The following is a 69,530-nucleotide window of genomic DNA, read 5'->3' on the forward strand; positions in this document are numbered from 1 at the left end:
ACTTATCAACAACAGTTTACTGGGCCACCTTGTTTAATGCTTCAGTGATGCTGAAACAGGAGCTGTTACCAACCTCTCTACCTTCTTTATAGAGCTCTGTTAAGAGCGGGAGATCAATTTGCACGGTGAGTACCTTTCTTGTGCATGTATTTGTGCCATATAGCTTGTATGTATCACCTGTCCATGATCCATGATCATTGGAAAAACATCCAAACTGCTTTTTTTCTGTGTCTCAACTGAAGCGGTCACAGGAATTCATCGCTTGCCTTCTCTACTGAACTAAAACCAGGGCAAATTGAGGTGCTGCAGCACTGTGTATGTGTCTGCAGCAGGGGTTTGTGTGTGTGTGTGTGTGTGTGTGTGTGTGTGACAGTTTGGGTCCTTTTTCAAGCAAACCATTGTAAAATGTATGCTCAGGTGGCGAATAAGCCCAGCTGTTATTTGTGCTATCAATGGGTGTTGAAGATGAGTATTGATACTCTTTCAAATATTCCAAATTGAAAAATCGATACTTTTGACAGCACCATCATGCACAGCAGATGCTGCAACACTGGTGACTGGGCAGCGTGCGGCCGCTCCTTGTTTATGCCGTTTGTTTGCAATCATGCATAAATTCAAAGAGTTTTAAGTGTATGCCCACAAGCAATTAAAACTGGGTTCATTCTGTATGACTCACAGCCTGATAAAAACATTAATTGACATTTAAATATATACAGTGGAGCACATTGTACATAACACCTATCCGTCGTTCATGAATTGATTTTAGGATGCACGGATGTGCTTCCTTTTGCATTCACAAGACTGAGAAACATTTGAATCGTGCTGCAGCTGCTGTAGACTGAAAGGTGTTTTTAAGAGAGCCACTGTTTCTTATTTGGGTGAAGAGAAGGACGTTTATATTAGTCAACATTTGGATTCATTATTTCAGTTTTTGCAGGGTGACTGCAGCCTTGTGCTTCTAGCTTTGCCGTGCAATTACAAGTTTTTAAACTACTATATAACTGATTATTTTAAAGTTAGTTAATTATATTTACCAAGGAGGACACACACACACACACACGCAAGCACACACACACACACACACACACACACACACACACGCACGCACACACACACACACATCTAACTCTCTCAGATGGTAAATATTTAGGAAAGAGTCTCTCCACTTTTGAAACTGAAAGATCCTGTACACCCCTGCTGCTGCGGTTAAAGCTCTAAACAAAAAACAGCCTTTATTATTTCCGGGATGCCATATGTATGAATCCTTCAAATTATACCAAAAAGTTCATCTTCCTGATGCGACATCATGGTTTTACAGGAGGTATCACACAGTAATTAGTGGAATCAGTTCTAAGTTAGTTGGTTTTAGCCTTCATTGTTGACAATAAGAAAAATGTAGAAGATAATCAAATACATCTTTTATCCGCGAGTCTTTCCTGTAAAGCTTTTTTGATTTCACGCATACTGTCATACACACACACACACATACACACATCATTATTTACGATCTGTTTCTCTGATGATACAACATCAACAACAACAACACCGTGTGCGAGGGCATTTTATTTCCTTGGTAAACATTGTGGTGCCCTTAATGATTGGGCAGTTGCGTGGTGGTGGGAGTTTTGTTGCTTTAATAATGACGGTATGTTGCAGTTTTGCTGTAAGATTTCAAACACCATCATTATGGGGTCTGCCCATGAGTAAGACAACCCACCGTGCTATCATTGTCATAGAAACTGTTTCATAAACCGCACTCCTGCTTTATTTGTGCAACCTCCTACCATCAGTAACATCACCACTTCCAGTCCCCTGCAGAGTTTGACACTAAAAGCTGCAAATATGCACCTTGTTATCATAATGAACCACATAAATATAGCATTGGAAGCACTGGATCTGTTTTTTCATTTTTGATCCTTCCATCCATCCATTGTCTTCCACTTATTCCTGTTTAGGGTCACGTGGGGGGGCCTGGAGCCTATCCCAGCTGCTACGGGTGAGAGGTGGGGTTCACCCTGGACAGGTCACCAGTCCATCACAGGGCCAACACATAGAGACAGACAACCATTCACACTCACAGTCACACCTACGGTCAATTTAGAGTATCAATCAGCCTCGTCCCCTCTTGATGTCTTTGGACTGTGGGAGGAAGCTGGAGTACCAGAGAGAACCCACACAGGAACAGGGAGAACATGGAGACTCGCACAGAAAGATCCTGAGCTGGAGCTGGGACTTGAACCCAGAACCTTCTTGCTGTGAGGTGACAGCGCTGACCACTGCACCACCGTGCAGCCCGTTTTTCATTTTGTTTTTGAAAATCAATGTGTTCAATTTTCAAGATGTGCCATGTAGTTTTACTTTCATTTTAAATCATTCTACTATTTCACTGTACCTTACTTTTATGGCTGAAGGGGGAAAAAAATCAATCTTGTATTACACCTGTAATACTGGAAGAATTCAAACAAGTTAAAAATAAAAAGTGTGTGAAAAAAGTGAAGCATCGGCAATGAAAAGAGCAACAAAAGAAATTCATCAAACTTGTCAGCTGCAGTTCATTGTCTTGTATGTTCCCGTGTGGCGAAGATACTGAAAAGTGCACACAAAGAAGAATATACTGTAGGAATTAGCACCCTAACACCATGCTTGATGCATGAGGTCTTCGGTTTAATTTTGGCAATTGATGGTCAACAACTCTCAAGAAAACACACTGCAAATTGTAGTTTTTTTTTTTTAATGAAAATGCCATAAGGAATAGCAAAAGAACGACTGGTGACAGACTGGAGGCGGACAACGCTTGCCTTGATCCAGCACCATGGAGCACCCACCCATATTCACCCGCATTAGTCACATTGGTAAAGGAAACATTTGAGTGATAAATGTAGATTCATGAGGAGATGGCACGTGCGTAGATAGCTGTAATTAAAAAATATTCATATATATACAGTGTGTGTGTGTGTGTGTGTGTGTGTGTGTGTGTGTTCTGATTATATTTATGGAGTGTTTTCAACTTTGTAAAAGAAATGCTTCAATATAAAACACATGTGAAATTCTTTTTTGATGTCCATAAATTTTGTGGTAAGCAGATGTTTGGAAGACTTTGTGAACCATATTTTACTGTGGGAAATATTATCAACAATGCAGTAACAGAATAGAAAATGGGATGCACATGAGACACACTCACACAAACACTCACACACTCAAACATCAGTAGATATGTGTTTGATGGGCTTACTGTTGAAGATTATCATGATGCGCGCGCGCACACACGCACGCACGCACACACACACACACACACACACACACACACACACACACACACACACAAGATATGGGCTCACATTACAGTCCCGCTCCTCAGGAGTTGGCCCATCTGTGGCATTTAGAAAGGGCAAGAGGAGCATCACACACACACACACACACACACACACACACACACACACACATACTCACACATCTTTGACCTGCACAAAATCAAGAGTCAGCCTCCCCATACAAAAGCTCAGTCCTCGGGTTAACATCAGGAGCCTGGATTAGTGGACACCAGCAGGGTTTGGACAGTGTACAGTCACTTCTCCTCATTGTTCAATAGTGAATGAGGGCAGGGTGGGAAACACAGGGGGTCCTGGCTTGATTGACACCAGAGAGCCCCTTCATGACTGCCAACCTGTAAGCGTCACTTTACGCTGGTACTCTAAAGAAATGATTCCTTCCTGGAGAGGGTGAACAGACTTACATCAGGATGTTAAACTAAATACCTTCCTCTCACAATCTCCAACAAATAAAACAACAGGTTTTTTTGTTTCTCCCACATTCACTCTGTAAAGATCCTCTGATTGATCCTGATCCATCTCAGCCCTGAAGGCACCAAGAACTAGCCAATCAGAGACAGAGCAGAGCAGAGGTGGGTCCTCTGGGGGTGTGTACCCATTAGGCCTATGATCAACTCCTCATGGGCTGAAAAAAAAAAACCCTCTGTGAGAGCCAAATATGTTGTCTGACTTGCTCAATATGGATAAATTATAAATAATAAATTGAAACAGCCTCAACCACACCCATGGGTACAGCAGAAACTGCCAATACATTCGCTGCAAAGAGTCAAGACTGTTGAAACCTTCAGTACTTCCAATATATCTGACAGTTTTTTGGGTCTCTTTGAAAGAATACCTTTTGAAATTAATTTGTTTTAATTTAGTTGAATAAGTTTGCAGTTAAGTTGTCACCAAAATGTTTCCCAAAAGTTTGCCACTGATATGTGCAGCATTCATTTTATATTGAAAATATACCAGATAGTTCAGACTGACATGTCAATGAAAAAGTTTGCTAACTGTGAACGGAAGCAGGAAGACAAATGGAAAAAATGACAATCTGAAAAACTGTTTATTAAAAAAAAAAAACAGCAAAAACCGTACAAATTATTTGATTTTTTTTTTTTACTGCATCTGTGTGTGTTTTTTTTGTTTTGTTTTTACAAAAGTATTGACAGTGTTTTTGTGGCTGTGTGGACCACAATTTAATTTTCAACGCACACACACACAAAAAAAGGAAAAAAGCGAAGGAGTTCCATAGACAGACAGATGGAACCACAGCATGGTAAACAGCTGTTGTTTGTTTATGTTTTTTCTGTGCATTGAGCCTGTGTAAGACTCAGTTTCCTCCATGTATGTTGCACAATGATTTGGGAGGCGCACGCACACACACACACACACACACACACACACACACACACACACACACACACACACACACACACACCATCACAAAGAAACTGTAAAAACACATGGCAAACACATATACTCACCTAATACACACACAAATATTTCCATATATACTTTATATGGAATAAAGAATCAGTGAAAATCACTATGTGCAGTGTTATAGAGAAATGTGTGTGTGTGCGTGTGTGTGCGTGTGTGTGCGTGTGTGTGTGTGTGTGTGTGCGTGTGCGTGTGTGTGTTTCAGAAGAATACGATAAAAAAGGGAAAGGAGAGCCTTTAACCTTGGCTGTATATTCATGAAAGTCTCCCCTTTCCAAGTTACATAAACAGCAGAATAATGCATTAATGTTTTTTGTCATCTCACATCCTCAAGCCTATGAGACTCATTCTGGGACACTCTTTCTGCTACAAAGTACAGAAATGCTTGAAAAAAAAAAAAACTGCCTCGGCAACAAAACTATCCTAAGCCCTATCCTTGAGTGCCTGTGCTGTCTTACATAACAATGCTTCACCAGCCACCTCACAGCAAGTAGGCTTGCACAAAATCCTTAAGTGGCATCACTTCCTTCTTTTTAAATTGTCAGATTTAGCTCAGGCTAGGCACTGGCTTGACCAGAGCACTCACCAGACTGTCAAAATCAGATCATCGATTTCTTTAATGCACCGCTTGAAGAAAGGCCACTCTAAAAATTGTCTGAACAAAGCCACGACTGCTGTCCTGATTTGGATCATGATAGCATGTCAGGCCCCCACATCTCCTGTAGGAGAAATGATTATTTTTCTTCTTTTTGACCACTGTTTTCTCTATTTCTATTTAACAAAGAAATCTGGATGCTCCTGCAGCCAAGGGTGTGCCTTTCATTCTGAGAGGTTAGTAGATGAGCTAAATCCCTGAGACTGGGGTCAATACAGCAGGTTTGGCTGTTTTTATCTCCTCTGTCTGTCTGAGTGGCTGCAGCTCCTCTGTGACCTCTGAGTCACTCAGCAGCCAGTAGCGACAGACAGATAATGCTGCACTACTGCCACCTAGTGGATGCTGTCATTCTGAGTTCAGATTTAAAATCTCTCCTCTTGGTTTTGTGATCTCTCTGCAGTATTTGCAGCTTGCACTCATTTCAAAGATAAAATGTCTAAAATTATATATTATTTCTGACAAGGAGGAAATGTTTTTACCCGCATTTGTTTGGTTGAGTGTAGGATTATGCAATAATTACCTGGCTGATTTTCCCTGAACACGGTGGAGGAATGTAGCATAGGAAACAAAGACGCCATTACATTTTCTGGCAAAAACTTTAAGTACCATATCGGATGCTATTCTCATTACTTATTTAAACTGGAGGGATCCTACGAACGCATACCTCTGCCAAGGTAAGCGGACATCATAAGATCAAATCCATCATCCAATCAATTAATTCTGAACCAAATTCAATCCTCCTACTAAATTTGATCAAAATCCATCCATATTATTTTGAGTTATTCTGCAAACAAACACACCAACGATGGCGATCACATTACCTCCTCAGCGGAGATAATTAAGCATAATTTGAACCATTCAATTCTATAAATTCTTTTTCTTCAAAATGAACATTAACAACTTAACATGAATGTCCCTGTTGAATAGAATAGATCATATCTTTTTGTTTTATTACTCTTACATCATGTAAAGCTGATTTGACAACCGTATAAGAAGACACCAATAATGAACAAACGGTTTAAAGGGTGGAAAAAAATGTTGGTTACGCACATAGCGACCATACTGGAGCTCACCTGTGACCTTTTGGTCTGAGGTCAGTTTACACAGTCTGGGCTGGGTCTCTTAATTCTAATTACACTGATATTCTCAGTATTCTGGTGTGTGTCCATTGTTGTGGCATCTCAGAGGGGCCCTCTCTTGTGTCAACATTTCAATGCCCTCCGAGCGCTAAGTGAGGTCTATCAAGAGCAGTTTTCTAAGTTTGGCTTGGATAAAGTTTACTGGCCTATGCGCCACATACTGAAGATCTTTGGTTTGAACAAAAACATTGACTGTGAGCCATGGCTCATCTGTCCCTGCAGTCAAGTTCAGGAGGAGCAGAGACTATTTTCATCAAATATTGGTATAAGGCTTGTGTTTCCATAATCCCGCAGACACCAGTCAAGTTTATTTGTATTGGCTTCACTTGTGGCCTTTGGTTCCTTGAAGTAACACAATCTATATCCATGACATGCTCCATTACAACACTCACCCTCAGGTTTCCTGATAGGTTCAATCTGACCGCATTTCAGAGCTGTTTGTGTGTGTGTGTGTGTGTGTGTGTGTGTGTGTGTGTGTGTGTGTGTGTGTGTGTGTGTGTGTGTGTGTGTGTTACTCATGTTGTTGGGACATAAATATGTTCACACACTCACATTGTGGGGACTCGCCTTCCTTATGGGGACAAAATCCAACTCCATATAATATAAATCATTCAGTTTTGGTGTGAAGACTAAAGATAGGGTTAGGTTGAAGTTAGGGTTAAGTTTAGTCAAATGGTTGTTGTGGGTGAGGGCAGGGTAAATCTCCAAGAAATGAATGTAAGTCAAAGTAATGCCCCCATAAAGTGTGTGTGTGTGTGTGTGTGTGTGTGTGTGTGTGTGTATTTGCTTTCTTCTGTATACATGAGTTACTTTCAATTCTTTCAAAGCTGACATCGAACCGTCTGCAAAGCCAGAAGTGCTGACAGGTAATGCGAATACACACACACACACACACACACGCACTCACACACACACACATGCAAACACACAACAACAACACACACACACACATGCAAACACGCACACACACACTTTCTTATACTGTTGTAATTGAAAGTTGTCACTTTGAGATTCTTCCCTCTGTGGGGATTTGCGCTGGTTGGTTGCAGCTGCAGGACTTCACTCATCTCCTCTCTGATATCACACCTCTCCTCCAAATTACACCAAGACTTCTCTCTCTCTCTCTCTCTCTCTCTCTCTCTCTCTCTCTCTCTCTCTCTCTATTTCTTTTATTCCTTTAACACTGGGACTAACATCTGAATTTTGCCTCTAATCTGAGATTCCACAATCAGCATTCATTTTTGCATCAAATCCCTCTGCAGACAGATATTTGTTGGCTCCATCTTGGATCAGCTGTGAAATGTGAAACCTGCTAATTCTGCCCACAAACACAGTGAACTGTCACCCGCTCAGCATGGTGCTGTTAAACCAGACACACAGTGACTTCTCCGTATTTTTTCTGTCTAAACAGCCCGGGTGTTACAAACAGGGAAAAGAGAGGGGGATCTGCTGTCTCATTCCTTCATCCTATCAGCCTGCTTGTCAGTAGACTGGAACAGAGCCAGGAGGCTACACTTGGCCTTCATTTTTTTAAAAGTTTCTTTTTTAAATGTTCATAAAGTATTTCCCGTAACAATGCTGAATATCAATTTATCTATTTCTACAGCAACTGTCTCCTGTTTTTTTAGTAGGATTACCTTAGTTTGGAAAAAAAAAACTTGCAAAAAATTATATTTGGAACAATTTAAATATAGAAGGTCTTTATACCTGCTACCTGCGCCTGTGTTGTGTGCAGCAGATTTGAAGCGACATACTCAGTGTACTCCTGCTGTTAAGACTGGAAGTATTTGTTTCAGCTTTGGGCACTTTGCCTGGAGAGTCAACCAGATTCATCTCATATTTAGTCATCGACACTTAAAGTCTAGATGAGTTAGACGAGTGTGAGTGTTTTCATCAAATGTTGTCACCATGGCAGAAACCACAATTGTGACATTTTGCAACAGAACAAAAAAATATGAGTCAAAGTAAAAGCTTAAGAAAAACATCACTCAAACGTCCGCGTGCATGAAAAGTGCATGGTCTCTAGCGCCACCTAGTGGAAACAAAAACTGATATTTGCATCACAGTGGCACGCTTTAGACTGCTTCTTTATGAAAAATCCGAATATTATCAGGTTTCTCTTCTCTCTTGATCAGCAGAACAGCCACGCAATGATATAATTAGATGTATTTTCTGCCATTTTATAAGCCAGCAGAGCCATGGTCAAAATCTTTTCAGCACCAGTATATAATAATATCTTCACTCACTAGCGTTGTACCCTGAAAAGGAATGCAGCTGGAGTGATCAGGTTGAGCCATCGTTTATGTTTGTCACGTCATAAGTCTGAGTATTCTCTGATGTCTCAATCTCCTTCCCCTCTCTTCCATTCAATCTCTGCTGTGACTCAACAGCGTAATTCATTCATTATAGATTGGGCCCTAAATTAGGTTAGCACATATTTAATCATTCATGTGGGCTCACTTCTTTGACCGGCCTCCTGAATCTTTAATTAGACATTTTGGAGATGCTAATTTGTTCCATGATCTGAATGAACATGTGAAGAGACTTGGTTGAAATGATGGATTTTTCAGAATTCTCACAGGGTTTCTTACTGACAAATACAATGCGGGTCAAAAATAGAATTCAAGTAAATCAGCAGGAACGGCTGCAACATGCACAACATCTCTTTAAAAACGAGAACCATGTGGTTTATTAAAAAAAAAAACATCTTTTTTGAGAGGAAGTGTCATAAACGGGTTGTATCTGTGTGCACTGCGAACCTTTTTCACCTTTGTCTAACTGACAAGCTCTGTTTCATAACAGATGACATCATGACTGAATATGCTCCCAAGATTTAGTAGGTTTGTGGTCACTGTCAAATTTTAGCACACCACTAAAGCTTTTATTTAAAATGAAAATTTTCATAATAAGAATAAGGTGTTTCTCTTTTTTTGTGATGTACTTGGTCATGAATAAAGTACTTGACATCTTGGCAGCTGTGGCTCAGATTTTGCAGCTTTGAATCTGTTTTACTGTCCTCTTCAATACATTTCACTTTATTTGGCTTTCATTCTTACTGTTCTGAATCCATGTTTTAAACCTGAATTTCCTCTTTCTTCTCTTCAGTGGCGAGGATGGGTGATGTAGAAGAGCAGCAAACACCCACCAAAGCACTGTATTATCAAGTCTCACTTCTATATTTAATTTATCCATGTTTTTCTTAAAGAAATCTGCCGAAACCCGGGATCGAACCAGGGACCTTTAGATCTTCAGTCTAACGCTCTCCCAACTGAGCTATTTCGGCTTACATCCCCCTATATCACTCTCTACATAAAATTTCCTAAACCCACAAGGTGGCCATCAAAACAGATGATGAACCCTGCCCCCATTGCACCAAGCATCCACTTCTCTTTTGACTGCCGCCATGGTTTAATTTAATAGGTTCATTCAGGGTCAGGGACAATCCAAATGCGCTGTCACATGAGACAGCACATTATCCTCCTCTCTGTTGGTCTAATGAGACTCAGCAATTGTCAAGCCTGTAACTTGGGTATAGTTTTTGAAATGGGCCAACAGGGTAATAATCTTTTGCTCCTGGTCTGAATGATGTTGCTTATTGCGCAGATAAGTTGATCTTCAACGTATACCTCCAGTAAATTTCCCACAATTATTTAACTGCTGTATGATGTGCTTCTATGTAAACTGTGGTAATCTTCAAGAACTTTCTTTCAGTCATTTAGAGAATCTCCCACATGTCTACCACCCTTCAAACGAAATACCTTATTACTCAAATTAGTAAATTAAAGCCTTCTGCCGAAACCCGGGATCGAACCAGGGACCTTTAGATCTTCAGTCTAACGCTCTCCCAACTGAGCTATTTCGGCTCACAAGGGAGAGGGTTTTTGATAAAAACAAAGGATTAAACGACTCTAATTTTGTTGCAACCTTTTCGCTCTACTTGCTCAAGCCGGGATCATCCCATAAACACGACATACAACCGTACTGGCACATGACGCATGAGGCACGTTCGTGAGGCGCGATGACGTCTTCCAAGGCTCTGAAGTCGACAGCCGACAAATCGAACAACAAACGAAGCGCATCATGAGGAAACAATTGAGATATGTGCTTGAGTATGAAGTTAGTTGGTTAAAATTTCAAGACATTGAAAAAGAGGAAGACTAAACGGCAGTTTGTTTGAGTTGTTCCTTTGTTTGTTAAATAATTTGAATTTAATTTAAGTCTTCTTTGCCAACCCCTTATTTTTGCTGAGAGCACAAGCGGTGTCAGGTAAGTTTGCTAAGTGAGGTTGAGCAAATTACGAAGCTGGCTAGCTACTTATGTTGTGTCAAGTTTGCTTGCCTGTATTTTGATAAAAAAAAAAAAACGTTATGGTCACCGCAGTTATCTGAAAAAGACAGCGGTAACACAAGGCATTATGTGTAGTAAGATCTACTCGATAACGCGATAAGCATAGGCTAAACACAACTGGCTTGTTAGCTATAGGTCAGCCCCAGCTAGCAAACGAAGGGGCTAATGCTGTCCATTTATGTTGCTTTTTGTCTCACGCATTGTTGTGTCAGTCGTCAGATGCATTTAGTGTGCCTTTGTTGGTCGTTATATTCAAGTTTGCGTAGTTCTAATGTGTAGCTATTGTATGCTAGCAGCATTAATACGTGTTAAAACATGAATCGAAGATAAATAAAGAGAAATATAATGAGATTATATGAAACTCGTTACTAACATAGTGGCCCTCATCAAGGCTGATTTACCAACTGCACAACCTCACATCTGCCCAAAGGCTGTAAAATGATTTCTCTTTATTGTCCATGGGTTTGAATTCGATCAAAAACCGGCAGATTTGTGTTCTCATTTGCCACATAGGAATAGACAACCAGCAGTAGTGGTTATACTCAAGTAATACGTTGATCCTGGCCTGATTAACATCATGCATGCAGTTTTCATGCTTCCAAATAATGTTTGATCAAATTACCATAAGCTAATCGTCGAAGATCTGATGGATCTGATGCTCAGAGGGTGGGAGTCCCGTATGGTCTTCAACAGAATATCTATATACTGTTGTCCTACAAGCATGAGTCCCACCATGAATGTTGTTGCATAGATATGCTATTAGAGATTATTAATCATCATCATCTGGTTTATATGAAATGCCACTTTATGGTTATAATTTTTCATGGGCTTTGATGAAATTATGATAGTTGTCTGATGAAATATTTGAAATGTTTTCATTTTAGAGGTAACATATATGATGAATGTTATTTGATCCAAAAATATTTGCTGTTTTTAACATGCTGTGTGTTTGTTTTCATTCAGGATGGATCCAGCTCTTTTAAGAGAGAGGGAGCTGTTTAAGAAAAGAGCTCTATCGACTCCGACTGTGGAGAAGAGACCAGCTGCATCTGACTCTGGATCACACAAGAAGAAGAAGCCTAAAGTTGAAAAGGACGGATCCTCTGTGTCAAAACACAGTAGTGGTAAGTGTAGTACTTTGTCTTACTGTGAAATCTAATAGCTGTACAAAATTAAAGTCTATCTATCAATGAATCAGTTTGGATGTATGACTGACTCAAAAATCACAAATCCGGCTGGTGTCAGACCCGATGTGAGAATGACTTGGGACCCAACAAAGAGCTGTGTTAAATTTATTGCAGTATTATTAATACTAATATACAATATACTAATAAACTGTATTGCCATAGTACCCAATGAGTGTGTTGCCACGAACGTAATTTATAACGTGGAGAAAGTCTATGTGAAGCTCAACGAAACACAACATGATGAGTGGGGAAGAGGAAAAAACACGCTGTAGCTGCAGTGTGTGTTAAAGTGAGCGTGTGTAGTGGCTGAATGCGTTTTTGATGGCGAATGAATGCGACGGCTCCTCTGATGAAACGCAGGGTCCCACCTGCTGTGTGAAGGGACTGGCTCAAAGTCAGCCTCAGCCTCAAGTAGTTTCTCCTCTGTGTCTGACCAGGGTCTGGAGGCTGGAGCAGGAGTGGTTACCAGCATCCAGTCCAATTAATGCAAGTCTCCAAACTCTTTTTTAAAATCTGTTGGCTTGCAGCTTCAATTGACTTCTAAGTAAAAAAAACACCAACAACAAAACCTCAGAACATAAATCTCTGACAATTTATTAGGCATTTTGTTGTAAGGCATATGAAATAATACACTGTAAATTACATCACCGTGCAGTAAACAAGTGTCACTTCTCAGTAGATACTGTTGCAAAGCAAAACATGTTGACAACACTGACTTACAAAGACGTGAGCGTGAATCAAAGCAAAGATGTGCAACTATGAGTGTAGTCATTGGTTAGCAGTCCTTCTGTGTTGCCAGCCTTCCACAACTGTACACCCTATTTCTACCATGTCTCATCGAAGATCATTTGCAGCCAGCGTGTCAGAACTGTGATCAGGACATACAGGGTGGCTGTCGATTTGTTTTGAAGTTGTTTTTTGGGGGGGATTGTTTTTATGCTTGCAGGTTTTGGCCATGCACCTTCATACCATAAAAGTGAACAAAGCAACAACAAGAAAATAAAACAACCACTTCAACTACAATATTCTGTCACAGCTTTGGAATGTTGTGCTCTTCTGGCCACAATCTTACTTGTATTATCGCCAGTACCGTTATTACTACACTACTGGAGTGCTTTCTTTGTAAAATATGGCTCTTGGGCTCCTCCTTGTGCATTAGGTGGTGGTGGATGTGGGAAGATTCCCTCCTAACAGAAGATGAAAAGCTAATTAGAGTCGGTCCACATAAGTGAAACCCTGCACTGTGTTTCTTCTTTAGGATTCTTTTACCTCTAACTGTGAGTGGTGAACCACTATCAGGAAGTTCTTACAGTTCTCCTCCTAGGACATCAAGATCAGTGCTTGTGGGATTGCTCAGCTCAGCAATTAAACCCCACTTCATACATTTTTGTCTTCCTGGTCCTTGTTGCCGTCTATACCACCTCAGTGTGGGATTCTGGCTCCTTGCAAATGCTGGTCATCAGCTTGCTGCAGCTTCCTGGCCCCTCCTCCTGTAGCTGGTGATGCGTCTTTCCTTTGGCACAGCAACCACAGTCCAGTAGCTGATAGAGCACGGCTAAGGCAGCCAGAGACAGGACAGTTAGGACGAAGAGCAGCAGGATGATGAAGCAGGCCACATTCCAGCCATCGTGGAAGGGGTAGACCTCCTCGACCTGCAAGGAGACTTGGGAGAGGATTGCTCCTGGGTGGTGGGCTGAGAGGTTGCTAGGATGTATTGTGGTTGTGATGTTGGCCATGGTTCCTGGGGAGGGACATTAAAGAAAAAGAAAGATTGTTTTTTCTTGGAAATGCAAACGCTTCACACAAAAATATAATTTTACCTTTCAAGTACTCACTAATAGGTGTCATAAGCTCATAAAGATATGTTTTTTTCCAAGCCGCATCACTTCCTCGTGGCTCCAGAGTGCAGAAAAAGCTAACAACATTTATATAGCTTGAAGCTAATCGTGCCCCATGGACACCAGCTGAAAAATCCCCTTTTTGGGTGAAGTATTGCTTTTAAGGATGATGAATATTAGAAACTGACAAATGTTTTTGTTGATTTTTGTGTCCAAGTGTATTTTCATTTCATGTGGCTGATATCCTGTGAGTGATATTTTATTGAACTGAATCGAAACCGACTCCAAATATGTGGAGTGGTACAGCCCAATGGATAGAGCCATGTTCTGCTATCCTTTTATAACATTTGTAGCCAGTGTCTAAATCCCCAGGGAACATCTGCCAGTATCTCTGCCCGCACGCACACACACACACACACACACACACACACACACACACACACACACACACACGTACATACTCTGTGTGTGCACGCACGCACACACACACACACACACACACACACACACACACACACACACACACACACACACACACAGTCATTTATATAACAGACCAAGATACCTGACCCAAATCACTTGAGTATATCTTGAAAGACAAGTTGAGCGAGAGGTGAATAAATGTTTATCATGTACATAGACATTGTGTGTATTTGTTTTACATCGTGTAATTGCAAATAGTAATGACATGTTTTTACTGTGTGTGTGTGTGTGTGTGTGCGCAAGCACGTGCTTTTCATGTATGTAGGCTCGAGATTTGCAGCTTGGCTTTTGTCCTGTGGAGTCCACTCTGGCTCACTTGTAGGGATTGTTGAAGGATCCTTGGGTTCTTGGGTTTTCGATTTCCCTTGATACTGTATCAGCATTCATTATTACCTCAGCTGAGCTCCAAAGTGCCAAATATATCATCCCGGGTTGACATCCATAACCTGTCTAATGGTTTTAATCATGCAGGGACATGGGTTGTTTACTGGTTTGATTTCATCAGAAAAGTAATATATGCATAATTGATGTAATTCAAAAAATAATTTGAATTTGGCTCAACTCAACTGTGTAGTTGTATAGCTAACGATTTAAATTCGGTAGGGGTTCTCTCTAATTCCAGAAACACTGATTCATACTTTTAATGAGCCAGGACACATTCAAAAAGAGGATCCCAAATTATTTTGCTTAATCTCTTTTAATTCAAATCTAGTAATCTATTTAAAATCTGTTAATGAAATCCACACAGGCTCACTTTCATTAACGTTTTATGGGTGTACCATAATATTAGCGGTTATCTTGCCTAACTGAGCTTCTCAAATTGATGTCATTTGATGATGGATATTTGTTACACTGATAATTATTTCAATAAACTTCACATAGCGCGAAAATAAACTTTCCATCATGTTTTGGAAAAGTGTTCTACTTCTCTAAAAAAAAAAATTCCCAGCAAAAAGTGAGCTTCTCCGTCTGTTCGAGAGCACTCACGGCCCACACAGCATTTTGAGCAATGCTGAGTGAGAGGCACTTTGGTGCTCCCCCCAGGACTCAATCACCCCGCCATGTTGGGGTCTCTGCTGGGCCACATTCATGCAGTCAAGAGGTCACAGTCAGTTTGCGGTGAACTAGTAATTAGTTTATGGAGGTGGACTGGAGAATATTTGTTGGTACGGGATACAGTCCATGTTGACTGCTTTGATATTTTCCTCTCACTTCTCCCTCTTCAGCTCCTACCAATTTCATATTATCATATTTCAACTTATTGCCATGACAACAGCCTCTTAAGTAATTTGTCTCTCAGCTGGTTTTGAACACACAAGAACAAATTGGTACCCTCATCTGTTATTGTACCCAAAGTTAGCGCCCCCCCCCCGCCCTCTAAAAGGTGTTCTTGGACCACACACACACACACACACACACACACACACACACACACACATATTTAATGCCCATGCCTTGCTGCTCATTGATTTGTCCTGAGAGCTTCTGTTTGGTCTGAGTCACCCTGCATCTCTCCAAGCAGACAGTATGCACATGAGCGCACACTCCGGCTCTTGGTATTCCAGCAGGAAGGATGCAGACGGAGGGATTCATGTTTATTTCATTGCGTGTCTTGGCCTTAATATCATAATCGGGGGCTGATGGGCTCCGCTGCCTTGTTTGGAAGAGCATAAATGACATTTCACGTACGTTGTTGGTGCTTATGCTCATTTGCCATGTAGAATGGCTCTAATGCAGAAGAGAACAGCTTTATGAAAAGAGATCCACTAAATTAATTGTTCAAGTGATGCTGGATGACTCACAACAACCCCCCCCCCCCCCCACACACACACACACACACCGCCCCCCAGCCTACAGTCAGCCAGCAGTTTAAATTCCTACTTTATATTCGTATGATCTGTTGATCTCTAACATGCACACATGCGTAAGCTCTGAAAAATGTTAAAGCTCACCTTTCGTATGTGACACAGTCTTTATAGGATGCAAGTGAACAGATGCACTCTCCTCTTGTTGGTGCCCCACCTATCACTCTGTCCTCCCCTCACTCCCTCCGCTGTGTTCACTCTTCAGCCTGTTTTCCTCCGTAGCACTCTCATGCTCGTTTCAGCTGTCGTGCGTGCCCTCGCTCACTCCCTCCGCCACTCCTTGCAGCTCTTCATGTCTCAACCGAAACGGCAGGGGTTCCTCTCCATCATTGGTTCTTCCTCTGCAGCCCTGCCTCTGCACCATTTGTTTACAGGCCTGTCAGAATGTCAGTGGTCCCGCCCATAAACCAGCTCCCGGCAACAGTAGCTCCCACCTACCTAATGAATCATTCAGGAATCGGGGTCTGTTTTCAGCTCTGATTGGAAGGCGATGGGTTCAGACTTTGGTCTGCAGGGGGTAGCAGTATAACTGGACTCCAGCAGAGAATGGGACTGGCTGACTAGACGTCAAATAACTCTTAACAAATTACAGATTATACTGTCATGCTGTACTGTCTTGTGTTGCATGACAAAAAAAAAAAAAAAATCATGATAATTTCTGCTCATCTGCTTGGTTTTAAAGTGGTTAAGGCTACATGTGCTCATATGTACCTTGTCATAACGATGTTCCTTTAACGTGTTACCATGGCACCATCTACGCTGCAAAGAATGAGAGTTTACAAACTCAATCCAAAGCATCCGGTCCAATTCAGGGTTTCTTTATCCAGGCAGATGTTCACTAATCCACAGACACAGAGCATCACAGAGAATCCTGACTGTCATCTTACAACTTGTCTCACCTAAATCCTTTTGTCTACCAAATATTAATCTAGAGCTGAAGATGGAAGACCGGTTTTAACAATTAACAACAGGTTCCAGTGTCATCTCAGCATGATGTTCCAAACTCCACCTGGTGTGAAGAAATACAAAATCTAAATATCTTGTATAAATTGCTTTTTTTTCCCCCCTGCAGAGTCAAGTAATGGAACTTTCAACATTAAGACGAGTTCTGGGTACAAGTTTGGCTGCCTTGCCAAGATAGTCAATTATATGAAGGTAAGCCTGGGAGATGACTTTTCTCTTAAAATGTCGCTTTTGAAACACTATCCCTCAAAGTGTGTCAGTCTTTTTTATTCTGTTGGATTTGCCTCCATCTGATGGCCATCTCTCTTCTCGTTTCAAGCCCTCTCGACAGCTTTTAAGTTCGTCCTCATTTCTCTAAAAGCTTTTCGACCTTGTTATTTTGCTCCCCGTGAGTCATGTACGTCAGCTGTGTCATGTGTATCAGTGTGTATTTGGGCCCCAGTGTGTCTTTTAGTGTGTAAACAGCTTATCGTGCTGTGGCTGTGCAGAGAGGCGACCAGCCTCGTCACACCAGCTAGCTGATTCACGCCTCGCTGCTGAATTCACGCACAAATTGACAGACTGTCTTTGAATGCTTGCGTTTTATTCTGTGCCATCTAATTAACCCCCAGATTTTTAAAACGTAAAAAAACAAAACAAAACAAAAAACCTGACACTTGGAAGTAAGGCCTTCAATTCTTGCACTAAAAAATAGGCTAATTTTTTTTCAAAGATGAGGCTCTAAGAATGCAGTAGATCTTTAAAATGAGGGCTGAGAAAGATTTGATACTGTCGATGCAGCACGTGTGTGTCTTTGACACGCATCAGTGTGCTTTTTTGTGCACGACTGTATTTGTTTCATTTTAGACAAGGCATCAGAATGGAGACACACACTTCCTGACCCTAGATGAGATTCTGGATGAGACCAAACTACTGGACATCAGTATGAAACAGAAGCAGTGGCTCATGACTGAGGTGCGTTCATATCTTCTTGTGTCGTTTAATGGCAACAGGGTTCCAGGACCAGAAAAGAAAGTCCTGAAGCTGAAGTTTGGGATTTCCAGGCCAGGGGAAGTTTTTTGGAGAATGAATAAAGCCAGAAAATGTCAGAAAACTCACATATACTTCACATCTATCATATAGTGACAAATACCTGAATAGCTACGATCAACCTAGAAAATATTAATACTGATTTATTTGACTACATATTTGTGCTGTATCAAACCACACAAACTTGAAAGTTGAATTCTCCTCTTCACTCCTAATCGTCTATCACAGGCCTTGGTCAGCAACCCAAAAATCGAGGTGCGGGATGGCACATACGGTTTCAAGCCCAAGTACAACTTGAAGGACAAAAAGGCTTTACTGAGGCTGCTGGACAAACACGACCAGCTGGGCCTGGGGGGGGTCCTGCTGGATGATGTGGAGGAGGGGCTGCCCAACTCAGCCAAGGCTATCAAGGTAACACCGAAATACATGTCACCATATTTGTGCCGATTGTTGCAAAGGACACATTTTAGTGCCATTGTCTTGTTTAGTCAGCTTGTGGCAAAAACCGAACAGCAAAGCAAACCCTGAAACGGGATCTGTTACAGGCTTTGGGGGATCAGATCATATTTGTGACGCGACCAGATAAGAAGAAGATCCTGTTTTACAACGACAAGCACTGCCAGTTTGTGGTAGATGAAGGTGAGCAGTAGTCAGCTGTGTGTCTGCATAGATCCATCATCATCATCATCATCATCATCTCCACCCAGGGGGGTGATGCGATGAGAGCAATGGTCCCTCATCCTAAATGTCTCATGTAGCAAGAGGCTTAACAATTTTACATCCTAAACCAATGTTCATGAGGCTCGACACGCTCTGGTCTGGCCTCGATTGACTGATGTTCATTTCATTATAGGTCTTCTTGACTTCTTTCTCCTAAACAGTGGTGACAGACTAAATGTAGCCGTATGATAACCAGGGCTGCAAACAGATGAAAAGTTTCCGGTGCAGTTCTCTAAGTTTACCAAGAGAAGTTTACACTCTGAATTTTAACACTAATTTTGAAAAAAAGTAAAAAATCAAATCTTACTAGTTTGAAACTTTCCATGGGAATTATCAGTAATATATGGAAATACACATAAATGTATATGGGAAATCACATGAATAAACTGGACATTTGAGGGTAATTTAATCAACTCTATGTAACTGCATACCTCTATTACATGCACTGATTACTAGCATAAGGCATAGTACAGCAGGACTTGATTCAACATGACTGTATTATTATGTTATTCTACAAACATATCCATCCCTCCATCCATCCATTTTCTTCCACTTATCCTGTTAAGGGTCTTGGGGGGCTGGAGCCTATCCCAGCAGCCTTCAGGTGAGAGGCAGGGTTCACCCTGGACAGGTCACCAGTCCATCACAGGACCAACACATAGAGACAGACAACCATTCACACTCACAGTCACACCTACAGTCAATTTAGAGTATCAATCAGCCTCGTCCCCTCTTGATGTCTTTGGACTGTGGGAGGAAGCTGGAGTACCAGAGAGAACCCACACAGGAACAGGGAGAACATGGAGACTCATACAGAAAGATCCTGTGCTGGAGCTGGGGCTCAAACCCGGAACCTTCTTGCTGTGAGGTGACAGTGCTGACCACTGCACCACCGTGCCGCCCTACAAACATATCATTTTTTTAAAAATGTCTTACAATTATTTGCATCCATATTTTATGAGAAGGCCAAATGCTTATACAATATTCTGTATGTGACAATAGGATTGTGTATCTTAAAGTTTCAAAATTAGAATATTCCTAGAATTTGGCAACCCTAATTTGTTTGTTACAGCCTGTATTATGCTTAAGCTTTGAGCAATAAAAGGAGAATCAAAGTATCCTGGCAGAAAAGTCAAAATGGTTTACCAAAATGAGTGGTAATAACACATTATCATGTATTTAAATCCCATTAATACAATTTTTTCTTCTAAATTTGCTCATATTGCTTGTAGTATAAGTTTTTAAAATCGGTTAATTTCTCATTTGGAAACTTCAGAATTTCAGAAACTGTGGAGGAGTATTCCAGTGGACTCCATGGATGAAGACAAGATTGAAGAGTACCTGAAAAAGCAGGGAATCTCCTCCATGCAGGAGTCAGGACCAAAGAAAGTGGTCAGTCCCTCCTGATCTGGACTCACCTTGACTTTAAATTGAACTCCATATTTAAATCAGCACTTCTTTTTTTTTTAATTCCATAATAACACATGTTTTGTTTCCTTCAGTTACCAGTTCAAAAGAGGAAGAAGCAAGGTGGGCAGAGGAAGAGACACTTCAAGACTCACAACAACCATTTGGCAGGAGTACTGGAGGACTACACAGATGGTGTACCTGCAAAGAAGTGAAATCTTTCCCATCGCTGCTTCACACCCTCAGGAGTGTAGTCTGTACAGTACACAAAAAAACCCAACAAAAACCCAATTCATGGCTGTTTTTATCAACCACCCAGCTTCTTTTCCTTTCCTCGGTGATCTTGTGTTACATGAAGTGAATAGCAAGTACTTTGCAGAATCTGTTCTAGTCATTGTGTAAATAGTTTTATTTTACTTTCACAATCATCCTGTGGAAGATATTCGGGGCAACAATCTTCAAATTATGATAACCTAGCACCCTTCCAAAAGGGAGTCGCAGAGGAAAGGCTGTGTGTTGTTGAGGTTCCATACAGCATGAACCACCTTGGACACGTATTATGTTTTCAGTTTTGTTTTTTTTTCCAGATGTACATTCACTGCAGTGATAAGTATTTTATAGGTTATGAGAAGCTGACAGTTACATGCTTTGTCTGAGATCTCCTACACAATCTCAAAATATTCCAGGTTTTGTATTAAAGTTGGGATTCAACGGGGAAAAAAATTGCAGGTGATGTTCTTATTTTCCCCAGTGGACATATAAATCGTTCCTGTTGCGTTTCCTTTTATCCAGTTATGAAACAGGCAGCAACAGCTAATCATGAAAGAGTACTCTGTTTCGCATTTAAGGTTATTTTATTAAATCAAACACCAGCACAGCAAGATAAAGATGAAATGCTTAATCAGCTGTTGTGGGTAATAGAAAACATCAGTGACAAAAAAAAAGTACTGATGAAGCTAGGTACATATATACATTCATGCTTTTCTGTACTGTCTTATTTAAATCTGGTCACCTTTTACAATATAACAGCGTACAGAGTTTAATTTTAGCTAGCAGTGTGACCTGCTTTAATAGTTTTCTTCAAATGGTGGTAGTTTGGTAAAATCTTCATTAGGAAGTCCAGCTGAAGAGTCTGAGGCTGGAAAGACAAGTCAGACAATAACACTTTCATTTAAAAAGACATGCGTTGTTACACGCCATCAGTTTGTCTCAAATACTCCAGGAGATTGTGTTTCTTGAAGATGTTGACCCAAGGACACACAAAACCGCAAAGCCTGAGTATGAGTTTCAGTGCACTTAGTAACTGATGCTATTTATTCTGCAATAGAAGTCGACAGAGCACCAGTAGTTCAGACCAAAACAAAAGACTCCAACATAGATCAAGAAACACAGAAGTAAAAAGGGCTGAATAAATATACTATGAGTGGCTTACTTTGTTACACATGGGGACTGTGCCATTCACTGCTACCTACAGTTTTCTTAAGGAACTTTGTGTGAAAGTGTCCTCCGTGAGTTTCAACATACCTGCGGTCTCTCAGTCTGAACCCTCCTCATACATCCAGAGCCATAGATGACCGTGTTCTCAGGTATGACCTCACAGGTGTTGACCTGACAGAAGGCCCCGATGATGCAGCCACTGGTGAGGATCACATTTCTACCTACATCAGCTAGATAATGAAACATTTAATAATTAATGACTCCACTCGTCTAAAGGGCACCATTTCTACTGTTGGAGAGGATCACAAAGCTGCACAGCGATAGTTGAGGAAAGTTAAACAAGCTACCTTTTGATTCTATTACGTTGTTGTCCCCTATCTTCAGGGCTTGGGACACTGGAACATCAGTTAAGGCAAAATCCAATTTGACAGTCTCAATCATAACATTGCTTCATAAAATGACAGTTGAGTGTAGCTCATCAAAAGGATACAACATCCAACCTCAAATACATTGTTGATTCCAATGGTCATAGTCTTTGGTTCCACTTCAATTTCTGGTGTAATATTCTCTGGGTAACTGTTAAATGAAAATAAATCCTTTACGGAGGCAGTCCATACAGAAAGGTGAATTAAATAACCGGCTACATGTTTTACATGGGGGAACAGCGACTCCGTCATCACCTGTTAATGATGACAGCTTGCTCCTCGATCAAATTGCCTTCCCCAATAACGATGGGTCCTGCTTCTGCAATGATTCGAGCTTTTGGATGGACCACCGTCCTGGGACCTGAACGAACATTGGAGACAAGTAAAATTTGAGAAACTAGAAGAAATAACGTGTGTAAAATCAATGAAGTATCATACTAACGCTAGACATGCTCAACAGTAGTGAAAATCTTACAAGAGACCCGAAGAGAAACGTCTTACCTATGGTAACATCACCTTTGATCTCACTTTCAACGCACACTACGGCTCCAGCAGCTATTTTGACACTAAAAAAGTAAAGAACATTAAAGAAAACGGCCAAGCTAGCAATGCCTAGTTAACATTGCTAACTAGTCACTTTACTTGACATTAATCGTTTGAGTAATGGCGTTACTTCATTGAGGCTATATAATAAAGAATTTGTTTATGTTTAATGCATAACTCAAATGTTAAACGTCATTTGCGGGCATAAAAGTAACATTACCTTTTCTGGGCGTTCTGTTTATCCGCCATTGTGATTAAATCCAGGCGGTGGAACGACGCCGTTTAACCTCTCGATAATCTATTTGTAATCCTTGCCATGAAGGTGTTTGCGCATGCGTCACTCGGGTTTGACGCTGCTTTAATCGGCCCTCTTATCTGCAGTCAAATCCCGACAATCGAAACGACGTTTCCATGGAAACAGTATGGTAGACCTGCAGAAAGGATTTACTTCAAAATGAGGTTAAAGTGAGTGTCCTCAGTAAAATGACAACATGCTAATGGAGAGGGTACAATATTGACAAGAACATATCCAGCACTTAAACTGGCCAATATTTTTCTACTGTAGCCTCAATAGTTATTTACCAAACAAGTGGGCATCCATGGAAAGTGGGTGTCAGTGTCGGTTGATAACCTGCTAAGGAAAACGAACGAGTAGCGCTGAAAATGTACTTTGACCCTTCTCGCTTCCTATAAGTCAAAATGAGGAAGGATAGGAAGTGTCCGCAATGGAAAGTAGGAATCCTAAACAAAATCACAACAGACACATCTTCAGTTGGGGAGGCGGCGGGGGCGAATCGGGCAAATCTGAACGAAATGACACTACTCAGGAATTACGAAATGTTTTTTCTTGCGACTGTTGCTTTGCTCATAGCCGTTTGCGTGCCACCACTGACAGCTGAAATGTCTGCGTGTAAGTAAGTTATTCATGACTTCAGAAGAGGGAACATCCTCAGTGGAAGGGTTAGCTAACAAGCTAAATGCTACAGTCCTTTCCTCACTCACTTGAGTGCTGCCATTCTGACGATAGATAAAATCAACGCCAGTTGAGTATTTGAAATTTAACGCAAGACAACAATATACTAGCATAATGCTAACTTCAGACTCGCACTAGCTGAAAGACCGTCGTGTCAGGAATAAGCTCCAGACATTTGAACTTCCCTCCTTGGGGTAATACAAGGATTAATCTAGCATGTGACCACGGGGTTTTGTGGCCGTTCGTAGCTTCAGCCTTCTCACATGCTTTCCCTTTCAAGACAGCAACATTAGCTGGTCATCTATTGTTTTACTTTGCTTATATATGTGATTTATCTACCGATTTTTATGGATTAAGTGTATTGTGCTACCAGAGAGGTTTGAGGTAAGTTACAGTTATAGCCATAGTGAATCCTTAGCACGGGTTGAGTTAACTAAGGTTCATGTGATGATAATTACTCCAGTCATGAAAATAACGTCAATCCAATAATAAAAGACGTTACAGTTGGGTGTGGTCAGCTATGGGAACAATGGAACTAGATGCTGCATCTTTTCTGCATCATTTCTCTGGACAACAACTGGATTTAACCCATGTAATGTATGTATGTGTTCCTCGTTACAGCCGGCGTCCCTCACCATGAGCACCTAGTCCTTAAAATGGATGAAGCATTTCTGACAGTCAACAATGAGATGGACATTGAGGTGGTGGTGTCCTGGGTGTCAGAACACTGCTATCAGGTAGGGACACGCACACATCTGAATACCATCCACCACTGTGGATATCTGCTTTTGTTCTGATCTTTGTTTTTCTGTGCATTAGTGTTTGTACCAGCAACTAGGGGTAGTGCCCTCTAGACCAAGTGCAGGCCAGCCAAGTTCAGAGGAGTTCATTGTGAGCACACAGCATGAAATCACACTACAGCTCAACAGCACTGCCGTCACCCTGGAGCTCTGCACGTAAGTTAAACCACACGTAGAGATGTTCACACTTGAGACCCACGATGGAAGCTGTCAGCTGAAGGATTGAATAAAAACATCTAGATTTTATTTCCGTACATTGTACTGTTCTATATGAACAATTCAGGCGGTGTCAGAGTTGAGTTCAGAACACATAATGTGCATAAATATGCATACTCCCAGTATTTTCACTTATCGATCATTGGAATATACTGCATACATCTTTATCAGTCTTGATTTACTGTGTGTGTAATCCCTAGAGTTCCATTCCATTTTGGGGAGCAGGGGAATTACTCCCTGTGGGTGAAAAACAACTCTTCAGACGTCAGCTGTGTGATAGTGACTGATGCAGACCCTGTTAACAGCTACATTCGTGAGTATCTCACATACAAACATATTCCCAAGCTTGGGTGACATGAACCTATATCAAGTATCTGACTCATGTCCCCGTCTCTCTCCACAGCAATCTTAATAGCTGCCCTTACTTTTGCTGGACTGGCCGTGTTGGCTGCCATTGGGAGAGCAATTTCAGGGTAAGATCTCCAGTTCTGTTTTTTTTTTTTTCCCCAACACTTTTGTCGATTTTAAATAAAGTTGGGACAGTTTTGGTGCTGATTAGAGAATCCACTGTGTCGTGTTAATGCGTTAAGAAAGCCAAATATATGTGTGATATACATTAATAGACACTTTTACGCAGAGATTCTGCAGCGCTGCTGTAAAAATGGGTGTGTCCGCCATTATGATGCTGCAACGTTAAAGAATCACCTTTAACTGTTCTCCTCTTGCCCAGGCTCGGTGTCGTGAGGAGTGTTCTCTTTCGAATCGGTGGCACAATGGAGACGGAGAGGCTCATCAATTCTGTGAGTATTCCTTCAGAGGACATTCTTCCATCAGCCAAGATGGTAAACTAACTGCAGCAAAATGAGCTACAAATGTTGCTGTATTTTTGATTGGCCAGGCCAGTTGTGTTTGCATCTTTTAGACGACAGATGTCCTGTAGCTATTTGTATTTTTTTAAGTATCCTATAACATCTTGAAAGCCTGCTTTTTACTCAAATCAGCTGTATTTTTTATAATGCATTCCATTTCTAATTGTTAGGCAAAACGCATCAATTTGCTCTCACGCGCTGTCGTGCTTCAAGAATTAGTAAAGCTTAACAAGCGATTTGAAAGCAGGATTTCCACTGTTTCAAATCCAAAATGTCTGCTTGTGTTCATGAAGGTTTAAAAAAAAAAAAAAACTCATACGAGTCAAATCCTGTTGTGAATTATGTTGTTGATGTCTGTGTTACTCAAGCGTGAGTGTATAGAACAGTGTTATTATCTAACCTAACTTTCATCCTCCAGGAACTGGGCACCCCCAGCAGGATCGTGGCACCAGTGACTGATAACATCCTCCCACCTCCACCTAGCCCTAGCAAGAGGCTGCGATCTCTGGACACATTCAGAGGGTACCACCCCCCCCCCCCCCCCCCACACACACACACACACATACACACACACACAAACAAACACACTCGTAGCTCAGGCCCGATGTACTGGCTGTGATTCTGACTGCTGCAGTGTGACATCTTGCTAGCTTACTCAGCACCTGTCACTTTTCTGTGAGAACAAACTAAACGTAATGAATCATTTCCAGGTATTTCGTCGATATTTGAAAACATTAGCGGTACTATCTGCTGGTATGAGTGCTCAGTGTCTTTCTCGTCACCCATCTTGTCCTTTCCACTCCCTGACAGCATCGCCTTAGTCATTATGGTGTTTGTCAACTATGGAGGGGGACGGTACTGGTTTTTCAGACACGAGAGCTGGAATGGTGAGTCCCTGCTTTTATGTTGTGTTGAACTGTGTCTAATATTAACAGATCTTTGTAATCCTCATTGGTGGTAACTCTCATTACAGGCCTCACTGTTGCAGATCTGGTCTTCCCTTGGTAAGTCTGACTGACATTCTCTTCAATAACTAATAGGTGTTTACTCTTTCTAGGCAACACAGAGAGACCAATGCTTGTATAACTAGCAGGTTAGATAACTGGACGGCTCTCCTTTCTGGTCTGTAGATGACAACATACTAGATAAAACTAATCCGAAAACCTGCCGCAGGAGTGTTGACTAAGAGCCGAACAAGAACGCACATTAAACCCATTTTACATTTGTTACCTGGTTTTGTTTTGTTTTCTTACTAAGTTATTCCACATATTATTTATATATATAATTCGCATAAGATTTTGTAATACTCCTATAGTATATTTACATTTTTTTTTGTAATTGTTAGTGTCTTTTATTCATCTTTGATCTTAAGAACATCCGCTTTTCAGTCAATGTTTTTTGTTGATCACGTCACATGTAATATTTGCTCCTTAACTGTGACCGAATCATGTCTTACGTTCCTCTCACTCCAGGTTTGTGTTCATAATGGGGACATCGATCGCTCTCTCCATCAACTCCCAGCTGCGTGTGGGCGCGACCCGCTGCTCACTACTGAAGAAAGTTGTGTGGAGGAGCCTGCAGCTCTTCATCATTGGTGTCTTCATCATCAATCCAAACTACTGCCAGGGACCATGTGAGTATAAACAGGTTTGTTTTTGTTTTTTTAGCTGCTCGTGATCACTTCTCAGGTTAATTTCTGGTCCAATTTCTGTGGATGTAAATGTATAAACAGAGAAATACCCTTGTGGGGTTCCCGTCTTTATCCACTCATCTGTTCCTTTCTCTGTTTGGTCTCATACTCAGTGTCCTGGGATAACCTGCGGATCCCGGGTGTGTTGCAGCGACTAGCCTGGTCATATCTGGTTGTAGCCTGTCTGGATCTGTTGGTGGCCAGGGGTCACCTTGACATCCTGACAGCGGTCGGCTCCATTTTTTTAATCTTACTGTCTATATGTTTAAGTGACTTAAATCAGCAACTGCCACTGATAAATTCTTGCACTATGATGTCACATTTTCAGTCTATGTATGAAAATGTGTTTGGAAGAGCAGTTAAAGGGTCTGAGACGGAAATGTGTGTGTCTCCTAGGATGTGTGGTGGTCTCCCTGCCTTGATATCTTGCTCTACTGGCCAGCCTGGCTGGGTGTGCTACTCTTAGAGGTCGTCTGGCTCTGCCTCACTTTTGCACTTCCCGTACCAGACTGCCCAGCGTGAGTCAAGCTAGTCTGATTATGCTAAATGCTCAGAACGCAAGTTTTGTTTTTGTTTTTTGTCCCCTGTAAGATTTGATTAGTGTCTACATGTGTCATGTGACATAGATAGTGTCATTTTTGATGACTTAAAAACTTAAAACGTTCTATCACTGGAACATACAGTATACTGTGGGAGTATATGTATGAATCCTTTCTATTATATTTTTTCTATCTCAAAATGATAATGCTAGCCTCATGCTCTCCTTCCCAACAGTGGCTACCTGGGTGCAGGTGGGATCGGGGACATGGGCTTATATGCTAACTGCACCGGTGGAGCTGCTGGGTTTATCGACCGCTGGCTGCTTGGAGAAAACCACATATACCAGACTCCCTCATCACGGGTGAGTGAGCGGAAAAAACAACAGCAACCAGATCATAGCAACAGTGGACAATTAGGGACATGAAACTTCAGAGCAAGTTGCTGTCACTTTGTGTATTCACTAAAAAAAACAATTTCTATTCAAATTCAGGTCATTTATTTGACTCACGTGCCGTATGATCCGGAGGGTGTACTTGGTAGCATCAACTCTATCCTCATGGCTTTTCTGGGATTACAGGTTTGCCATGAGTATTTTTGTCTCAAAATGATTTAGTATGTTGCTCATTAGAAAGAATCAGTAAATTGTTGTTTATTCAATTTTCCAAGGCAGGAAAGATCATCTTACACTACAGAGATCTCCACACAAGTATTATGTCAAGGTTCCTCATATGGGGTCTCTTACTGGTAAGCACATGAACTCAACGTCTGCTTTGTTACTGTCTTAATAGTTATATATATTTATATACCTATATAGTCCCTTCTGAGTCATTGCATTGCTAAATGAAGAAACGGGCGACTTGGTCTTTCTAGTTGAATAATGAAGTCTCCTGTAACACACAGGGAGTCATATCAGCTGCTCTCACCAAGTGTTCCACAGACCAGGGATTCATTCCTGTCAACAAGAACCTATGGTGAGCTTTATATTTTCACTCCCTGCTCTTTTTGTTGTTGTCTTATAACAGTTATGATTAGTTGCTTTATTGCATGTGAGGTACTTTGGTGACTACTCTATACCTTGGTGTTCCTAAATCAAATTTACAGCTTGTTGCAGGCCACTTCTTTGTGCTCTTATATATACAGCAGGTAGCGAGCAGATCCCTAACCAGCAGCACTGTAATGTATAATTCTCACAACAGTCTAAAAGTTTCCGGATTTACTTTATACTCAAGGACAGCTTCTTGCCTTTGCCTGAAAACTGTTTCGACATAACAAGTTGTCTTAAAGTTTAACTGGTTTGATTTAATTTTTTTTTAACTTGCGTAGCTCTAGGCAAAGGATGGGCCTTACAGCACAAGTCTTTGTGTTCATGAAAGTGTCTCAAACCTGCAGCGATATCATACAGAGCATCTTAACAATTCTGCACATCTCTGTTGATTTGACTTCTAGGTCTCTGTCGTATGTGACAACACTGGCGTGTTTTGCTTTCGTGCTGTTAGTGCTGGTCTACTACACAGTAGATGTGAAGACGTGGTGGTCCGGAGCACCTTTCTACTACCCTGGTGAGCATCAGTGTAGATGCAGAACGCCAACTTAGTGGGCTAATGCTGTTAATGACCTTGATAGGACACAACCCACTGTTGTCTTTACTTCAGTTCATCCCATTTCTGAAATGAGTTGAGTTTAATATGAACATAAAAGCTTTGTACTCGTAGTATTTCTATTTGGATCACTCGACAATATGTATAAGTAAGTTGCAACCCGAGTTTCAGCTGTGTTTAAGGTAAACAAAAACTAAAAAAAAAAAAAAAAAAAAGGCTTTATGTCTAATTTTTGATTTGTCATCAATATCAAGGGGGAGGTCAGCCAGTATGGTCTGGTACTTCATCCCATTAAAAGATTAAGCACCGTCAGTACCAGGAAATTGGGTCAGCAGCTGCCTGCTAAAACTCTCTCCGCTAGTCAATGGTCATCTGGCTTCCAACAAGAAAACACATCTGCCAACATTCAGGCAACAGCAACAACAGTTGGTGTTCTTAAATGGCTTCTACATTGTTCCACTGTGTCTGCGTTCATACCAGTAACGTGGAGAGCAGGTCAGACGAGCTGTGCCACAATCTGTAACTCTGTCATCTTTGCTTCCTGAACAAACACAGTGCTTGGACCAGTGTTTGATTCACTGTTCCTGTACTTTTGATTTGTTCAAGACCAAATCACACATTTTACTGATGTCATTTACACCTGGCAAGGATAAATGGGAAATGATTCCAAAATTCAAAACAGGAGGAACAGACTTGTAATATTGTTCTCCTTTCAAGTGTCACCACGTGTTTCAGGAACAAACGCGGTGGAGGAAATGTCGTGAAATGTTTTAATTTTTGTTGGCATAGATGCCTTCATTTGACAGTAGACAGACTGGAAAGGGGGGGCGGGGGGTGACACGCAGCAAAGGACCTCCGCCTGGGATTCCAACCGGGGTCAGCTGCATACATGAAATACGCTCTAACCACTTGATCACCTTAGCAAGTCAATGTTGTGAACTGTTAGCTGCTGCCGTTGAGGAATTTAGTTGAAGGTTCCTCTGATGTAAAGGAACATGCCAATTTTTGATAGACTCAGTTATTTGCTTTCCTCTCCAGAGCCAGTCAGGAATATAGATTAACTTCTGTCTCTGTCTGAGCTTAGACCCACAGAGTCCGCCTGACTGCTAATTAGCTCATCACAGTCATGCGTAGGTAGCAGATGGAAAGTGTTAGCTTAGCTGTCAAAAGTCACCAAATACGGATAGGCATATTTCCCAAGAAATTTGCGTTCCTTCAATCAAACAAAATCTGGTTTTCTAACCCTAAGCAACATGACATATTTTAGAATTAAAGCAAAATTATTATTTTATTATTATTATCCGTGCATCAAAAATGTAATAATGCATGTCATAATTATGTTGTTGTAGTACCATCTTCAAACTTCAAGCCTGATATTGTTTGTGTGATTATTGTGATCTGTGTGTTTATATTGTCATTATGACCTTTTGCGTTGATCTCACTTGTGCCCGTGCAATCAGGTATGAACTCCATCCTCGTGTACGTGGGCCATGAAGTCTTGGAGGAGTACTTCCCCTTCCGTTGGCGCATGGTCAACATGCAATCCCATGCTGAGCACCTCACCCAGAACTTGGTGGCTACTTCCTGCTGGGTCCTCATTTCCTATGTGCTCTACAGGAAAAAGATTTTCTGGAAAATCTAGAAGTGGAATGATCGAACCCTCAGCCAACAATGGTGGAGGACAGTGTTTACATCAGAATTGCTGGATTTATCACCTGGGATAGCAGGAAAAAAATGTATTATTCATATGGCTCCATCTGTCTTAGCAGCAACACGTTCTCATTGGATATGGGCTCATTACTATCAGACCATGAGCAATGAATGAAGATAGATATAGCTGACCCCTGTCAAATATCTTAACTTACTCAGGAAGAAGTGGCACAAGAATATCATGATAAATACCAACTATTATGCTTAGTCTGCTCTTAAACCATGTTATAGTTATTTTTTCTTCATCTCAGGCTGCAGCAGCAGGTTTTGGTTTAACAAGCTCTTATAGACTTCCCCTTTGAGGGATCCCTGCTGCCATCTTAAGCACCATCCATTACTCTGAGCGCTGTTGCGGGTCTTTGTCAGACATACTCCTCCAGGGTGACATGAGGGGTCGATGATATACACTTAAGAGCTCAAGAATGTATGGTGCTATGTGGATGCAGTACGTGTAGCGGTAGAGGTTTTAAAATTTGAAAGCAATAAATGTTTCATTCTTCTGTGTAATTCTGATAATCAATTACTAATATTTCTGTTTATTAAGCCTTAAGGCCCACTGTTTTCTATATTTGCAGTGTTCTGCTCTCCTCTGAACCTGCTTCCTCAATAAGACCTTGTTCATTTCAAGGGATATATGATGTTACCAAGTGCCAAGAGGAAGTGATGGAAGACATGTGACATGACCACTGAAACCTACTCGTGGTTGCTTGTTTTGCATTCTGGGTGATACTGATGCTTGCGTGGGAATTTTTGATAACGCCTCATCAAAAAAGAAGTCACGCAATCGACTCTTTTATCAAAACAGAAGTGTCCAAATTTTGAGTGGCCTATCTTTTAACATAATGGTAATTCTGAATTTAAACATATTTGATTTGTATGATATTGGTGAATGTTGCACAGGCATGGCTATATATGACTTTTAAAAACCGTACTTGATGTCATCACACCATAAACCTGAGTCAATATACCTACATCAAAGAGTGACAGTAATATATGATATCAAATTATTATATTAAAAAATATCCTGTATTTGGATGTCCAAATGCTGAGGGATTTTGCAATAGGTTTGCATCTAGTACTGTTGTCATTGATAGAATTCATTTTGGCAGAATTTTATACTTTGTTTTTGATATTTGTCTTTTGACAGTTGGTTTATATAATAAAATCATGTTCCAAAATATTGTTGTTGTTGGGTTACAATTCATAGAAAGTACAGCCTGGGAATGAAAAACTATCTTTTCAGAGTAGGGAGGTGTAGTTAGTTTTATTGCTCAATAAGGCGTGGGAATCGAGTTACAGTGTGGGATCCTTGTGAAAAAGCTAGTTGTTGAAGGCGCCTCATCTCGCGATACCACTGACCAATCTCCATTCGTGTCTATTGTGAGAGTTTTCCTGCTCTCGCGTGAATTTGTAACTTTCCCACGCCTGTTGTTTTGGCGTCTGCTCACTGGCCGTCGCCCCTGCCTCCCTGTCTTCTCACCCCTTTGCCCCGTCACACCTCCTCCTCCCTTGCTCCCATCTTTTCCTTCCAGTCTGGTTCCTCTGTTGTACCGTTGGCTTTGGCGAGGGGGCTGGGGGAGGGATCTCGCGATTGTTAGGGTTTTTCGGGGTGTGTGTGTAGGGGGGAGAGACTTATTTGGAAGATGGCGCCCGTTACGGGGTAAGTGCTGAAATAAAGCATAGCGCTATCACAAAGGCTTGTTTTCTTGTGGTGTAGCGTTAGCAAGGTGAAGTGTTTCTGGGAGCTGGTTGGGCTGCTTTGAGTGGTGACGGGGCTCCCGTGGGTCGCTACTTCGTGGGTCAGTTGTCTAAACTATTCCTCGTAGTGTCGCTGCCTCTTATTTGTTGAGCTGTCGTACGTTATTAACTCAGTGCCATACTGTTTCTCAAACTTTTTTTTAATTCCCTTTTATCAATTAACAGTTTCAGTGTAACTAGCTTACGTACTTTATTCGAGTTCAGTAAGTTTTAAATCGTGAAATGTAATAGTTTACAAAAAAAAAACTACGTTGAAACTGTTACGTTAAAATCACTTCAGCAGTGGACTAACGGGATTCGCAGTCGTCACTCATTAAATTGCTTAATTAGATCAGAAATGAGCTTGAATACAAATGTGTCCTTATCGGTGTGTCCTTTATGTTCTGTTGGAAATATTGTTTTGAACCGTGGAGTCTAAAAAACAGAGGTTCAACAATGTGAGGGGAGTAAAACATTCCCCATTATTTTTGACAGATACCGCAGTATGAGTCCTTATTGTTGTAGGATTGGTGTCTTTTGCACTTAATCTTGACTGAGAAAAAAAAATACAAAATTGATGGTGAGGATGATGACACATTTGACATGTTAAAAAAAAAAAAAAAACGGATTTGGATTTTGCACTGGCATGGCTGACTTCAAATGTTTCTATCCGTCCAGTCTCATTGGTAATGTTTTGACTGATATTACAATCGTGAAAGGATACGTGATATTAAAGGAAATGTTCATTTTGACTTTATTCTGATTTTCACTGAAAACCCCTTTTAAAATGAAAATGTTGTGATTTTTTTTTTTTTTTGTGGGGATCCGTAACAATTAAAAAATGTTTTCTTGACTCAATTAAATTCGATGACGTAGACAAGACATCTCGGCAGATGGGTTACTGGTGTATTTACTTACACAAAATTGTCCCTTAATAAATACTGTACCTTCCTGCAGTTCAGTCAAATTGGGATTTTATGTACATTTTGATAAACTGTGTGGTCTTAATTATCCTCATAGTGATTTTGATATTATTCCGATCTTGCATGCTGCCTTACCATAAGCTGACGCTGATCTGGCCTAACATTAATTCTCTCAACTCTGTTTAATTAACACTCCTGCATGTTAATCACCTAGTCTTTTTTTTCATCACTACCACATAACTCCTGCACAGAAACCACAAGTAATCACCTCACACCCTGATGTTTTGTTTTGCAGGAAGTTTGGTGAGCGACCTCAGCCTCAGCGTTTGACAAGGTAGACGAGAACACAGGGTTCCCTTTGCAACACAAACAATCTCATTAAAGCAGAATAATTCATGCTTTGCAAAGTGCTAACCTGTGTTTTCACCTTTTTCCAGAGAAGCCATGAGGAATTACCTAAAGGAGAAAAATGATCAAACAGTACTCATTCTTCATGCAAAAGTTGCACAGAAATCATATGGCAGTGAAAAAAGGTCAGTGTGTGACCGCTCAAAGCTGCATACCTCGAAGATGTGGGTGTGTGTTTGATAGACAAATCTCTTGTTCAAAATAGATGGATTTAATCTTAAATGAGTTTTCGTCCTCCGGTTTTTGTGAATTAGGTTTTTCTGCCCTCCACCGTGTGTGTATCTGCTGGGCAGCGGGTGGCAAAAGAAGTTAGAGAAAATGGAGAAGGAGGGTTGCACAGAGCAGGAGGCCCAGCCCTGCGCCTTCATCGGGATAGGCAACAGTGAACAGGAGATGCAACAACTGAATCTGGAAGGGAAGGTGGGTAGACGTCTGTAACAGCATTGTACCGCAGGGGTTTCAATTACGTTTAGCTTTGAAGAAAGAGTCTTTGAAGGGCACCTGGTAGAGCACACACCTCTGTCAAGACTCCACACTCCTCTAATTTAATCCAGAGCTCCATTAACAACCTTTGACTGTCCAGAAGCCTGGCTAATAGACAGGCTAACAAAGCTAGAATCAAATAGATGATGAACAAGTTTCCACGTTGGAACTGAATGTAAAGAAGATCACCAGGACACTCCCAAATAATTTCTTATTGATGAAGGAAGTCAAAGTCTTGTTAGAATTTAAATATTTTTCTGTCATAACAAATAACAGTTAGGTGGATCTGAATCAGGGAGGGTGACACTGCTATGAGAAGTTGCCATAATGATGGTAACTGCTTGTACGCAATGAGACTCTGGGTCACCTAAGAGACGCCTCTTGAACTCGGATTATTCAGAGTTTTAACAGCTGTCAACTTCATTTTTGCAGACCCTGTTGAACGTTTGGATTTATGTTGTTGTGTTACGGTGTCAAAAATCTGGAAAATACAGTGAGCTGAAGAAGTCCCCCTTTGAGTTTCCTTCCTGAAAATGTAGGTTTCGGCCACTGGAAGTTTTTTTCGCGACACTGGAGGTCACAGAGTCAATGCCTTTTGCTCACTCGCATTGTGTGATCACGGACAATTTTTCCTTCAGCCCCAGCAAATACAAAAAGGGCTGGGAGGAAAGGTAAAAGAGCCCCTTTTGAGAATTTTTTTTAACAGCTTCCTCCACTCTGTACGAGGTTACCCACTCTTACATCTCACATGTTGATGTAAGCAAAGAAATGATTATCGTATCTACCATGACTCCAACCCGAGGGCAGGTTTGTTACCATGTTACCATGGCCCATACCCCACCCATACCCACCCTACCCATCAACAGTTTCACTGAAATTAATCCAGTGTTGTTGTTTTTTTTTGTGGAATCCAACGAAACAAACAGATGTTTGAAAACATACCCGCCTCCCGAGGAGGTAATTATACATTAATCTGATGGTGTTGTCATGGTACTCTTTCCACAGCACACTCTTTCAAGGACTTTCTGCTTTACTTCTGCTGCAATCTAACCACACCATAAAATGTGCTCCTTTGCACACTGACCATGTTGTTTGTTTGTGACCACAAAACCCCATTTCCTATGTTCACTCTGAACCTGTTTGCTTTTTACTTCAGCGCCACTCATGAACTTGTTTTTGCAGAGGGAGACAAGAAAGCCCAAGGCGAGAAAACAAACATACACCTGCACACAAAAAGCTCTTACTCGTGTGTGTTTCCCCCCCTTGAATTAGCACTTCTGCACGGCGAAGACACTTTACATCAGTGACTCGGATAAAAGGAAACACTTCATGCTGTCGGTGAAGATGCTTTATGGGAATAGTGCTAACATAGGAGTCTTCCTCAGCAAGCGAATCAAGGTCATCTCCAAGCCTTCCAAGAAGAAGCAGTCCTTGAAAAATGCAGATTGTGAGTGGTACAGTGTGTCAGCACGCACACTCACACACACACACACACACACACACACACAGCCTACGAGTACAAGATTACTCATTGACAGATCAGTTCACTCAGACCCCATGTGGAGGTGATCTGGCTCGTATGTGGCCACTTTGTTTCAGCAGTTTGAATGTAAATGTTATTTGGTTCATAAACCGATGTCCTCTGTGCAAGTGGAAGTACATACTCATTCACTCACAAAAGGCCACATCATATTGCACAACTGCAAAAAGCATCAAAGATCTTCAGTGCTCTTTTCCTCTTCTCTTAAGCTGTCTTAGTGATAGCATCCATTGACGTAGTAACTTCCCCAGCCCCGATTCCAACCATAACTACAACACTAACCCTAACCCAAACTCCAGAGAGTGAATACCAATATAAATATGAATACCTTCACTTTTCCAAAACTCACATCAGCCCCCACAAAGATAGCTGTGCAGGTATACGCACACACAATCCACAGCAAAGCAGAAACGTACACGTCTGTGTCTCCTTTTTTGCATATTTCAAGCAGTATACCTTCATGTGACACTTGATATAAATATGAACTGTCGTGGGTGGATATGCTGGATAAAAACGACTAATCTGCCCTTTGTAAACAAAAAACTCTTCATGTTTATTTGCATATAGAACATGGTAGTTGATGATCAAATGCGGTCCCTTATGACACGTGGAGGTGCATTGCAGTGGCAGGTGTAAAGTCGTGTACTCAGCCGTCCACTTGTGATCAGATCACTCAGAACGCAAGTCAGTGACGGAACGGGGACACAGTCGCTGGTAATACATGAAGTACGATTTCACCACAGTTTTAACAAATATGTCTGTCCTTTGCCCCCCCCCCCCCCATCTCTCTCTTAGTATGCATAGCCTCGGGAACTAAGGTAGCTTTATTTAACCGTCTGAGGTCCCAGACGGTTAGTACCAGGTATCTTCACGTGGAGGGTGGAAACTTTCATGCCAGCTCCCAACAGTGGGGGGCCTTCCACATCCACCTCTGTGAGTCCGCCTTCCATGCATTACTGGAGCGTTGATGTCTGAACTCCTGCATCCGTATCTTCCGTCGAGCTCAACCTGTGTTTTTGTGTTTAGTGGATGATGAAGAGTCTGAAGGAGAGGAATTTGCTGTGAGAGACGGCTACATTCACTATGGCCAGACAGTCAAACTGGTCTGTTCTGTTACTGGCATGGCCTTGCCCAGACTGGTATGCTTGTGTCTTATGACAAGTCATTTGACAGTTGTTTGTGTTACTATTGGGCTAATTGGATGTGTCTGGGGATGCTAGTAACTGTGAAGTGGGTTTACGATCATTTGCGTTCATGTCCATTATGTGTTTCCGTGTAATAAATGAGTTTGCCTGAATTTTTCAGATTATTCGCAAAGTAGACAAGCAGGCTGCATTAATGGATGCAGACGACCCAGTGTCCCAACTTCATAAATGCGCCTTCTACCTGAAAGATACAGACCGAATGTATCTCTGCCTCTCGCAGGAGAGAATCATTCAGTTCCAGGTAGGGAACAGGATTGTTGCTTTTTCTTGTGGTGATAATTTACTGAATGGGGTTCTTATGAAATAAACACGTCAACTCATGGGGAAATACTTGTATTTCCCGTTCTCCCCAGAGCCAGACAAGAAGATACATACCCCTCTCCCCCCTGTGTGTGTATTAGGGAGCTAAAGACTGGCCGACCATTAGTTAGCTTAGCACAATGAATGGTAATGGATGTGCATGTGAGCATACCTCAGTCTACCCTGCTCTATTTATAAAACCTGTCGGTCCTCTCCTGTGTATTTTGGTTTAAATAGATGAGGAGGAGGATTTGTTCAAATAGTTAAGAGGAGGATCGACGAGAAGTGTATTTCCTCAAAAGGTGCGGCGTTCCTTTAAATCAGTGGGCTTATCAAGCTCATTTTAGAAATGTTCTGTTATCACATATAATCATTAAATGGAAAAATGTCCAAATGGTAAGAAGATGTTTTGCTTACAACAGCAGGTGTGAGCTCTGAAATGAGTAGGAAGCCAACAATTCCTTCATGAACATTCCTCAGCAGGAAAAGAGAGCCACATATATTTTCCCCTGTAATCAGTTGGCTCCCGCTTGACGCTGCGGTAGCTTCCTCTCGTGTGGTTTCCCCTGGTTGGATATGAAAGTGGGAAGTGAAATTTATATACTTTATTGTTTCAGGCCACACCGTGCTCCAAGGAAGCTAACAAGGACATTATTAATGATGGGGCCTCCTGGACCATCATTAGCACGGACAAAGCAGAGTACACCTTTTACGAGGGCATGGGCCCCGTTCCCACTCCAGTTACTCCGGTCCCTGTGGTGGAGAGCCTGCAGGTACAATATGCTTGTGAATCTTTTTGTTAGAAAACTTTTTAAGTGGCATTCTGGGTTACTGCTATGTCCTCTTTTTTTAACGTTTTTTATTCGGCTCGTAGGGACTATAAAGACGTAACTTGTTTTGTGTGTGCGTGTGTGCGTGTGTGTGTGTGTGTGAAGTTAAATGGGGGAGGAGATGTGGCAATGCTGGAGCTGACGGGACAGAACTTCACGCCTAACCTCAGAGTGTGGTTCGGAGACGTGGAGGCTGACACCATGTACAGGTACACCATGTCATATACAGAAATCATACGGTCATGAAAAAAACCCAGAAGAGACATGGAATTTGAAGGTGGCAATTTTTTCTGGCTCTGAAGGGTCCTTGAAATAGGAATAAAGCCAGGACATTTTGGAAAAATTCTGGAAATTTTCTTCACTAATACCTACACATTTGTATTTGACTGTGGAAAAATCTCTCTTTGGTAATTAATAATTTACTGTAACACTGCACTCGTCAGTTTTGACATTGATTGTTCATGTATAAACAGATTTTTTCAGAGATTATCTGGTCGTGAAAATTTACCTCAAAGTCATGAAAAAGTACTGGTAAAAAGGCGTATGAGCCCTGTGTATGTCACCAGTTGTTTCCATCAATGTATTTTGATACCCATTTAAAAGAAAAAAAATCACATGAGAAAAGATTGATGGTGTGAGTGAACGTTAAACGAATCTTCAGTCAGCTCATGACCCACCAGCTGTTCCCGCTCCCGGCTTCTTCCTGAATAATCCCAAACTTATTCTTCGTCTCTGGAGAGCATGCAACATGTCCAAATCTCACTGGCAGTAAAGATGTTGAACTCGCCCAACTCAACTGAAAGTAATTCTTGAGACATTTCTCCATTTTTGGCGTGTAGATGGCTAAGATAACCAGTTTGGTTGCCACCAGGTTCAAAATCTCCTGCTCTGTTTGGCTCAGTCATTCATAACTTTGGAAACACGTGTGTGTGTGTGTGTGCATGTGTGTGTTTATATATTGTTGTGTAGCCTAAATAGTCCCACCTTGTCTTCTCCATGTACCCACTAAGATGTGGCGAGAGTGTCCTGTGTGTGGTGCCGGACATCTCTGCCTTCAGGGAGGGCTGGCGCTGGGTGAGACAGCCCGTGCAGGTCCCCGTCACGCTGGTTCGCAATGATGGAATCATCTATGCCACCGCCCTCACCTTCACCTACACACCGGAGCCAGGCCCACGACCCCACTGCAGCATCGCCGGGGCCATACTGCGGACACATAGCAGCTCTTCATCATCCCCGGCTTCTTCGTCCTCGCCGTCATCCTCCTCCTCATTGGGGGGGCTCATGGATGGCTCAGGGGCTTATAGCAGTAGTGACTCAGGCATGTCGTCAGGGTCGTCGACCATGTCCGTGCTTTCATAGCGATATCTACTTTGTGTGAGGCATGTCTTTGAATGTCAAGTGTGTGAGCACATGAGTGCGTGCGTGCGTGTTCGTGTGCATGTGTGTGTGCGTGCGTTTCCAAAGAGGCCCAAGGACCTGAGAAGAAATGCACACAAACTCTGCAATTCCTCAGCAGGAGAGAGAGAGCTGTGATCACTGGAAAGGCACAAGGAAACTCTTTAGCTCCATCTAGTGGATTATTGTGGACCTGTCAAAAACCACATAGAGGACTTTGTCATCCAAGATTGTCTCCTAAAAGATGATCCTGCTCCTCTCCTCACACATGAACCGGACTTATTGAACAGATCTATTTTTAGATCTCATAGGGTTTTGCCAAGCTCCACTTTCGTTCCACTGAGACCACATTTTTTTGTGAGTCTGTTTTATCTGTAGTGTGTGAGGGGAAATTTTGCTATAAGAGTAACATAGTTTTTATGGACCAAGTAATATTACTATATTATTTTATTCATATTATATTTTATAAGCTTTTGCCAAGGTACATTTTGAAATGTTTGTATCTCACTGCATAATAAGTTCACTTAATGTTACCAAATAGAATTTGTCAGGTCACAGACTCTTGTCTGTCTTGGCTGTCTGGCTTGTAGTCTGACTGTGCGTTGCTCCTAATGTTCTTAACTGTTGTTGAACTAGCCAGCCTGATTCACACTTCAGTAGCATTAATCGTAGAAAATCCATACCTGCTGTAAAAGGGAAAGAAATGGTTTTGCTGGAGATTTAAGGAGACGTCAGCCATGTCGTGTTGGTGTGTTCAAGGAGACCAAGGCCTATAGTTTCTAATCAAACTTTTTTAATGCCAGAGTGCAGATTTAAATATAACTAGTTCCTTTCCTTTCAGGTCCACTTCTTTTCCAACAGTATGGAAGTAAATGATTGATTCTTTTTTTTTAAAAACAGTCCATTTTACATCAGTGGGTGCTTTCGTGCATGTTAATAAGAAGAGCCTTAAAGCGATACTTCACTTAAAAAATGGATTTTTGCGTCAAGCTAAAATACATGGCTGGCTCTTACCGCAGTCTGGAGTCACAAAGAGGAACCGATATAGTGGTTTTTTAAAAAAAAAAAAAAAAAAAGTGTGCTAAAATGGAGAGCTTAAGCACCGTTTCTGCCTTGTAACCCGCACTGTTCCCCTCACGGTCCACCGACTGCTCCCTTCGGCTTTGTCCATGTCCCTCGTGATGGGGTTCCCTAGCAGTAGCTTGTTCACCTGATGACTTGTCATTCAGGTTATTTTGCCTTAAAAGCCTTGTCAGACCGTCTCTGAGTATTTTCGTAAAGTATCAAAACGCTGTCCTGTTTTGTGTGAAATGAACCACGTAGATGAACTGGTCCAGAGTGTGAGGCGGGCCTCCCCAGCAGGACTCCAAGCTGGAGGCTCACTCGATGGAATTTTAGAGTTATCAAAAGACATGGAGAAGCCTGAGTGTGTGTTTATGGATGAAGAGAAACAGTAATTTCAAGGGGAATTGACTATTTTTCTGACTTTCCAGGAATCAGGAACTCATAAGTGACTCAAACTGTTTGATGTATTTTGTGACTGAAATTATGTACAAAGCACAATACTAGGATATCTGGCTAAATAGTTGACTGTCTGTGAGATAGAAATAACATTACAACATGATAAAGGTTAACTGTAAAAGCTTTGTCTTAGGGGAGGCCCACCATCTCAGACTTTGAAAACCACATTTACATCACAAAGATCCATCCACAACATTTTTTGGGAACTATTTGAACTGTTAATCCTTTCTCTTGAAACCCGTTGTCGGTGTTCGCAGGTACAAACTGACAGTGCGTCACTTTGATTTCATGGAAATTAACTACAGGAAGAATGCTCCAGCATCCCTGCTGCACTTGAATCCTCTGGCTTGTGTATGCGTCTGCACAAGCACACACAGGATCACTTCAACATTTGCAAACTCAAATTTTTGCTGCTCCCAACTTACTGAGGTGCTGGTTCCCAGCCTGCCTAAACACCCTGTGAATAGTAATTCCTACTTTGTGCCTACGTTCTCACTGTGCCTTGATGCGATGCGATAGCAAGCTGATATCATGTCATGCTAGCAGCTTTATGATGGATTTTTTTTTTTTAATTCCTCCTGAAAAAGTATCTTCCTCATATCTCTGCCTTTTGTTCCTCACTTCCCTCCCGATATGTTTTCAGATCATCTCGCTCTCTTTTCACCCTCTGACTAATAAATCAGGTTGTTCAGTTGAATATCACTCTTACGTGGGGTTTGTTCCATTATTTGAAGTAGCTCTTTCCTTTCCTTTTCTTTTCCCTTCCTTCCTTCTGCCTCGCCACGATCCGTTTACAGCCGTGTGGTTGCATGACCGTGGTTACCATATGCAACCATGTCCAATGCACAAAAAATATATTCTTGCTCCAATTCTGCTGAGGTCTTATTGGACACTTGCCACTTGGGCATGCTCCACAGGGTAAAGGTCAAGTCTGCCTCACTATTTTTGAACTGCTGGGGTGGGGGGGCAGATTGCTGGAATGAAATCTGACACTTTGTTACTGTTAAGTGTGTGTGTGTGTGTGTGTGTGTGTGTGTGTGTGTGTGTGTGTGTGTGTCTCACACTTTCTGCTAATAGTTTTAGTCTGTGTGTATAGGCTGTGTGTGGTTCTGTTCAAGCAAACAGCAAAACATGGACAGACACCACGAGAAGGCCCTTCAACAGGTGCACAAACATTTGTTATGTCCATCAGTGTAGCCTGAAAATGTGTGAACATGCAGGGATACCAGACCCAGACAGTCCAGCCGTGACATGACATACATCAGGCTATTCCTGTCATGATAGTCCTGATGGTGAGACGGAGGATGTTATTGATCCTCCACACAAGCTGGAAGTCATGAAACCTTAAAAAGATAAAAAGATGGTGAACGACTAACATCTCCAAAAAGGATTCAGGTCACTGGATCAACTTCTTTGGAAACTGGATTTATTTATTTTTACTTTGTGTACACATTTGGATCAGGGGTGGTGAGGAAACATAATATGGTGATGGGGCCCTGTTGCTAGAGAGAGAGAGAGAGAGAGAGAGAGAGAGAGTGTGTGTGTGTGTGTGTGTGTGTGTGTGTGTGTGTGTGTGTGTGTGTGTGTGTGTGTGTGTGTGTGTGACGATCAATTCCGCACAAGAGCGTCACGTCTTCACTGTGTTTCAGTCTTCACTGTGTTGGGAAAAGGAGGTGCCAGAAGTAGGAGCAGAGTCCTGAACGATGAAGGTTAGCTGGTTTATAAAGAGACAAAAAAGCCCACACAAACACACTCCACGTGGCCACAGAGACGCAACTGATCCCGAATCAGGATTATGAAAGTGCCTTCACTTAAAAATAATCTCTGACCTGGTCTTGTCCGCTGGCTGGTGACCACTGTGGATTTCATCAATCATGGATCAGTCCTGGGACCGGTTCTCCTGACGTTTGGACTATGAGAGCAAGTCACTGATGATTATTGGACTTTTTTGGAGTATTTTTACGCACAGCGCCCCCGTGTTTGGAGGACTGTCAGACGGGAGGTTTTTTTTGTTTTGTTTTTTTTAAACTGTTTTTAGAAGTTTTTACGCACCTTTATACATTTTAATTGCACTTTAATACATCTCTAATTTCTCAGAAGAACCATCCCCGTGACGCTCGGCCACCTGAACAGGTGGTGATCTACCAGAAGTTCCTAACCTATAACTTAGGCTTCTGTCTACTGTCTGAAATGCTGCTTCTTTCCCAACTGCTGCTCTTCCTTTTACCCGCTGCTGTCCTGGTGGCCGCCCAAGGCGCCGGGGACCTCCAGGGCTTCACCTTTCCCGGGGGGAGCGCAGGCTTCGACCCAACCGGTAGGTGCTGTTTAATGATGTGACCAACCAACAAACACAAGAATGAATCAGACAAACAAGTTTACATCAGTCTGACGTCATGTTGCCTCAATAACTGCCGCCAAGACCAATGATGAAATGATTATTATGGATTTTTGAAACTCATTTGATTCTAACCATAAAATACAATTAGGATGTTTCACACAGAACATTAATTTTCTCATTACATTAAACATTAAACATTACATTTATAATGTGAGTTAATGATATGCTTAGTTTATATATTTGAACTGATGGATTCATTTTGATGTTATTTGATCAGCATGAGACCGATATATTGTAGAGAGGAAAGAGCTTGTGCTAATTTGCTGCTCTCCTCTCTAATTCTAACACATAAGGTTGCTTTTCCATTCGTCTTCCGTAAAAGCAAATCATATCGAAAGTATGGTAATGCAGTAAAATACACCTACCAGAGAACATTAATAAATCAAATCACCTTGGTCCTTAGTGCGTAAAGGCCTGGTTTGCTTTTAGCCAGCATTTGACCTTTACTGTAAAAGATTTTGTGTCTGTACTTAATTAGAAATCAGTAGGTAATGCATTTCCTTTCATGAAAAAAAGCTGATTGTTAATTTACAGTGTGATATTTTAGTTATCATTCAATATGAGCTGCTTAATCTAATCTAATTTTCTTTGAATAAAACTTGAAAGCGTCGACGGAATCAGACATTAAAATCTAATTAGAGAAAATTTAACCGAATAAAGTTCTCATTGCGAAGTACCTTTTCAGTAGGAGACTGTGATGTCACCAAAGAGGATTTTTGTCAGTTATTTCCAGCACACCAGCAGATTCAAAGTGAACAAAGTGTTAAAGTCAGGTCAGCTGCAGAGGTCCTGCAGGGACACAGATAACACACACACACACACACACACGCGCACGCACACAAACACACAAGTTTTCAGAAAGGCTTTGCATACACGGTACCATTGATATTTGATAGCTCATCCGGCTGGGAGGTGGTTTCATCAACAACCAGCGGATCAATGACTTTGCTTTGAACGGCGGCGAGGTGGTCGTGGAGATGAACAGAAGAGAGCATCAAAATCATAATTAATCCCAAAGCTTTCAAAATTTTCATCATCCTGAAAAATGATCAAAAAGTCAGGGATGTTAAGTATTCATTGGCATGCGTTATTATTAAAAGGTTTGCTCACATCCGTATGATTGGCACACGTCAAACAGCGAGGGCACAATTAAGCCTAATTTTTTTTTTTTCACGATTCCTATGCCGCACTCTCTTAGTGTGGCTCTTTCTGCATCATTAAAAAATGTCTCCAAGCATGCGTGGTGCATAGTGGTTCATGTTTTTGGATCCTCTCGCTCTTACAAGCTCTTTTACTGGAACACTGCTGCATGATGATCAGTGTAGCACGGAAAAAGAAATAAATACTTCTGTGGAATAGCAATCAAATTTATTCCCTAGAGTCCAGCAATCCCATTGCTTTAATCTGTTAGATCAATGTAGAGATGCTTGTATCCATGTAAGTTGCTGGGGCACTTGGTTTAACCGCAGACCTTTGACCCTTTGTCCCTTCATCTCCTCGGAGCACCAGAACTTATGAGTCACCGGGACAAATATGGGTCCTGACTCAGTTGACTGAGACAGTAGAATAACATAAAGCTGTGTGTCATTTTCCCCGTTTATCAATGTTCTGCCATTATGCTTCAGCCAAAAACAGTGTTTGTGTAAAATCCTGTTCTGAACAACCGATTTGGACACGACGTCTGACGTTGCCGAGAGTCCTCACCGCAACACTCCAGCAACTTTGTACAAATTGTCCCGTACAGCACTGCATTTAAGGATCGAGCCTAAAACTCACAGTCAAAAGGTGTTATGGCATTTAAAAAAAAAAAATTTAACCATGATAATCTTGACCAGTCTTGATTGAGTAAAAAGAGTTTGATTTTTTAAAAGTGTTAAGCAGTGTTACAACTGAATAAAACTGTGTAAGGCCACGAGTGTTGTGCTCTGAGGGCACTTTTAAAACCTGGCAGGCTCTTGGTTCAGTTGCAGCTCCTCTGATTTTTACTTGTAGTTGTAAACAGCATTAAAGCTTACATGAGAGCTGCGCTGCAGGCTGACTGGGAATGAAGCTCCGATATCATAAATATTGTAAATGTACCTTGAACACAGGAAGCAAGCCCGACAATTGGTAATTCCTTCCTCCTGGCATCTATTGTCCATTATCATTGTAGCTGTCAATCACCCGGGGCTGCAAAGGCTTTACGCAGTAAACGACAGGGACAAAGAGTGAGAGGCACCACTCTTTGCTAGAAACTAAATTTTAAAGATTTGGTGCAGTGTAAGAACAAATGTGCGTTTAAGAACACTGCATGAATAAGGCCCAGTTTACCCCTCTATGTACCCATAGATTATGTGAGCCAACTTGTTGACTTCCTTTAAAAAGAACACTTTGGATAAACATCGTGAAGCTGTGTCTGCTACTTCTTTCCTTCTTGGCACGTAGACCCCTGCATGACGGTTACGCCACCATGTTTGAGCGAGGCTGACCGCTACAGCCTGGAGGCCCTGCGGAGCATCCACCAGATGATGGATGATGACCAGGATGGTGGGATTGAAGTGGAGGAGAGCATGGAGGTACAGAAATCCCTGTTTTCACTTGTATTTGTGAAGTCCTGTGTGTGTGTGTGTGTGTGTGTGTGTGTGTGTGTGTGTGTGTGTGTGTGTGTGTGTGTGTGTGTGTGTGTGTGTGTGTGTGTGTGTGAGAGACAGTGCATGCATGGGAGAGACAGAGTAAAGCAGGGGTACAAAAACAGGTGTTGTTTCTGGTGGAGGAGTCAAATGCTGCTTCAAGGATAGCAACAGTTTAACTTCACATTTGGCTCAGTGACAAAGTTGGTTTGCAGTAACAGAATACTGCAATACTGATGGCCTTCTTAAGGAATATACATTCAAGTTCAATATATAAAACGCAAAAACATACTCAAACATGTCAAACTAAAATGCCCTGCTCAGTAAAATTACAAAAAACAAACGGTTAATATTCAACATAAATCCTGAATATCAGTCATCTGATGTAGTTATATTTCAGTCCTATGAAACACACTTCCACTTTCTCTTCCATGAAAAAATATGTTGTCAATGAAGGAAAAAACATTTTTCTCTTGTTTTTCCATGTGGTCACTCACAAGTGCTTTCATCAACACTTCCGCTCTGGAGCACATGTATAAAGGAACATTATCTGGACACAAACATGCATTCAAGTGCACTTGTTCCTTCATGGCAAATTTATCATGCACATATTTTGATGTTTGCTAAAAACTAAAATCCTGAGTGAATAAACATTTTGTTCAAGTAGTCTGTGAGTCTCTAGTTATATGTGACTTTGGTAGTAAAACCAGAATTTAAGAATGCACCTTCGCCTACAGGAATTCAGTTCAGGGATACAGTATCTAGGGTCTCAAGTTGCAGTTGCCATAGAGATGTCAGGGGAGGGGAATTGGCTCATCAGAACATAGTCCCAAGATTCCCTCAGCAATCATATGAAGCCTTCGTTTACAGCCAAGAACACATTCCAACATTCCAAGACACACACACGCACACAGGCACACACACACGCACACGCACAAACACACATACGCACACTGAAGACTGCAGAGAAATTTGCAAGACACACTCGTGCTCCTGCATCTATTCTAAATACATTTTCAAAACACCCACTCCTCATTCCTAGGTTGAAATTCAAGTACAGTACATAACACATAACCCAATTTATTTTGGAAAGTCTGTGTGCTCAACTGAAGCTATTTTTAATTTATTTTACACTGGCCAAGATCCTATGCTCGCAACAACACTAACTTCAGAACAGAGACGTAAAACACATACATGACTTGAAAACTGAGTAAGGCAAAGCAAGATGATTCTTTGAAAAATATCTATCAAACTGGTGGGGGTCATTCTCTTCACTGTTGATGTTTTTGGAGAGGATTCCCCTGCTGTTATTGGTTTAGTTTGTTGTGAAAGTGAAAGCGAACATATTGATTAACCATCAGGAGACAGCCTTGTCTGTCAACCGGTGGATGTAGTTAATGATGGAGAGCTGTGCTTCCCCAGACTTTACACTTGCTTTTTTTTCCTTTTTTTTTTTACTATAGGCATAAATTTGGATTTAGGAACAAGGCTAAGCTATTAGGTCAGGCTATTCAAAGATATGACTGATTTAGCTCCAGCCCAGACATAAGCCCTGTTGGTGCCACCGGCCCCAAGAGGGTTACGAGGACCACACAGCCATGTATGAGATATATATATGAGAAGTTGTGATCCACAATCTTGCACTTTAAAGATGTAATTGAAAAAAATATATTTATTTTAACTGGTCCAGTATATCCCTCTCTATCTTTGCAGTTCATCATTGAAGACATGAAGCAGCAGCAGACCAACAAACATAGCAACCTTCACCGAGAAGATCAGCACATCACAATCGAGGAGCTCTGGAGGGGCTGGAAGTCATCAGAAGGTGTGTGTGTGTGTGTGTGTGTGTGTGTGTGTGTGTGTGTGTGTGTGTGTGTGTGTGTGTGTCCTAAAGACAAAACTTTATCACTTCTTATCACACTTTTTAGTTCACAACTGGACACAAGAAGATGTGCTTCGCTGGCTGAAGGAGTTTGTTGAGTTGCCTCAGTATGAGAAGAACTTCAAGGATTTTAAAGTCAGTGGAAACACACTCCCCCGGTAAGAACGTGCAATGTCCGAGCAGGTCAGTCAGCTGTTGTTAAGAAACACTGAACTACTTGTGCCTGTTTGTAGGATTGCAGCCAATGAGCCTTCATTTCTGAGCGGCCAGCTGAGAGTTCAGGATCAGAGAGACAAACAGAAGCTCAACATCAAAGCTCTTGATGTAGTCCTGTTTGGGGCACCCACACGTAAGAATGCTTCCTGTTCCTGCCCTCTCACATCTTTAGAAGGCTTATCTTCCCAGTTTACTCAGATTTTGCCAGAACACCTACTCAATTAAAATGTTTAGTGAGTTATGTTGCAGTCTTAGTTTGATTATTCACATCCAACGTTATCAACTATGAACCGCTGCTTTCTGCAGGTCCTCCTCATAATTACATGAAGGATCTGCTGCTGATTGTATCAGTGGTGATGGGAGTTGGGGGCTGCTGGTTTGCCCAAGTCCAGAACAAAGCCAGCAAGGTCCACATAACCAAGATGATGAAAGACCTGGAAAGTCTGCAGAGGGCTGAACAAAGTCTCATAGATCTACAGGAACAGTGAGTGTTCACATTTTCCTCAGCTACATTATTGAAATGGCTTTGTTTGATTGCACTGAAAAATTTTCCACAGACTGGAGCGAGCCCAGGAGGAGAAGCGTAATGTGGCAGAGGAGAAACAGAACTTGGAGGAGAAGATGAGGGATGAGATCATGGGGGCACAGGAGGAGGCGCACCGCCTGCACGAACTGAGGCAGGGAGCTGTCAGTGAACTCAGCCGCCTCCGGTACGCTGAGGAAGAGCTGGAGCAGGTAGCTGCACATGCACAAGAAGAAACAACTTAATAATGCTGCAGTCGATGGGTCGCCATCCTTGCCAAACCAAGCTGTTTTTGTTTGACTGAAGCTATGTCTTCAGGTCCGTGGAGCACTGAAGCAGGCAGAGATGGACATGCAGGCCAGCTGGACGGCCTCAGAAGCTCTCCAGCAATGGCTGCAGTTGACACATGAGGTGGAGGTCCAGTACTACAATGTCAAGAAGCAGAGAGCCGAACTACAGCTGGCCATTGCCAAGGAAGAGGTGAAGCATGACGGACTTGAATCATGACATTTAAAATGACCTCATCACAGAAAATCTAAGACATGTGACAAGGTTCTACCAAATTGCATACAAGCATGTCAACCTATCTGCACCTTCATTTCCCTCCAGGCAGAGAGGATTAAGAAGAAGAGGAGTTCTGTGTTGGGGACTCTGCATGTGGCCCATAGCTCCTCTCTAGATCAGGTTGACCACAAGATCTTGGAGGCAAAGTTAGTCACATTATTGCTGGTTTTTGCGTTTTTCTTCCATAGTAAATGTGTCAAATATGTCACAAAGTTTTCTGTACCTCCAAAAGGAATGCCTTGTCTGATGTGACAGCCTGTCTACGGGAACGTCTCCATCGGTGGCAACAAATTGAGCGCCTTTGTGGCTTCCCCATTATCAGGAATCCTGGCCTTGCAACCCTTACTGCTGAGCTCTACTCAGACACAATTACCTTAGGGTTGCCCCGGGTGCCTCAGCCGTCTTGGTCATGCCACAGCTCTGCCCATGGCTCTATTGAGGATCTGTTGGATGAATCTACATCTCCAATATTACCAGGTAAATACAGGAAACAAAAGTTCTTAACTATTTCTGTGGATACCCAGAAAGCCAAACAATGTTTAAATGAGGCTTTCCAACAGGTGATAGTTTCTACATAAATCCCTGTTGGAATTGTTTGGTAGTGTTCTGTTTCTTCTAAATCCTGAAATAAATCTAATATTGGCAGGTATAAGACTTTATACTTGACAACCTGAGAACAAAATATCAATTTCTTACAGAATCCTTTCTTCCGGAGTTCATGCCATACTTTCTTTATACAGTTCAACACATGCACCATTAAATTATGGTCATCTTAAATATACAAGGCGTCATCTGCGTACAGTAATATTTTTTTATTCTTTGCCACCAAGATTAGACATTTCTCATAATCTGATTAAATATATGAGACTTGACACTGGCAGTTATTCTTAATGGCTTGTATTTGGTCCTCCACCAGTTCCACCGCTGAAGCGCTCTCCTCGTACTCGGGGTTCCACAATATGCCGGTCACGCCTTCCTGGTGTTATTGCACAGGCACCGGTCACCATGATCTCAGCAGACCCAGACCTTCTCATCCCGATCCGAGCTCCTTACCCTTGCTTTGATAACGATGAGGGGCTCCTCATCAAAACATTAAAGAAACAGTATGTCTCTGACCACATTTAGAGGCCAATTTCTTTGTTTTTTTATGCTGATTAATCTTGAGTGATGTGAATGCTGATACAATCTTTGCTCATTCCCTGACTCTCTCTTCATCCCTCCCTTTACTCTTGCTTTCCTTTCTCTTATTAATAGGGACTCCCAAGAGAGGTTCTCTGACACAGAACTTAACACCTCACATGGCAAAATATACCCTTGTACCACAGAACTGCTTACAGACAGCGCTGTTGCAAAGCCTTTGGGTAAAGAAATTGAAGCCAGTGTTGAATCTCCAGTTCGTAAAATTGCTATTGAAGAGCTTGAAGCATCTGGGGTGTCATCGAACAGGAAGATGGCAAAAGATAAAGTTTTGGATAGTTCATTGGAAACCCCTTTTATAAAGATGTCGAAAGAAGAGGTTTTGGTAGAAGCAGCATCAAGGAAGATACCCCGAGACAGAAGCGAACTTCCCAAGGATGTTGCAGTGAGGAAGGTGCTTTCCAGTGAGTTGGATACAGATATTTCAGCAAGGAAAATCGACAGAGAAACAATAGGGGATTTCCTCGACAGCACTTCAAGGAATATAAACAGGGATAGACATGATGTACCTCTGGATGTCAGAAAGATTCTTTGGAATGAAATAGAAGCATCAGATGTTGGACCTAGGAAGATCTCAAGAGATATGATGGGGACTTCGATCAACAGTCCGTCCAGAAAGATGACACTAGATGACACAGAGAATCCATTTGAGTCGGCATCCAGAAGGATCACAAGAGATTCAATGGGTATGTCTTTGGACACAGGCTCTAGGAAGCTTGAGTCCACTGGAAGGGTGATGGCCATGGAGAAAATTGTTCAGACCCCTCAAACAGCCTTAAGGGAGGTCTCAAGAGAGGAACTGGAGTATTGCACAGATGCTGCTTCGAAGAAAATGCTTTCTAGAGAGGAATTTGAAAGAGGTATGGATACCACTCTCTACACAGAGAGGCAAGAGATTGTTTTTGATCCATCAGGCACCATGACGTGGAAGGATGAACTTGAGATGTCTGTTGGATCTCTCAGAAGGAGAATGCCAAGAATGCTAAGGGATAACACCGATGTTTCAAGAGACACGCTCATCGGAAAAATGTCCTCGGACAGAGTCGAAGCACCCGTGGACCTACCCAAACAATCAATGGAGAGCGAGGAGTTGGAAACATCTGAATCAATCTCATCTCCAGCTCGAATTGGACAACCAGACCTGACAGTAACCTCCCAGGTACCATGGAAGTCATCATCAGATCTGTTCTCCTCTGGCCCATTGAGCCAGCTTGTGTACGATGGAATCCTGGAAAAGTCCTGCAAGTCCACTATAGCTACAACCCCAACCAGCCTTTCTGTGTCAACACCAAACCTACCCCACAGCAGGATGTTAGAAGAGGTGGGGCCACCATTACCACCAGCAAGACATGCCCCCGTCCCATCTCCTGCATCTTCTGACACTAAAGTTGATCGGCACAAGGATAAAGACAAGAGCAGGAAATCTTTGAGGATAAAAAATCTTTTTAAAAAGAAAAATGAGCCAACTTCAGAGAAGCTTCAGAGTGGTCTGCAGAAACTCTGACAGTCAGTTGAGAATATTTCTTTTTTTTCTTCAATTAAAGTAACAGTGTGAAGCATTTAGAGGTATCTTTGCCAAAAAATGAGTATTATCCAGGTTTTCATTCGTTTAATCACCTGAAACTTAAAGTAAGTTCATCAGTTTAGAATGAGCCCTTTATATTTACATAAGGAGCAGGTCACATTGTAGTATCCAGAATGGACAAAGCAGCAGTTTTGTATTTTATTCTGCTCAATTTTTGTTTTTGTATGTCTTTTGCCATATTTGTTTGCAACCAATTTTATCAGTGCTCTCTCAAAAACGCTACTACAACATGTACTGCCCTGTTTTCATGGAGTTGTTTTACTTCTTTCAAACTAAATTTTTTGCTACATGCATTGCTGCAACATTTAATCAGTCTCTCCAGAAATACATGATTTTGCAATCGCATGAAGAATAAATGACTTCAAAATCAACTAAACAATGTGGACTATGCAGGGGCTTGCTTATTTTCAAAATTCCTGCACTTTATTTACAAAAAGTCTCTGGGTTTGCTGCAAAAAGTTAGAAAATGTTGCATTTTCCATTCTGTCTGCTCACTCATGGGGAAACAATAAAACACATGCAATAAAAGTTATGGCAGTCAGCACAGCTTTACCACAAAAAGCATTTGTGACTGCAAAAATCACAAAAAGGGTGGCACGGTGGTGCAGTGGTCAGCACTGTCGCCTCACAGCAAGAATGTTCCGGGTTCAAGCCCTGGCTTGAGTATTGGATCTTTCTGTGTGGAGTCTCCATGTTCCTGTGTGGGTTGTCTCTGGTACTCCAGCTTCCTCCCACAGTCCAAAGACATCAAGAGAGGACGAGGCTGATTGATACTCTAAATTGACCGTAGGTGTGACTTTGAGGGTGAATGGTTGTCTGTCTCTATGTGTTGGCCCTGTGATGGACTGGCGACCTGTCCAGGGTGAACCCCACCTCTCACCCAAAGGCTACTGGGATAGGCTCCAGCCCCCTGTGACCCTTAACAAGATAAGTGGTAGAAAATGGATGGATGGACAATCACAAAAAACAACAACAACAACAAAACTCAGCAGAACCCTCAAGGGCCTTTGTCGTCATTTTTTTAACACCTGGGACCAGCCTGTCATTTAAGCTGGCTGGCCGGCTGTCATAGTGACCGCAATAACGCACACTCAGAATGCATCCTTTTTGATTAGAGCAAAGAGAATTTGATCATGACAGCAGAGTTTGACATTCTTCTTCTCCTGAAACAAAAATTTGAATTTTATTTTTTTTTTTAGTTGTCATCGTTTTGATTCTGAATCACAGCTAAATCTAAGATGACAGCTTTTCCTGGTTGTGGAAGTCAGTGGGATGTGCCGGCCTTAAGCTAATCTTATGGAACCAGACAACAAAACGTGGGACTATTGTAAATACAGAAGCTACAGGGTTTGGTTGGTAGTGGTTGATAAGGGAAAGAAATGATTGCAAGAAAGGTTATATTTACATGGAGGTAAGCCCTTGCCCCTCTCCTATTTTCTGGATTGATTACTTGAAGTAAATATATGATGTGAACCTCTCTATCACTGCAAGACTGCAGATCTCCTTGGCCTTGAATCAAACACAGAGCAGAAAATGATGTGTCTACAAAGCGTTAGATGCTGGCCAAATTGTAGGGTTGAAACCAGAAAGACAAGTGGAAGAGCGCGTGAGTGAATGATTCTACAGACCATGTTTTTTTCTGGTGGGGAGGGGGAGGACTAGATGTCACTAGATCCTACACACTGGTCCTTTAATATTTACACTTTTACCTTTAGGGTTTAAAGGATTTTACTTTTGAGGAGATGATGGTAAGAAGATATAAAACATGATTTTACTAAAAGTTAAGGCATTTTCAGAGACAATGGTAACCAGAATCACATGACATTTAACAAATAGCATAGTGATATCTGACTTTTCTAAGCACTGATAGAATCATGATATTTGTTTATCTCATGGTTTGTTTATTTATTTTTTAAATGGCTGAAAATAAAGTATATTTTTACTTGTAACTTGATTGCTATTTGTGAGGATCTCGATACTTGACGCTCAATACTCAGTGAAGAATCTGACTGTAATGATCTTTACTTATGTTTCTTTGATTTTTTTTTTCTTTCCTGTTAACAAGTCTTATGCAGAGATATGGTTGAAGCCATATGTCTTTTTTTTTCACTTTGGCGAATATATCGCTTTTAAATAAAAGCCAAGTCAATACTACAATTAAAATGTACAATGAGATATTTATTATATTTATTACGGATCTGAAACAAATTTTGCAGAATTTAAAAACAGCTGATCCCCAGATCTAACTCATGATGTAGTGAGTATGCATTGAGTCTGATGGATTTTTAACTTTTTTTTTTTTTTTTTTTTTTGTCTCTTCATCACTGTTTTTGAATTAACAAATTGCTTCCATGCTGTAATGTTTACTTGTGTTTCAGGGCCACTGTTTATAAAAATTTTTTTTTAAAAAGAATGCCAAATCATATCTGCACTGTCAGGATGAAGAAGTTTTTGATGACAATTTTGAATTAATTGGAATTTGATCAACATTTGATTTGACTGTTGCCTCTGTAGTGTAGTTTAGCTCAGAGAAATACTTAGGATTGTAACACTTATTTTAAGTCTGCCGTTTTAGCATTTTAAACAGTTTACAAACACACAATAGACGTATGATAACTCACTACAGTGTCTTGTGTTATAACTAAATATATAATTACAATAAATATGAAGTCTTATTAATATTGGGCAATACTTGCCTGAAGTTATGATTTATGCTGCGAAGGTTGTGTTTCTAGAATTTATTTTAGTATAATGTGCTACACCTTGAGGAGTTCATGAAGTTTCTCAGTACATCAATAAATATTAACATTAAAATATGAACTAAATGATCAATTGAATAGAAATGGTGCTTATAAATGCTAATCTGGAGGACTAAAGTATTAACCTATGAGTATAAGGGATTTTCAAGGGATTTTTGTGTGTGTGTGTGTCTTTGCAGCTGATTGCAACTGCACTAAGAATGCTAGAACTGGTATTACAATTCTACTTTTTGGTTTCATCATGTTTTCATACAGGGTGACCGTTAATGTTTTGTATATTCATGAAAAGAATTGTATCAGTGTGGATCTATTGCATCAGGAAGCTTTGGGAATTTTCAACCAACACCAGCACTGCAAGGTTGTGTTTGCCCTGAAAAAGGCTGCTGGAATAAACACACAATGATACATTTAACATCGTCTACTGGTTCCTAATGCACACACTGCTAAGCTATTATTGAAAATGTTGCTTGCTTTTTAGATATTTCTCACGAATTTCTCACAGGTATTGCTTTTTTTTTTTAATAGTATTTTTTCTGTTTTTTTTGTTTTGTTTTTTGTTTTGTTTTTTGTGACAGCCGGTGTACAATGAACAATAAATTACAGCTCCAAGTATCCCTATCTGGTTTGCTTTAAAAATGTTCTGCTTTTATGATAAATGTCAAATAATTGCAGCTCTTTTTAAATATGAATGCATTCTAATGCATTGTTTGAGTGCTTGAATTGCATTTGTTTTTGGAGGGTTGATTTATTTTCATTGTTTACAGTACTTTGTTTCAGCATCTCAAAGATGAGAGTTGAACATATAATGAAAATAAATACGATTTACCAGGCTGTTGGATCTGTATCTCTATTGTTGAGAAAAATAAAGATGGTTTTGAAACTTGAATGTCTCATACATTTTTTATAATAAAGTACGTATAATATACCACCATGCAAAACAATTCAACTCTTTTTGAAAAACAAAATGTGTTTTGAATGACATGGATTATGATGCAGGTTTTAACTTCTCCCATTAAATGCCTTCAGCTGAAACTAAAATTTTTGTTTTTCTTCCATAATGCAAAAAAATTCATGTTCCAACAACACAGTCACAAAACTGTACCAATAACAGGAGTATTTTTCTCCCTTTTTTTGGTAATTTGTTTGTCATCACATCCTGTTGCAGTCACATTGAAGTATTGATTTTCTCTCCATAATCATAATGTGTCCCACAAGCCATGGGTAATTTTGTATGTGCTATGACATTCTTGTTGTTTCAGATGTAGCTGAATAATGGTGCGAAGAAGATCTTGCTTTTTCTGGCAAATACCCCTGGCATTTGTGGGCGATAGACCATGTCTTCTTATCATTAATGGTATTGATTGTTAGTCTGGCTGGCAAACAAATCTAAATGAAATATAAGTCAAATCATAAAATCATAGAATCAATAGTTATTATTTAGTCCCCCCCCCCCCCCCCCCCCCGCAGAGTAGGAAGCAGAACAGGCGGTCACAGTGGTGTCTCTTCTTCATGATGGTTTGAGTGTCTGCGGTATTTGTAGCGTAGTGAAACACACATATTCACCCAATAAATCACTGTATAAATTGTTATTCAGAGGCATTACAGCAATACACTGTTTAGTGTTTTTATGTTATACATTGGATGTCGCGTGCGCACAGCTATAATAAAGGAAGGTGGCTGTGGAGAGCAACCTCTGCTGAAGCTTTGATGAAAGCCTTCAGATATCATAGCTGCTTGAGTCTTCGTGTAGACTGTAAATCGCAGGCCGTTTGGGCCCCCCCCTTTTTTTTCTCCTCTGACGTTGTTAGTTTTGAAAACGTGGAGAAACTGCATGCACTAGGACCACGCGGAAACAGCAAAAACTGTAGCAGGTATGTTTAAAATCAGACCCCCCCCCCCCCCCCCCCCACAACCACCACCACCACCACCACCGTCATGAGAGACATTCCGAGCCCTTTGACCCTGTTCACGATAGGAAGGGACGCAAGTGTAAACAATAGACACAATTTTGATTGACAGTCGGCGTTGTTTAATGTAAGTGACCAAATACACGTTATGTTCAGTTTCCCAATTGGCAGTTATCAAGTGTGAAGTGATGAACGTTAGTAAGTTTACACCTTTTACAATGAGTTGAATTTTGCAGCTGTCAACGAGCTAACTTTGCCTAAGCTAACAACACCTGCGTTGATTGGCTAAGTGAGGTGTTTCAGTAGGCCACACGGCCCTACGCTAGGATTGCGTACCTAATCGCGCATGCGTGACTCACGCTGAGCGGAAACTGGCGTCGTGCTCAGACATGGTAAACCAGCTGATAGCACTTTCAACATGGCCCTTCATTTCCTTTAATTATTTATCTTAAATTGCAGATTAATCACAAGCAAGATTGATGTGTAGATATCAGTTACTTTTTTGCTGTTAGGAGAATACGCTGTTAGGACTGTGAGAGGATAATAGCGTCTATATTTTCAGTTGTTTAACGTAGGCTTCATACACAGCAGGGGAGTATTATTCATTCATGGAGTTGTGCTGTTGTTTTTAGGAACAAGAAGACAATGACTGTGAACAGGTGGGAGGAGCTAGTAGTGAAGAGGTGAGTTGCAACCGCACTCCAAAGATGTATCACACCAGACTAGTGCTTTGAGGAACTGATGGGACACACAATCACCTGTTTACAGCCGTGTTGGCTCCTGAAGCTAAGAAAGCATTACATCCTGTCCTCGTTCCTCGTTTGTCTTGATGATGAGTAACGTGGATTAATTGTTTCCTACTGGACAAATTAAGATGAATGGTGGTTTAAGCCTATAATGTTTGTCAAGCATGAAGGCTGTCTGCGGGTGACACATCTGTCTACCACATCTGTGATAGTGTCTGTAATTGAGCTGAAACGATGTGTGTGTGTGTGTGTGTGTGTGTGTGTGTGTGTGTGTGTGTGGATAACCCTTGTGTGGTATGTGCTCCATGACCTGGTGCAGTGGATTTGTCACACTGTATTTTCAGCTCTACTTCATTATAAAAAATTAAGATGAGACATACTGATGAACCTTTGATGCTCCGTCACTCCGCTAATACATCTTTTTTTTTTTTTTAATACATCTAATCATGTGAGGTTTTTTTTTTGTTTCTGCTTGTAAATTAGCAGAGTAGTTGAATAATCTCTCATAGTCCCTTACAGTAAATAACATATGGTTAAATTTCAGGGTTCTCTTCAGTGGCCCTAATTATTCAGGGTAAATAACAACATGAAAAATATATTCTCTCTTCAGTTTCAGTCCCAGAGTTCTACCTCAGTGCAGCTGTTTGCTCTCGTACTGATTATTATGGGCCGCATGCAGTTGCGGCTGGCTTCAGTCAATCAATCAATCAGTCAGCTTTTATTTATAAAGCCGGAATCACTAATCTGAATTTGCCTCGAGGGGCTTCACTTGTCACCATTGTTTAAAAAAAAAAAAAAAAAGGAAGTCAGTCTGAAGCTTAATTGTGATAAACAGCTGATCAATTTCCATTCTGCCATTTCAGTGACATGGAAATTGTTCCCGACTGTTAATAAAGTCGTCTTTGACCCTTGATGTCATGTCTTCTTCATTGGGAGATTCTTTAGCTGCAGAAATCAATACTTGTTCCCGCAACATCTAACCTCACAAAATATCTCCAAATATTAGTTAAATTATTTTGGGAAATATGCATACACTACCAGTCAAAAGTTTGGACACACTTCCTCCTTTAATGGTTTCTCTTAATTTTCATGACGATTTACATTGTAGATTCTCACCGAAGGCATCAAAACTATGAATGAACGGTTATGGAATTAATGCAGTAAACAAAAAAGTGTGAAATAACTCTAAACATGTTTTCATATTGTGGATTCTTTATAATAGCCACCCTTTGCTTTCCTCTCAGTGAGCGACATCATGAAGCTCATTGAGAGAAGGCCAAGGGTTCGCAGCGCTGTCAACAAACTAGCAAAGGGTGGCTACCTTGAGGAATCTAATATATAAAACATATTTACAGTTTTTTTCACAAATTTGTCCTTGCTCCATAATTCCATATATCTTGCTTCATGTATTTGATGTCTTCAGTATGTATCTACAATCTAGAAAATAGTACAAATAAAGAAAAAACATAGAATGAGAAGGTGTGTCCAAACTTTTGACCGGTAGAGTATACATACGCAAAAATCAAGTTTTATCCAAAGGTATAGAATATGCCCGCAAACAAATATAAATCAAAAATAATTAACACACAATGTCTGTTTTTTTGTTGTTGTTGTTTTTTTAAGAATCCGATACAATTCTTGATATTTTCACTGGAGGTCAGGAGAGGTTGCTTTGCTTCATCTATTCAGAGATAATTTTTTTTAAGCCTCTGCAGTTTTTCCCAGCAGGTTCCCAGATGAGCGATTTCATTCTTCGCTGTCTTTGTCAACTCTACTTCATACGTATTAGATGATGAAAATATTAAGAACATTTCTTAGTGTATCCCAATATAACAGCACCACAAATGACAGCCTCCAAAATAAAATAAAATGAAATGATCAAATAAATCAACTCTCAGGCAGTTCTATTAAAACCTAAATATAATTATTGTGACAGTAGCATTTATTGCAGGACTGCTTTATAATTCCACTGTTATTACACTGTTAAGTTTGATGTTGGTGTACCTAATAAATTGGAAAATTAACACTTTGTTTCATTGCATTGTTCATTTGCTGTTTCTTGTGTGACTGAACTTTAGTCAACATCTTCATAAGTCAAGAAAGATTGTGATTGTTGTTCTTCTAGCATCTCAAAACTTGACAAATGTGTAAAATTGTATCAAACTCAGCAGTGAAGCTGATCGGTAATCTGAGATAAAAACAGGAAATTGCGGGGCGGGGGGGGGGGGGGGGGGTCTATAGCGTTTCGCTACAGATAAGCCATCATAGATGAAATGCTCCAGATCAATTTCAATCTAAGTGAATCTTAAGCTAATGGTAATTGGCAGCCACAGGCAGGCTCGATATTCCTGAAGCTGATTGTTGCTCATAAATCATCAATTTTCCATCTTAACTGGTGAAGGGGGGAGGACACCAAATGTTTTCTTTGAAGGATGAATAAGCAAATAAAAGATGGAGATGAAACCAGTCGAGGTAAATGTTTTTTTTTTCCTGAATGAATTTATCAACTGAATGAAACAGACGGTGAATGTCAGAATGGCTCACACTGCATGTATCACTTGATTACTTCTTCATAACCAAGACTGAACCTTAGAAGCGTGGACGGCAGGACGGGTGTTGACCTCTGACCTCCAGGTCCTCTGTCTATGAAATCCAGTCCTTATTTCCAGTGTAGTGTCAAATTAATCTACACGGATATGGAAAATTAAATTGAAAAACCCTTCCAAGGGTTTAGTCCAAATGTTGAGAATAAATTTGGCATTTGCAGATTGAAGTCAACTGACGTGTGTTAATGAATATGTCTTCATCTACAGGAGGCTGTTTGTTGAAGAATTGGTGAAACAAACATGGAGGAAGTGGCTGCATGTTCATGTCTTCTCAAAATGGTATTTCAACAATTGGACTTTAATCCTGCCATTTTGAGTTTCTTCTCAAACTACAACTTAATTTTCAACATTGAAAATGAAAGGGTCTTTTTGACTGCATGCCTGCCAGTGCTCCATACACGTTCCTGCCTTAATATGTGCGCTCGTTAGAATCATGGCCATGTCAGGCACAATTATTCTAAAACCATGCAGATTACTGATCAGTGACGGTTTATATTTTCATGTGTGTGGCCATGTAGTTCACTGTAGTAACCAAGACACCCAGATTTTTTTCATGATCCATAAACATTTAGGTTTAAATTTATTCATTTTCAAAGAAAATTGTTAAGAATGGAGGCTTTTAATGCAGCATAATGTAGTTTTGCTCAGAGACAATGTGGCTACTGCTGGTGTCAAGAGGTAAAGTACAGGTTTCTGGTGCCTTCTGGTGATTTGAAAACTATATTTTAGCATCATTTGAAGGGAAACCACTGATTTTTTTGACAGCAAGAGACTAGCAGAAACCTGTGTTTACACAAGGTTAAAAAAAGATCTACTTCATGCTAGTATAGCAGAGTTTTCTTGTTTTTTTTGGTGTTGTTTGTTCTTGTTTCTCATTGTAAGTTTTTCTGTTCTGTAAAAGTGCCAAACACACGACCTTAGATAAAGACTGCAATATGTTCTGTGTCGGCGTGTGTGCTAATGAGCGAGAGTTGAAGTAACAGACATAACCATGACAGGATGTGTAAGCAGCGAATTGACCAGTCAAGTGGAATGTTTTTGTCTCTGGATGTACAATATGTGGAGAAACTAAGTGATTTTGTGGGCATTGATGTTTCCCCAGTGAACATGAGATAATACCCACAATCAGTTAAACCTCACCGCAGTGCATCATTGTTCCAAGTTACTGCAGCTTGGCAGTGCCTCACTATTGTGCCTTTGCAGTCTGGACTGGGAATCTGGTCAACCACTGCAAACCAGAATTCCGCAGACCTCCTGGAATGACCTTCATGAAAATAGGTATTCCAGTTTGATGGCCAAGCTTTGTTTGTTTGATCTCCAGAGCTCAGGATTTAGGAAAAACAGCCTTTTGGCAGAAGCAGCAGTTTTGTGATGATTTTCTGGTGATGCTTTTCAGCCTGTGAACAATGTAATAATGAGGCTGTAATGAGCACAGCAAACTATTATAGTCATGAAACTGATCTTTCTCAGTATCGCGATGAGGTAAAGTGATTTTGTATGTAGATGTTCGACAGTAGAAATTAAAGTATGTGCTGGATAGTGTACGCTCTTTAATCCCACAACTCATATGTACCTTATTTTCATTTATAGAATGTTTGAATTCAAGAAATGTAATGGCAACTACTGGATAAGCACATGATGCGTTTGTGTAAAATATAGCTTTAACGGGGAGGTTTTGACGCGATGCACTGATGACACCGGCATCATTTCATTTGAATTCAGTCTTGAGAAGGTGTGCGACGACGCTAAAATGAAAATAATCCAAAAATGAGAATGTTTTGGAAATGTTAGCGATAGGAAGTATCGATATTTGAGGTGCAGCGGGGTAAAACTAAAATTTTGTGTTTGTACTCGTTTCCTCTAAATAAGGGTTGTATTTTAGGGCTACTCTGACTACAAGTATATGCAAAGCATATTTGTCTGCATCTTGAGTGAAAACCCCCCGTGGCGACAACTAGCAACAACTGTCAACTCTTCAGTCAAGCAGAAACATGGGTAGATCCAGTGTGTTTCGGTGTGTGTCCACGTGTGCACACGTCCCTGAGTTGATGTTCACATTTCACGGTGTGATCCCAGCTATCACTGACACCATGTTTTTTGAACAATATATATATTATGCCTTTCCGTTCTTATTCCCACATGAGTCTTCTTTCACAGTTTGACTGTGGCTGTGACACATTCTCAGTAATGACACCATCTGCAGAGATTAAGGGCTTCCCTTTTGTCTGAAAGACGACGATATTTCAAAGGAGGCTCTTCAGGAATAACTAATTATTGATTACCTCACAGATTCATACTAAAGATTTTGTAAATACCATTCATGAAAGACAAAATATGTTTTCCTTCTTCAAAGGTAAACTGTCACCAGAGGCTTGGACCGACTTTCACAAGCATTTGTTGAGCGTTAGTGAAGTTGAAGTTGAAAATTTTGAAGGCGCACTCACGTACGGAGTTGAAGACGTACTGACTGAAAACTTGAGTTATACATGTTATTATTTTAGTGGTGTTCTGCCTGGTCTTATACTGACACCAAATTAATATTAATCCTCCAAAAATTATGGGAGTAAATTTCTTATTTATAACAGAGAATCTAACAGCACCATACCTATCAAAGAAAAGTATATTTTTTTTAAGTTCTTGATATAATAAAAGTTCCAATAAGAGATCTCAGGAAAAGGAATTTGACAGACCTCCTGAAATATTTATATTTCAGTGACAGATACCCTCGAGCAGTGAAAATAAATATAATTAGAGCAAAAGAAGGGAATCCAAGTATGGATGAAGTAAAAAAAAAAAAGCATTGGACTTTGCCCAGGGAAATCACAAAACACCAGTTTCACATTTCTAACTTCTAAAAAAACATGATCTTTTTAGTTTGCCCAACTTAAAGGAAAAACTAGCTTCAACCTTGGTGATTATTTTCTAACCCTTAGCGAGGGTGCGTGACCCCAACCAGACCGTAACACATTATAACAGAGGTATTTTCAACAATGGTGTGTGATGGTTATTGAAAACAGCATGTCAGATGTATCTCCTGTCAGTGGTTGGAGGACTTCAACATATCTCTAAAACCTCTACCAACACCATGCTTTGCTAGTTTGAGATTTTTGAAGCAACATATTTCAAGTGTTGATTATTAGGGAATGATTCCTGTTAGTGATTGCAGTGCACGTCAGGAATCACATGCACCATAATTCACACTTGCTGACTTGTGCTTTGTTGTTTACACCATTATTCAAAACGAGTATACCTTTGTCTTAAAGATCCGTCACATCTAAGTGGACTCACGACTGCCAGAACACCAAAGAGAAACATATTCCAGGCTATTAGCTAGGCAGTTCAAAACAATAGTTTAGGTTACATTTCGAATGCACTGTTCTATAACAGTGAAGATCAGAATGCAACATGAATGAGGTCTGGATTCCATTTCCTCCTAAAGACAAAATAGAGGTTGATAGGAAAGACCCAGTGTTGTCAGTCAGTTGAAACTGAAAGCCGAACTGCCCGACTACTCTGATCTAGTGATCTACAATTTATTCAGTACAGCTCGCCACACACTGACACTTTGTGAATGTGGGACACATAGATGACACTGTTGGCCGGAGTCCAGCTGCCAAATCTTTTAATGAGCCTGTGTGTTGGCTAGTATATGGATTCAGTATTTGTAGACATGAAAAAACACATGAATCATTTCACAAATATTAATAACAGCTTCAAATAAAACTTGGCAGGTGCAAAGCAGATGATTTGACAACTTGCTAAGTGTTTGTTTTCATGGATGGAGAAAAAATAATTCATAACTAAAAGTATCTCTTCCAGTTGTGGTCTAATATCCTGTAGTGCTGGGAAACTGACGCTTTTGTTTCCTTTTCAGCAGTATCCAGAAAGTGTCTATCTATGTCTGTGGCTGAGAACGCGGTACCCAATCATACATATTATGAACAGGGCTCTTAGTCAATTAAGGATGTGGCAACTTTCACACGAGCCGTCTATTCTGGCCAAACCGTGACCTTTCCCTAAATCGAAATCCAACCTCAGCACAGGAACAAGCCAATGACTGACATGCAGTCTTAACATGTTGTTGGCCCGCTGACATTTTAGTGTAACTGCAGTACTACCACAGTGGAGCTACTCACGAGCTCATTACTTCCCTCAAAATGATTGTACGTGAACGATACATGAAACTGTTATGTGTTGGTTATGAGCTAGACTGTCTTGATGGAACTCCATTTCTAGTACAGAAGTCAACATGCATTTTTTATGACCCACTTATTACTGAAATTACTTATTAATTACTTACTAAATGATATCCAAACAGCTGAAATTGAACACAACTGATGCAATGCAAAGCTTTTGTAGTGCCTGTGTGTGTGTGGGTGTGAGCGTGGGTGTGTGTTTGTGTAAGTGGTTGGGGGTTGTGTCCGACTGTCTGTTTCGACGAGTGTATGTGTATTTTATTTTCACAGTACTGTTGCTATGCGAGTTGGTGCAGATGCTATCCAAAGGATTTTCAGCTTTGCTGTTTTCAGCTCAAGCCCCTCTGCTGCAGCATGGGAGGGGCTGAGGCCCTGCATGGATGTTTCCATCCACTTGTCAAACATCAACTGCTTGGTCAACAACTGCAGATCTGTGGTTGCCCTAACATGATAATCATCGTAAGATATAACTTCAAGTAGTACTTAATCAGACCCGGATTTATTTGTAAAATACAGTTTTTCCAGTTCTGGCCAGTACTGCATTTCCTTGTCTTTGCACCTGTCCTCTGCACATTTGTTCTACTGACCTTTATGGGACTCTGATTGTCTCTCGAGAGACAAATGGCAGCCTAATTATTTTATGAGCAAATAGAGAAAGAAAATGAATAAAGTGATTTTTAATTTAAAGTGTTAAACATTCAATTTCCTTGTCATAAAAAAGATTTTAATTGTTTTAGCATTTTTAATATTGTACAAGGTTCGTTTAAAAGCCTTTGCAGTGACTGTAATTAAATTTTTTTTTGTAGCTCATCCCAAGAAGATGGAGCTGCTGCCCACATGAGCTCCGTAATCAGCCTTGAGTACAGCTCAAGCTGTACACACACGAGGAGTGATACGACGGCAAGTGTTAAGGGACGTCGTCTCACATGAAGGTGAGGACTTGTCTTTTTTAGATTAATTGTTTGAAGTTCATGACATGTTTTGATGTGAAACACATATCAGGAATTCAAGTCAATGAAGACATGATTTTAGTCTTCTAGTGCTTAATTTCAGTGACATAATAGGGGATTCAAGACATTGGAAAAGCACTAAATGTGCTTATTTTTAGCGCATGTGTACTTCGTGACAGTCAGTAAGCTGCGTAAAATCTGCTGGTACTATGTCTACAGTGTAGTCATGGACATGAGCTGCTCTCCTCTCTTTGTGAGCTGACAGGTTTTTTCATGTGGTTACAGTATGTGCATTTTGCATATATTGTTTGTGCACCTTGTCTGTGTGTAGAAGACTTGAATGGATGTTTATATCCCCAATGACACACACAAGGTCAGCACTACCCAGCACTACAGCTCCTGCTCTATCAGCAGCCAGCTCTCAGGCTACTCTTTACATTTGCTGCCACTAGATGGCGGTGTGGCTCTGTATTGAAGCCCCATACAGACAAACTGACTGTTCAGTACATCTAATACATAGACTCACAGTGCTCATCAACATTTAGTGGTGTGTTATTTACAGCCCTCCAGCTGTTGCTGTAATCTCGCATTTGAGCAGTGTGAATTTCTTTCTGGATCATATGAAAATAGTTGTGTTTCAGGTAGGCGTAACAGTATAACTCAACAGTAATTGTGTTAAAGTAAAAAGGCGGGCACAGGCACTTTGAATTTTACACTTCACACTTACACGCACACACACAAACACATGCACACATACATACACACACACACATACTCTATGAATCTCTTGTCTACGGATGTACATAAAAAGAGGCATCAAAGTGACACAGTAATGTAATAGACGTCAGACCAGCATGTATCTAAATATAAATGATGTGATGATAATTACAGTACACCGTGATCCTTTAATCTCTGATGAAGAGACATATGTAATTGCCTAAAACTGGATCATTGCCCAGATCTAGGAGCGGTATGAAATTCAATTCATACGTAAGAAACTGTCAAATATGTCTTGAGTGTTGATGACGTTACACCTCAGAATCAGCTCAAGATTAGAATCAACACCTAGCTGATAGAGCAAAGTCTCATCATGTAGCCTCACACTTGTGTTTGGTGTAAATGTTTCCCTGCGGCGTGACATCTTCACCTCAAGTATTTTGGCATGCAACACCTTACATCAACTACTTGCAACTGCTGCTGTTAAAATTTTCAAATAGATGCCACGCAATCCTGGGTGATTTTTTTTTTTTTTGTTCAAAATCTGTTAACAGAATTAAAATAGATTCACGTCCCCAAATTCTTCCTTGTCCCTTGCTACATTCTTCCAAGATTGTAATTAGTAGCTGATTACATATTCTAAGTAACTTGGCCAACACTACTCCTATTTTTTATGAAACATGTTATAAAGCATTGAGGAATGCATTTTTTTCCTAGGGAGTGGAAGTAAGGACAACATTTATTCTTGAATCGTGTCTTGTTCAAGAAACTCCATTCAGTAACTCATCAAGGGTTTGTGCTCCTACCTGTTCCTGACGCAAAACTTTAAATGACACAAGTTTGATATTGACTGGTTAACAGATCTCTGCTATAGCTGCCTCATCATCGGTGAATAGCTGAATCAGACATCTAGAAACCAGTTTTTCCTTGGAAGGGTGTTTTGTTTTTTTTTTGTCAAGGTTCACATACAATTTCTGTGGTTGCAGAAAAACAGCTGTTTCCTATGTGCACTTCAGAAAAGTGTTCCTTGTCCTTGGTCGATCCATGCAATCTCATTAGATGCTACTTTTCTGCAAAGGTTGTTCCGTGGATGAATTTGTTGCTCACAAAGCAAAGTAAAATGTTGCCTGGCGTTGACCCAACCTTGCACTTGAGCTTGTTCTCAAGAGGAGGAGAAGGAGAAGTTTCATTTACTTTTGTGTACATGGTTTGCCAGTGACATTCTAATTACTGCACCGGAAGCCATGACAGTTTCTTTTTGCATGATAAACTGCAGGATCGCTGGAGGACAAGAGACAGCAGATGATCAATGTTCATCTTGCGTGATTCATGTATCTCTTGTTTCTCTTACAGAACCACATTTTTTTCTCCTCATGTGATTTACTGTAATTTTGTGTGTGGAAAAATAAGACTGCTTACCGTGCAGCAAACCATCAAAGTGCAAGCAGTGTTGTTAATGTGAAAATTAGTGCAATGTAGCACAAGATGCTAAAGCTGCATCTATGTGGTTGCTCAACGAGTATGTTTGTCTCAAGTTACAGCGAACTACAGTAGAGGATGAATGAGGAGCCACTTCAATACTTGACGTTGGTATGCTCACTGGCTACATCATTGTGTAAATACAACTTAAGACAAATTTAGCCTTGTACTAGTTCTGTCGCTTGCTTACTTCCTCTTGTTCCATGATTCTCAAACTGGGTGTGCCCTCAGGAATGTGCACAGACGTGTCATAGGGAATGCGAAAAAATTTGTAGTATACTCTTAAAACCCTTCATCTGAAATAAACGAGTATACCCCCCCCCCCCCCCATTGAGTAAAGAGATGCTCCTGCTGTTCCTCTGATCCATGGCATTCATACGCCTAAAGGCACCAACACTAGCCAATCAGAGCCTGAGTGAGGCAGTGGGCGGGTCTTCTCGGGATGTGCACCCATTACACCTATGACCATTTCCTCCTGGGTTGGAAAAAAATAAGGCCCTTCAGTGCCAAATATGTCACATATGAATAAATGTTTGAAAGACTGTGGGCTTAGCACAGTATCTGACAGAGCTAGCACTAATGATAGCGGGATTAGCCTAGCCACTTGTGGTGCTAGAAGGCGCACGCAGCAGGAGGTTGAATGTTTCAGGGATTCAGGACTCAAAAGTGTTTGGGAATCCTTGCTGTGGGACAAAAAAAGGCTGTAAGATTACTGTAAGAAATATAACTGATGAAACAAAAGGTGATTGAAGAGAGATTTGGGGCCCAATGGAAATGCATAATATGTATCATTATGTTAATACGTTTGGAGGGGCCCAACAAAATCGTCCTAGGCCTCTTGCTACAATTTTCCATCAAGGTCACTTGATGGTGCTTCCTGATCTTCGCCTCAAGTGCACTACATGCCTCATCTTGTGAATAAACATTTTAACAACAGGAAATCAGATTGTCTTCTCAGCCCACCCACTTGGCTCTCTGTAGAAGAGGACGGAACATCTCTGCAGAGGCTCCATCGCTGTGGAGCCGCAGACACATGAGACAAATTGGCTAAAAATCATTTTCAGGGTGACTCCCACTTAGCTTCTTTCATGTAGAGCCAAATTTGAACAAACTATCAAATATACACACTTACAACACACACACACATACAAAGAGACAAAGACCCATGACATTATAATGCATGGAAGCATCCACCCACCAACACACACACACACGCACTCACTCATACAGCTTAGTCTCGCGGCATGCCAAAACTGGGGTCACAGCCACTCGTGGTGAATGAGTGCCAAACAGACTAGAGCAGATGAAGAGATGAGGGAAGCCCAAACACACACTCTTGCTTTCTCTCGCTCTCTCTCTCTCTTTCAGCTGTGCCTTGCTTTGTATGTGCCCCTGATCCCCCTTGTGTCGTTTTGTCTCAGGGCTCTGACCTAAACAGTTTTTCACCCATTAGCCTTATTAATCTTTTTAATCAGTCAAGTGTTCACACCCGTTAGCATCAGCGTTAGACGCAGACAAACCCGGTGGGGATTAACATTCTGCAGGTTAGTCATGATGTCAGCCACAGCCTCAAAAGAGAAACGTGTCCCATTAGCCGCAAATAGGTGACTTGTCCTCAATTACAGACCAATACAAGATAATCACACTTAGTGACATTTTAGAAAAG

At 41.0% G+C, this 69,530-nt stretch overlaps 7 protein-coding genes and 2 non-coding genes across 15 annotated transcripts in view; 5 read left to right on the forward strand and 4 right to left on the reverse strand.

Moving 5' to 3' along the window:
- Positions 1-9,758: 9,758 nt before the first annotated feature.
- trnaf-gaa (transfer RNA phenylalanine (anticodon GAA)) lies at positions 9,759-9,831 on the reverse strand. Its single transcript has one exon. It is a non-coding gene; the product is annotated as a tRNA-Phe (tRNA).
- A 507-nt stretch (positions 9,832-10,338) lies between these two features.
- On the reverse strand, positions 10,339-10,411 carry trnaf-gaa (transfer RNA phenylalanine (anticodon GAA)). Its single transcript has one exon. It is a non-coding gene; the product is annotated as a tRNA-Phe (tRNA).
- A 162-nt stretch (positions 10,412-10,573) lies between these two features.
- gtf2e2 (general transcription factor IIE, polypeptide 2, beta) lies at positions 10,574-21,129 on the forward strand. Its single transcript, XM_086211396.1, has 8 exons — positions 10,574-10,814; positions 11,859-12,019; positions 17,341-17,423; positions 18,078-18,185; positions 18,489-18,671; positions 18,806-18,899; positions 20,257-20,372; positions 20,483-21,129. The coding sequence occupies exons 2-8, from the start codon at positions 11,860-11,862 to the stop codon at positions 20,600-20,602; spliced, it is 864 nt and encodes a 287-aa protein (XP_086067522.1). The 5' UTR covers positions 10,574-10,814; position 11,859; the 3' UTR covers positions 20,603-21,129.
- Positions 12,665-16,624, reverse strand: smim18 (small integral membrane protein 18). The gene is made up of 2 exons (XM_086210197.1): positions 16,356-16,624; positions 12,665-13,823 (listed from the first exon to the last, which is right to left on the reverse strand). Exon 2 carries the CDS (start codon positions 13,816-13,818, stop codon positions 13,495-13,497), a length of 324 nt encoding a protein of 107 aa, XP_086066323.1. The 5' UTR covers positions 13,819-13,823; positions 16,356-16,624; the 3' UTR covers positions 12,665-13,494.
- A 93-nt stretch (positions 21,130-21,222) lies between the features above and the next one.
- LOC147257459 (dynactin subunit 6-like) lies at positions 21,223-23,532 on the reverse strand. Its single transcript, XM_086211397.1, has 8 exons — positions 23,375-23,532; positions 23,013-23,223; positions 22,751-22,815; positions 22,505-22,610; positions 22,315-22,400; positions 22,172-22,219; positions 21,912-22,054; positions 21,223-21,525 (listed from the first exon to the last, which is right to left on the reverse strand). The coding sequence occupies exons 2-8, from the start codon at positions 23,039-23,041 to the stop codon at positions 21,433-21,435; spliced, it is 570 nt and encodes a 189-aa protein (XP_086067523.1). The 5' UTR covers positions 23,042-23,223; positions 23,375-23,532; the 3' UTR covers positions 21,223-21,432.
- hgsnat (heparan-alpha-glucosaminide N-acetyltransferase) lies at positions 23,116-32,361 on the forward strand. 5 transcript variants are annotated; one of them, XM_086211393.1, is made up of 18 exons: positions 23,116-23,257; positions 24,387-24,502; positions 24,585-24,721; positions 24,982-25,094; positions 25,185-25,254; positions 25,512-25,581; positions 26,069-26,172; positions 26,461-26,537; positions 26,624-26,654; positions 27,123-27,283; positions 27,454-27,569; positions 27,737-27,858; positions 28,115-28,241; positions 28,371-28,457; positions 28,547-28,624; positions 28,781-28,851; positions 29,327-29,439; positions 30,939-32,360. In XM_086211393.1, exons 2-18 carry the CDS (start codon positions 24,422-24,424, stop codon positions 31,118-31,120), a joined length of 1,740 nt encoding a protein of 579 aa, XP_086067519.1. In that variant the 5' UTR covers positions 23,116-23,257; positions 24,387-24,421; the 3' UTR covers positions 31,121-32,360. The 5 variants fall into 5 exon arrangements, with proteins under 5 accessions (XP_086067519.1, XP_086067517.1, XP_086067518.1 ...); XM_086211391.1 differs by lacking the exon at positions 23,116-23,257 and adding an exon at positions 23,422-23,702 and having other exon boundaries at positions 30,939-32,361; XM_086211392.1 differs by lacking the exon at positions 23,116-23,257 and adding an exon at positions 23,477-23,524 and having other exon boundaries at positions 30,939-32,361.
- Positions 32,362-32,752: 391 nt separating this feature from the next.
- Positions 32,753-42,481, forward strand: rbpja (recombination signal binding protein for immunoglobulin kappa J region a). 2 transcript variants are annotated; one of them, XM_086211398.1, is made up of 11 exons: positions 32,753-32,848; positions 34,144-34,182; positions 34,286-34,381; positions 34,511-34,676; positions 36,012-36,186; positions 37,075-37,212; positions 37,306-37,418; positions 37,585-37,725; positions 38,402-38,557; positions 38,720-38,823; positions 39,625-42,481. In XM_086211398.1, exons 1-11 carry the CDS (start codon positions 32,832-32,834, stop codon positions 39,971-39,973), a joined length of 1,494 nt encoding a protein of 497 aa, XP_086067524.1. In that variant the 5' UTR covers positions 32,753-32,831; the 3' UTR covers positions 39,974-42,481. The 2 variants fall into 2 exon arrangements, with proteins under 2 accessions (XP_086067524.1, XP_086067525.1); XM_086211399.1 differs by lacking the exon at positions 32,753-32,848 and adding an exon at positions 32,892-32,987.
- Positions 41,320-53,798, forward strand: stim2a (tromal interaction molecule 2a). Its single transcript, XM_086210321.1, has 15 exons — positions 41,320-41,462; positions 41,788-41,881; positions 43,628-43,844; positions 46,353-46,483; positions 48,251-48,362; positions 48,466-48,577; positions 48,653-48,768; positions 48,942-49,119; positions 49,193-49,370; positions 49,477-49,638; positions 49,768-49,868; positions 49,955-50,199; positions 50,639-50,825; positions 50,977-52,425; positions 53,704-53,798. The coding sequence occupies exons 1-14, from the start codon at positions 41,320-41,322 to the stop codon at positions 52,421-52,423; spliced, it is 3,423 nt and encodes a 1,140-aa protein (XP_086066447.1). The 3' UTR covers positions 52,424-52,425; positions 53,704-53,798.
- A 4,011-nt stretch (positions 53,799-57,809) lies between these two features.
- pcdh7a (protocadherin 7a) overlaps positions 57,810-69,530 on the forward strand; it is a 191,178-nt gene continuing 179,457 nt past the window's right edge. For both annotated transcript variants that reach the window (XM_086211400.1, XM_086211401.1), the window contains exons 1-2: positions 57,810-57,853; positions 65,525-65,650. The gene's annotated coding sequence lies outside the window, so the exon portion shown is untranslated. The remainder of the gene's footprint in view (positions 57,854-65,524; positions 65,651-69,530) is intronic.

The sequence above is a fragment of the Aulostomus chinensis genome, chromosome 8 (assembly GCF_037954235.1).
Source record: "Aulostomus chinensis isolate RoL2024-O1b breed Wild chromosome 8, RoL_Achi_v1.0, whole genome shotgun sequence".
In the NCBI taxonomy this organism is placed as follows: Eukaryota; Metazoa; Chordata; class Actinopteri; order Syngnathiformes; family Aulostomidae; genus Aulostomus; species Aulostomus chinensis.

Bases quoted from the DNA above. Each gene is read 5' to 3' on its own strand.
- gtf2e2 (XM_086211396.1), top strand. From the start codon at position 11,860: ATGGATCCAGCTCTTTTAAGAGAGAGGGAGCTGTTTAAGAAAAGAGCT. The intron at 17,424-18,077 runs GTAAGCCTGGGA...GTTTCATTTTAG, and splicing joins AGATAGTCAATTATATGAAG to ACAAGGCATCAGAATGGAGA. The intron at 18,900-20,256 runs GTGAGCAGTAGT...TGGAAACTTCAG, and splicing joins CCAGTTTGTGGTAGATGAAG to AATTTCAGAAACTGTGGAGG.
- smim18 (XM_086210197.1), bottom strand. From the start codon at position 13,818: ATGGCCAACATCACAACCACAATACATCCTAGCAACCTCTCAGCCCAC.
- LOC147257459 (XM_086211397.1), bottom strand. From the start codon at position 23,041: ATGGCGGATAAACAGAACGCCCAGAAAAG. The intron at 22,816-23,012 runs GTAATGTTACTT...TTACTTTTTTAG, and splicing joins AAACAGAACGCCCAGAAAAG to TGTCAAAATAGCTGCTGGAG. The intron at 22,401-22,504 runs GTGATGACGGAG...TTCATTTAACAG, and splicing joins CAAGCTGTCATCATTAACAG to TTACCCAGAGAATATTACAC.
- hgsnat (XM_086211391.1), top strand. From the start codon at position 23,492: ATGAGGAAGGATAGGAAGTGTCCGCAATGGAAAGTAGGAATCCTAAAC. The intron at 26,173-26,460 runs GTACCACCCCCC...ACTCCCTGACAG, and splicing joins TCTCTGGACACATTCAGAGG to CATCGCCTTAGTCATTATGG. The intron at 26,538-26,623 runs GTGAGTCCCTGC...CTCTCATTACAG, and splicing joins CAGACACGAGAGCTGGAATG to GCCTCACTGTTGCAGATCTG.
- rbpja (XM_086211398.1), top strand. The intron at 34,183-34,285 runs GTAGACGAGAAC...ACCTTTTTCCAG, and splicing joins CAGCCTCAGCGTTTGACAAG to AGAAGCCATGAGGAATTACC. The intron at 38,824-39,624 runs GTACACCATGTC...GTACCCACTAAG, and splicing joins GAGGCTGACACCATGTACAG to ATGTGGCGAGAGTGTCCTGT.
- stim2a (XM_086210321.1), top strand. From the start codon at position 41,320: ATGAACCACGTAGATGAACTGGTCCAGAGTGTGAGGCGGGCCTCCCCA. The intron at 48,769-48,941 runs GTAAGAATGCTT...TGCTTTCTGCAG, and splicing joins CCTGTTTGGGGCACCCACAC to GTCCTCCTCATAATTACATG. The intron at 49,371-49,476 runs GTAGCTGCACAT...CTATGTCTTCAG, and splicing joins CTGAGGAAGAGCTGGAGCAG to GTCCGTGGAGCACTGAAGCA.